General features: G+C 27.2%; 4 protein-coding genes across 6 annotated transcripts; 2 read left to right on the top strand and 2 right to left on the bottom strand.

The window, feature by feature from the left end:
- Window positions 1-12,013: 12,013 nt before the first annotated feature.
- Window positions 12,014-26,138, bottom strand: LOC145846145 (uncharacterized). 3 transcript variants are annotated; one of them, XM_082953064.1, is made up of 7 exons: window positions 26,048-26,138; window positions 24,163-24,435; window positions 18,467-18,615; window positions 14,986-15,139; window positions 13,608-13,723; window positions 12,930-13,096; window positions 12,014-12,671 (listed from the first exon to the last, which is right to left on the bottom strand). In XM_082953064.1, exons 1-3 carry the CDS (start codon window positions 26,130-26,132, stop codon window positions 18,566-18,568), a joined length of 408 nt encoding a protein of 135 aa, XP_082809190.1. In that variant the 5' UTR covers window positions 26,133-26,138; the 3' UTR covers window positions 12,014-12,671; window positions 12,930-13,096; window positions 13,608-13,723; window positions 14,986-15,139; window positions 18,467-18,565. The 3 variants fall into 3 exon arrangements, with proteins under 3 accessions (XP_082809190.1, XP_082809197.1, XP_082809205.1); XM_082953071.1 differs by lacking the exon at window positions 12,930-13,096; XM_082953079.1 differs by lacking the exon at window positions 14,986-15,139.
- A 12,525-nt stretch (window positions 26,139-38,663) lies between these two features.
- LOC145839136 (spermatocyte protein spe-26-like) lies at window positions 38,664-40,091 on the top strand. The gene has a single exon (XM_082946749.1). It carries the CDS (start codon window positions 38,664-38,666, stop codon window positions 40,089-40,091), a length of 1,428 nt encoding a protein of 475 aa, XP_082802875.1.
- Window positions 40,092-51,479: 11,388 nt separating this feature from the next.
- On the bottom strand, window positions 51,480-51,929 carry LOC145839125 (SCAN domain-containing protein 3-like). The gene has a single exon (XM_082946738.1). It carries the CDS (start codon window positions 51,927-51,929, stop codon window positions 51,480-51,482), a length of 450 nt encoding a protein of 149 aa, XP_082802864.1.
- A 14,587-nt stretch (window positions 51,930-66,516) lies between these two features.
- Window positions 66,517-67,494, top strand: LOC145839114 (chymotrypsin B-like). The gene has a single exon (XM_082946727.1). The coding sequence runs from the start codon at window positions 66,517-66,519 to the stop codon at window positions 67,492-67,494; it is 978 nt and encodes a 325-aa protein (XP_082802853.1).
- The last annotated feature ends 4,595 nt before the right edge of the window (window positions 67,495-72,089 follow it).

Here is a 72,089-nt window from a genome sequence, read left to right as displayed (position 1 = left end):
ACAATTGTATAAATAGTTTGGCGAGGCTTTAAAAAATGTAACATAGTTGTTTTGTAGATGTTTAAAAAATGAGGCTAGTTTCAAAACTTTCCATAATTTGATTTATTCAATCAAATTGTTTAGAACTGCATAGAAAAAGTAAACCAACAATTTTTTTTTGCCTGTAACCTTATGTTTTCATAACTGTAGAAATATTTTAATGAGTTTAAAGAAAGGTATTGTAATATCGTAATACTTTATTGTAGTTAATAAATTTACTTCTAAGTATCATTAAGCTTTTCGTGATCTTGTTTCCGCATTGTATGTGGAGCTCTTTTTTTAATTTTTTCCTTGGTATATGAGAAACTTATATACAAATTGTTATTTAAGCATAAGAAAAACATCAAAATCAAATTATATATTTAGTTTTAAACATTTCAACATTTTTAGGTTAGGCTCGTGAGTATTACCTTACGAGAAGTTCTAAGTCAAAAAACATACTTTTAATTATTTATTCTTTTTATAAAACTTAAATTGGTAGGATTAATTTAAAATTAATAGTAGTTCTTAATTGTTTAAAGTTATCAAACTGTCTTATTTTATTAATCATCATCTGTTAATCTGTAAGTAAGCTCAGATTATACTAACAAATCACTATTGATTAATTGCTTTTAATGTAAACAAAGTACTTTATAAACATATAAAATAAAGCAATGGAGTTCAACTACTATAGTACGTATGATTGCCAGGTATAAAGAGTTCTTATTACTGATTAATTGTTTATTCATTTAAAATTAAATGAAATGCTAGAGTAATTGTGAGAAATTTTTTTATAGAATTGTGGCAACTATGCCGTTATTTATGCGGTATTCTAAGTAATCAGGGTTTTGAAGGTTCCTGTTTAGTATAGTCAAAAGTTCAGCTATAGAGGAATAATTTTTGTTGAACATTTTGTTCATCTGTTCTATGACTGATAGTTTGTTAGTTCCTTTATCAGTACTTAAAATTGTTTTAGAATCTTCTTTTTGTTCGGTCCTACATAAAATAAAAAGTATTTTTATATTCACAGTTTAAATTTAAAATCACAAATTTTATACACTCATAACAAAATAAAATTTAACTTATATCCGCTAAAAGAAAACAAAAACAGTCTTCTGAAGTTTCTTAAAACTTAGTAGTGTTATATAACTAGTTTAAATGCTTAATTTTGTGTTAAAGAATTTAAAAAAATGTATACATAAGATTCAAAATAGTTAAAGCTTATTTTATCATTTTACAGTAAAATTAATCTTATAAGTTTTATACTTAATACCAGAACGTTAATAATACACGAATACTAAAGTAAGTTATATATTGATTGATATGGTATATATTAATTGAAATATGATAAAAAGTGTATACTAAATTGATTAGACTTAGTTAGACTTTATTGAAAAATTATTTATTTTTGGTTTCGATTGAACTTTAAAAAAAGAAAAGAAAAAAGTAGTAAAAGTAACAAACTTGTTAGTAGTTTTTTATTATAAAAAATGCGTAATGTATGTTAAAAGATTTTAATATTGATATTAATTATTAAATATTGGCTACTTCTGTATGAAAATTAATTAAGTTTTAGATTAATATTAATCAACTATCAAATTTTTCTCAACAAAAATAAGTTTAAAACAAATAAAAAAATACTTTATTTTATATATTAGGCTTCTGCTAACAGAAGTATACAAAAACAAAACCTTAAAATAAAGCTCTGAAAATTTCATAGTCGTTATATATACTTGAGATTAAAAATAAAAGCTATTGCAAGTATAATTTAGTGTGTATACTCACCACGTAAAGTTCACATGAAAAAAATCTGTACTTACTGTAAAATGTAAAAATAACAAACGTTTATTTTTTAAATAAAAGTGTAAACATTTTATTCAGTTAGTTACAGTTGTAAGTTGTTACTGAGTTTCGTTTATAAACAATTTTTTTTGCTTAATTCTAGTATTGCTGCTATTGGTTTATTTGTAAACCGAATAGTTTGAAGTTAATTTATTTATTAAATGTTTTTGTTGTATTATTTTCACAATGTCTTAACAAGCAACTTAGCTAATACGTTTTAAATATAATGTTCACACAATACCAATGCATTACAAAAAAAAAAAACTTTTAACAAGAATAAAAGTCTTATCTACTTAAATGGGTAATTTTTTAGAAAAATAGCTACAAAAATAATACATTTTTAACTTTTTTAATAAAATATTTTTATTTGGAACCAATGTTCAGTTAAAGTAGTTTGTAAGGTTTAAAATTTACTTCGGTTTCTAATACTTTTTAGCAGGTATTAAAAATGCATAAATAAGTTTTTGTAGTACCATAAAACTTAAGTTATTGTAATCATACATTTTAACGTTTTTTTCGTAGTTATGAACTAAAGAAAGATTATATTAAACTAAATAAGATAAAAACTATACTTAAACTTTTTTTTTTGAAATTTTTAGACTGTTTTTTTTTAAACGGTTTGCTTTTTATTATTGATTTTGCAAAAAATATTACTTTTTTCAAATTGAAATATAGACGTTGAAATAAAAATAAAGTCTTTAAAAAAAGAAACAATGAGTGCCAATCGAGACGAGTTTATCAAACGTAGAGTAGGATTTACTGAAAAAAAATTGTGTGAAGCTAAAAATAACCAGCTGGATACAATCGGTTCTTTTTTAAACGGCAAAAGTTTAGATCGAGATTTAAAAAGCTTCGACACGGCGAAAGAATCAATAAAATCCCCAACTTCGTTAGAATACAAGCATTTCAAACAACATAATCCCGATGAAGCAATAAATGAGACTGGTATCAAAGATCATCTCAAAAACATAGTAGACATTCTCCCAACCACCAACAAACAAACTCGACTGAGATGGAGCAGTGAGCTAGTTTTCAAACTTGACCTGTTACATGAAATGAATTTAGAAAAAAACTACAAGATAACTCTAGACTGCATAAAAATCGATCCGAATGACAATCTAACGATCGATTTGATTGGTTCAAGTTTCAATGGTGAAACGGGGGAAGTTTACAAAGCCCCTGAACATTTCTTTGGTGAACCATTTGATGAAGAAAAAAGTAATACTTGGTCCGCAGGTGTGTGCGTGTATTATATAGCTGGTTTAAGCTTCCCGTGGAAAAGGGCTTCACTGAGCGACGTTTGCTTTAGAAGATGGGTCAGCAACAAAGTTTTTAAGAATGCGCTCGAAGACAGCACTAAGAGAGCACTTGATTGTATGCTAACTGCAGATGTGAAACAGAGGCCATGTATGAAAGAAGTCATTAGACAGATGTGTCGAACGAATCTAAACTCTTCGGTTATAAGTAAGATAAACCTATTTTATATCTTCGGTTTACTAATAACTAAACTAATTTTTTTTAAATCAGGAAACCTTGTTAGAATGTTGGCAGAAAACCTATCTCGAAGCATCGAAGAAAAAAAGTTGTTAGAAACAAACGAACAAGTAGAAAGAAAAGATGGTTAGTAGGAAGACCTTTCTGTTTAAAGATAGAAAAAAAATCTATATTTAATAAAACAATGTTATAAATAGTTATTAAACTCTTAATTAATAGCTTAAAATAGATAGCTTAAACAAGGGCCCTTTGAAAGCTACAAATTGAAATATTTGTTCTACCTTAACCTGTATAGTCTTTAATAGTTTAAAGTATCATTTAAAAAAAAAATCCAGCTTCAACCGAGTTCATGGCGGAAGACGATCTTCGCAGGTACAAGAGGTGCGGAGTCACGAGCTGGGACGTTGCCAACTTCGACAACGGAGATTTGGAGACCTTGTTCAAAAACGGCCTGTTGAGCTTCAGGTTTCGATCTGTAGCCTCAACGAGGTTTCCCAAGTATACTCTTAGCAGGTTCGTCACAAACTTAGAAGTGAACCCGAAAGAAAATCAAGTTGTTGACAAATACGTTCTCAGCAAAGGGCTCGACTGCTTATATAGAGTATTTCACAGCAACAAAAGCATTAACGTTGAGAGCAAAAAAAGGAGTTCAGAAAAAGACAAAGATTTCTTTTGCGCTTCTTTGCAAGACTGCTCCCCGTGGCCGATGAAGCCAAACCCTTCCAGCGTCGAAAGCAGCCAATCGAAAGTTCACGAAGGAAAAATCTACGCCTGCCTGGAAATGTACTACAAGAACAACCAGGGCTTGCATGTCATTGAAAGCGACAGAAAGTTCGCATACAAAGCGCCAGCGATGATTGGAAGCGGCTCCGTGCTCTTCCCGCCGGTGGCAAAAAACGAAGTTTGGTCCATAGGCTTCATTCAGTATTTGGAAAACGATAAGAGCGGCTGTGATGAAATCTTCAATAGATTAGAGTTAGTTGTCTTATCTTTAGCCGTAACTTTATTTTTGTTTGATGTAAAGGTATGATCATACTACTTCGATCATCAGAGACTGAAACTAGGGTCTCAGTCTACCGAAGGCTTGTAATTTGAAGTTCGGAGTGGTATGTTCAAACCTTAATGTAATATTTAGCTTTTCGCACGGCATACGAAAGTCCAGACGTAGGCTCTGTATACTTTTGCTAATGCTTTCTTTGATCTTATTTTGTTTAAAGTTGAGTTTTATTTAAGCTATAATGATACTTAATACATTTTAAATGGTTTGGTTAGATAGTGCACTAGCTGTTTTGCAAAGTTACTTAAACACGTTAAGAATACATAAAAAGCAATATAAGATTTTCTTACTATATTGTTTTTTGAACTACCAAAAAGACAAGATTAAGGTAGTAGTCTAGACCAGGGTTTCCCAAACTAATTTTCTAAATCGCCCCCTTTTCAGAAGTTTGAAAAATAATCGCCCCCCCCCCCACGATTTTATAAAGTAGTTTTTCTATGGAGTACAAACTTTTGAACCTAAAAAATTGTGTTCGAAATGTAATTTAGTCTAGCACTTCTTATGCACGCACTTTTAGGCTGTGTTCAGAATAATTTACATGGCTTGAGGAAATAAGTTACATTTGTTTTCTTATAAGCCCAGTAAAGTTTATGCGAAAACTTAATTATTCAAAAGCCTTGTGTAATCTGTAATCAATCCTGTTTAGATATGAATTGTTTTGAAACTAATGAAACTTTTAGGGTAGTGGTGGACAACTTTTGTAGTCAGCAATTCATGTTTACTGAATTTTTTTTAGTTTCTACTCGTTAAAAAATGTAATTGCGGGCTGCATAATTTAAAATATGATATATGAAATTTAAAAACTCGAACAAAATTGTAATAAAATGATTTAGTGTTATTGTGATCTAGGAAATATTATTGTTAACTGAAAACCGAATTGAAAGTGTATTTCAAAATATTAAATGTCAAAAAACTTAATTTTGTTTATTTTGCACAAGTAGTTTTCAAGTTACTTAGCGGGACGAAATTTGGTTGATTTTAACCGTACGTTACCCATCTGAAATCGAAATCTTAACTTAAACCTGACATTATAATAATCTCTCATATAATGAATTTCGGATATTTAGAAGTTAATACTAAGTAACTTATTTTAGCCGCACAAATACTTAAATTATTTTATAATTAGGCATATTCTAAAATTACTATACCAGAGAATAAAAAACTATAAAAGAATGAACAGTTTATTTTACACATAATAAAATAAATATTAAAACATAATTTCTGATCTAGTTTGAGAAATTTTGACCGACTGGTTGAATATCTCACATGAAAAGTGGTTTCATCAACAGTCTAAGTTAATGCAGTAAAACTATTAATTTCAATGCTATGATATATTATAAGCAAGTTAGTTGTAAAGTTAAAAACTTAATTTTAAACTTTTTAAACTATATGTTTTCTAGTAGAATACCATTAATTATTATTTGCCTTGAAATAACCTTTAGGATACTAAACCTTAATTTTAACATTTTCTTTTTTCTTAATTTAAGTTAAAAAAAAAATCTAAAGTTATACAGTTAATTTTGTGAACAGAAAGTAATCGATTAAATGATTCTCAAATTAGGTTAAACTTTTGTTTTGTAACTGTAGCAGTCTTTTTGATGGCTTATTAAATACTGCTTAAATTTATTTTTTCTCTAGTTTTTAGCCTATAATAATTTACCAGAAGAAAATAGTGAAAAACTAAAAGCTAGTGTTAAATTATTAAAATAAACAACACATTCTAATTGCTAATATATTAAAAATTAAGCTAAAACAAAAAACAATTGTATTAATAGTTTAAAACTCCTTAATATATAGATCTCTTAACAATAATAAATCAAGTTAGAAAATAAAGTTGAGTTTGAGAATTTTTTAAATGAAAAATTTGAAGTCATTTCAAATAGAGACTCAAATCTATACTCTTTTAAACCAAAAAAAAATTGAAACAAAAACTTTAATGGTTATCAAGATTTTATTGATACAGGTTAAACAAGTAATAATAAAAATATGTCAAATATATTTCTTTTAAATAAATACTTTAATCACTATGCTATAAAAACTTTTTCTGTAATGTAAAACGACAAATATAAACTACAAAATTAACCAGGTTGAAATAAAATTATTAACAGATTTCAAACATAAACCATTTAATAAATACAGTAGACTTCCGCTCAAGTTCGCAACAAAATCAAAAAGTGCAAACTCAAAAATTATTACCATTTTTTTTTAAATGATAAATTTAAATATGTAATATGCAATAACGTTATGCATATAACATGAAATCAACTAAAACATAAACTAAAATATTCATTAAAAAAATATATCTATATAAGCTATTAAATATTATGTATTTTTTGTTATATTAATACTTAGTTAGTAATAGACTTTATTTAAATTAAATTTCAGAAGATATAAATTTGCACATTTTTTTGGGTAAAAAGAACGAACTCAGAAGGAAGTCTACCATAATTAATAATTATTAGGCATTATGTAAACCTGTTGTACAATAAATAACTTTATAAAATTTTTATTATAAAAAGACTACTTAAATACAATACAAACCAGGTTAAATAAGAAGTATTTTAAAAGATTAAATAAAATAAAAACAACTTTCATAAAATAATGTCTGCTATTAAAGTTTAATATAATGTGAAGGATGAGGTTCATGACTACTTGCAAGTTTTTCTAATCTGATTCTTAATCAGTAAAATAAAGCCTCCTTTAAAAATATCTAGGTTAGATCTTTTGCTCAAGATGTAGATAACTGAACTGAAAACTTTCTCAACAACATAGCTAGAAGGAAAAACTATAAACAACAATCTAAATTCCTCTCAAATGATTGGATACTTATGCCTTAGTTTTTGTTGAGTCCAATAGGTTTCATATCGTTCTTTGGAAAAATATACTTTAAGTTCAATGTCAGTTTGTAAGTCTGAGAAGGTTTCCTGTAAGTCGTTTACTTCAAAAAGATCTGCCTTGAAGGGATCCATATTTTTATCTATATGATAGCTTTTATGTTTAAAATCGAAATTTTACTACTTAATATGTTGAAATTATTAAAAGTTCCAGATTTTTTAGGTTTTATTTTTGCGTAAATTGTCAAATTCCAGGTTTTTCTAGGTAAATTGGCAACCCTGTATAGCTTTATATCTTAGTCTAACTTAGTGATTTTTCAAAAAACAATTAGAAATCACTATCATTGTAACTATAACCTCATGATATTTCCAATAAAAATAAAGTATACATGGTTGCCAGTTTACCTAAAAGTTTAATAATATATAACATAGAATTTTACAAATCATTTATCATCCCAAATAACATATATGTCAGGTTATAAAACGATGAGATGGATTCCGATCGTCTATGATCTATATAATTGTTAACTAAGAAAATATATGAATGAAAATATGTAATTTACTTGAAAGTAGGAGTCATAAGTACTTGATATTTTTCTCTGTATTTTACATAAACAAAATAAACTTTTTTGTTAAACTTTCACCTCAGGGTCAAATATTTAATAGCAAGCTAAATATAGTAAAATAGCAATATAAAAAGTAAAAAAAATATGACAGTCCAAAATTTTAAAATCGCCCCCTTTTCGCCCCCTTACTAGTTATCGCCCACCCTTTCGCCCCCTTACTAATTAACGCCCCCCGGTTTACTAAAATCGCCCCCACGGGGGCGATATCGCCCACTTTGGGAAACCCTGGTCTAGACTAATGTTTTTTTTAATCTTTTAATTTTTCAAAAACGAAAGGAGATTACTATACATCAAAAGCTAAAAATGTAAGAAAAAATAATTTAAGTATTTTTTAAAAAGAAAAGCAGTTATTACATTAATATATTTTCCTTTTCAAACCTTAATCGTTTTCAAATGTAAGACCTTGTTATTATGCCTAAAATAATTATAATAAAGTCCGTAGTTACAAATTTTACAAAAACTTCGTGCAACAGCAATAATACAATATTGTTCCAGAGTGCGCGATAGAAATAGCAATAGAATGCCGTACAATTGTGATACAGCTGGCAGCTATCCATGGTATCATAAAACTGCTGTGTTAACTATAGAAGGCCCGACAGACCAATATACTTTTATCAATGTTCAAGTGAGTAAACTTGAATAAAAAAACTTGTTTTCCGCTTTAATAAATTTTCGCTTTTTTTATTTTTAATTTTTAGGGTTTAAACAGTGCTTTTAAGTTATTTAAGTATCGTTTCATACACAAAACTGCTTACTTTTTGATTAATTTTGCATGTATGTAAACAATGTCTGTATACGAGCTCAGTTAATTGGTTTATCACTGAGAATTTCAACTAAAGTACTGTATTTTGAATTTTGATTCAAAAATTGAAACTGTAAGGTAAAAAGCTGTCTTTAAAAAAAACAACAAGCCTGTATAATTTTATTGTTTTATGTTGTTCTGAACTTTTATATTTCTATTCTGTTATAAGCAATATGTAACGAGAATTTTATACCTCAATATCTTTTTATAAAACAACCAATTTATTTTGTTAGTTCATTAAAGATTAAAAACCTAAAAGTACAAATAATATTTAAAAGATGAATGATGCTCCATGTGCTACTTTTCCTTTAAATATCGATGCCTTTCAATGCAACATCAAAAGCGCCGAGAGAAAGTTGAAGTTCACCTTGATGCTGGCGGCAATCGAGGAAAACTCGGGCAAAATGCTGAAGCTCACCGAGGTCGGGTGGACCCAGGACGTGAAGATGGTGGTCGACCACTCTGAGAAGCCCGGTCGCAGAATCAAAAGCACCAAGTACCAAACGCTTTGCACGTTTAATGGAGGTAAGTTTTTTGATTGAAACATACTATTGGAAAAACGAATTAAAAAAATAAAGCTATGATCTTTTTTTACAGACATTCTCGCACCTGACAGCCCGGTGTACACGGTGAGCAGTTTAAAAAATGTTAAGTGCCCGCCCTACACATGCGCGGAAAAACTTTACAGCGCGTTCAGAGGCCCTAAACCGAATGTGATGTTCTACAAAAAAGCTTACTTCGAAAACGAGCTCGTGAAATCAGACAAAAAGCCGCCTCGCTACTACAGGCGTGAGCCGCTGTACTTGTACCACGGCGAGAGAGAATGCGTGGAGAAAAAAACCTCGAAAGAGTGTCGCGCGTTTCTTGCGAACCACTTTTTTAGCGCAGTTCCATGGAACAAAACGAGCAAGATTTCAGATTTCCACCGGGGCATTTTAACCGACGAAAACGTCAAAGAGCAGCTGGTTAAATGGTTCGATCCTTCGGGAAAGGAGAAACTGTATCCAGTTAGCAAGCTTACAGCGAATGAACAGGACTATATAACCCGAAATCAATACAAAAATGTCATTTTTGAAGCACCCGCTGTTTCCGACGTACAGTTCAAAAGGCTAACCGAAAATCCTAAAAAAGTGACTTCTTCTTACAAGAAAAGCACAAGTAGAAGTTCAAATGATGTCACGTCAACCATGAAAAGTCGCAAATGCGGTAGAACTGCTTACAGAGCGCCTAACCGCGTTTCAGTAGACAGCATAAGAAAAATGCTTAGTATACTCAACCAACCCAGTACTGCTTCACAACAACGTTCAAAGAAATTGGACAAATTGTATTGCTAGTTTTTTGATTTTAGTGGTTTTTATTTGAACACTTTTTTAAAGATAGTTGCTTATTCATATAGAAATACAGTTACTAAAGCATATTTTCTATGTTTTTTTATACTATCAGTAAAAAAGGTTTATATATATAGGAGAATAGCTTATGTACCTGTATTTTCACTTAATACATGTAGTTTTATAGAACATTTTAAGTTGTAACTTTATTCATAAAATATATTTTTGTTTAGTTAACTCATCTTATGATGCAACAACTTTTTTTAAATAAGATAAGTAGTAACTTAAAATATTATTTGATTTTATATCATCGAAAATTGTAACCAAAAGGGCTTATTTATATTGTTCAGCAGTATACTAATGATCTTTAAATGTGTTATCTAGAAATTTTTAAACATCATCATATAAAATTTTTAAATATAATTGGAAAAGGACTTAAATAAATAAAATAATAATGTACTACTAGTAGATAAAGAATTTGTTTTTTTTTAACTATTTATCGAAAAAGTTTCTAAGTACATGTACTCTAAGTAAAGAAGAAAACGACTTGTTCGTATAAATAAAATTAAATAAACCAGTTTAGCATTTTTAAAAACAACTAGTTTCTAAATTTATAAACTTGATTTAATGAACTTTATAGGTATTTAACAATTTTGATTTTAAGTATTGTTATGTACATCATGTTGTTGATAAAATATGCTAATTTATTGTATCACATTTACAAACAATAAGTTTTTTCTAAAATAAAAACACTTTTAATTTAAGACTTAGTCATGTATTTAAATTTAATTTTTTTATTAAGAGCTTGTACTCCACAATAAGCTCAAATCCCATTTGACTGGAAGTAGATAGTGAACTTTCATATAAAATGAATAATTGTTAATCTTCTAAGTTTTAGTGTAACCCAAGATTAAATATATTGATTATTTAAAACAAAAAATGTATATCTTATCAGAACTAGAGTTATAAGAATTTTAGTAGCTTTTTTTATAGAAAAGAAATAGCTGAAAACTAAAAATAGGGAAAGTTTTAATAATTAAAAATTATTAATTCATTTTTCTGCTAGGAAATGTTGAGTAGACGTGAAAAATAAAGTTTTGGTAATAAAAAAGAACACGTTATACTAAAAACATACACTTAGAATTGAAAAAGGTTTTATTCGTTTTTTTCAATGAAGACATCGGCTTAAACTGCTTAGAAGGTAAAAAAAGTACTTTCCTTTTCGAATCATTTGAATATATATTTTTAATTTAATCAGTTAGTTAAAATTAAAAATTTCAAAAATATATACATTTATGCACTCGAACCGTTCGGAAAATACCTTAATCTTTAAAAGTTTACTAGAGTGTCTTCAAAAATAAATGGGAAATGCATATATCTTGATTTTTAACTAAAAATTGTTTGATACAACTATTTATTGTTTTCTCATAAGGTTTTGAAATACCTTTTTATAAACTATGTAAAAAGAAACAAAATACTTCTATGTGAAAGTAGTTTTTGTAGAGGTGTTTTCTTTTACTTTAATTTTTTAACTTTAATAGAAATCGAAATTTGATTCGAGCAATATCCCTTCAAGACACCTTGCGCCAAATGAAACAACTTTTGTTGTAGACGGAAATTTTTATTTGGTTTAAAGCTCTAAATGCAGTAAAACCTTGAATTTTATTTTCCCTCTTTTCCTATAATGGGCCCAATGTGTACGTACACCTCAAATTCAATTAGCATCATTAACATTTAAACATACAGTTGGTTTTATTTGGCAACCTAAGCAGGGTTGCAAGAAACAAAACAAAACTTGACACTTAATATGCTATAGCACATCACTTTAATTGGCAACAAAAAAAGGTTTTATTTAAGTTTTTTGTCAACTTTTACTTTTTATTTAGCTACACATATATTTCACATAAAAAGCTTGAATAATTTATTATTATTCCAAATGATAAGCATTACCGATTATAAACTCAAAGCTATAGAAAATAAATTAGCTAATCTTCAACATTAAATTTTTTTTTTGCAATCAAAAATAAACTTTTTGAAATAGAAATGTAAATATAATCCCTTACTTTTATTGCAACTTAATTTACTATAAGTTTGTAGTCTTGGAAGAATCCTTCAAAGTAAAAAAGAGTTTCGAGCCTAAACTTTAACAATCACCTTTTAAATAAACAATTAATTTAGAATTTACGAGAATTGCATAGCTCTTAAAACTTATTAAAAATAATGTGCAAACTAAATAATTTAGCTTTAAAAAAATTACCATGTTTATTTCAGACAATTTCTCTTTAGGTAATGAGAACTAAGTTTTTGTCAAAATTTCTTAATGCATTATGTAAACTCCATAAAAAAAGTACTAAAACTTTTTCATTTGATCTAGTATGTATTAACATTTTCAGTAATATAAGCGAAGACTAACTGCTTTTTGCTATTGAAAAAATCATCACGAAGTAAAAATAGCGTAGAGATAAAAAAACAAATGACTTTGTTATTTTAAAATTTAGTAAGTACTATTTAAAAAAAAATGCTGCTAATACACTCCGTAAAAATCACAGTCCACATTTAAATACTCATTTAAACATTTTTAAACATTCACATTAAAACTATGTTTACAGTTTTTGCGCTGGCTTTCAAAGAATTGCTTTTTATTTGTTCAGCTTCTTCGTCTTGTAGAATCTGTGATTGAAAACTATAGTAAAGCTAAATTTAAGTTATTTAATTAAGTTATTTTGCACATACTGAATAAAATTAAATAAACTAGTTTAGTGTATTAGATATATTTCGCACCAGAGTATAACTAAAGAATGCATAGGCTCAACTGGTGTATTCTTTAAGACTAGATATAACCAGCACAAATCCATCCTGAAGCCTAAAAAATCTATACAAAAAACGTTGTCGGCACATATAAAGAAAAACAACTTGTGTCATACTAACATCTCATAGACTACCATGTATAAAATTTCATGCAATCTCCCCTATAAACAAGAAGCGCGTACTATTTGCAACTTGGAAAGAATCGCCATCGCAGAGTCTAACAGAGAAAGATTGTTGAATCTTTTAGAGCTCGCTGTCCTGTGCCCCCACTTCAGATCGTGTTATTCCTAATTTAATTTACCATTATTTTATTTAATGATAGTTTTTGTTTTTTAAATTGCCCTTTTAATTTAACTTACTTGTTGCTTTTAGATTTTAATTTCATCGTAAACGTTTAATTTAGTTAATTCTTAGTTAAATTTTTGTCCTAAAACTGCTTAAAGTTATTAATACTTTTCAAAGTATCACTAATCACCCCTAATTACATTCCTATCTCTATATATATTAAGTGCTCTAGATTGTCGTTTTATTATTGTACCTGATGAGCTGCTTAGCAGTGAAACCTCGGTAGTACCGATAAATGTTTGTTCTGAACGTAAATTATTTTGTATGGTAGATATTTAATTCGACTAAATCATTGCTTTGGCATATTATCTTGTTTTATCCAATTTTTTAACAATGCTAAAAAAGTTGTTGTTTAAACAAATTTTTATTAAAATTTAAACCTTTAAAATGTTTAAATTTTATCGAATCAATAATAATTGTTTCAGACTGCTGAAAAGACAAATAATATTTTACTTGTAATTGTCGAAAGAGTGGTGATGATGCGCTCAACATCGGTTTTATTGCTATTCGACTTCTCAGTTACGTCACAATCATATAGCGACTTATTTAATCCACTGCGGCGATCCGTTCTATGAAAAAATAAACAAATATTGAGAATATGAATATGTGAACTACTTCAATTTGTTATTAAAATAAATCTTAAAAACGGAACAATTGTAAAATATTAGGGTTTAGACCAGCGATTCTTAAACATTTTTTTCATTTTTTACCCTTTTTGGAAGACTATTACCAAACTTACTCCCAACCTACAAACTAATTTTCAACTTTAAGAAAAAAAAAAACTAGATTTTTTGAATTTTAAGCTTATTAAATATAAAAAATCATACAAATTAAAGAGTAAAACTAATTTACATAACATGTAATAAAGAAAATTTACCCCCTAAAAAAAGGGAATTTACCCCCAGGGGAAAATTTACCCTAGTTTAAGAATCGCTGGTTTAGACTATAGATTTTAAATGATGTCAAGTTTCAAAGTTACGCTTAATACTTTTTCTGCAAAAAACACATTATTTTTTGAAAGCTTATACTAATATATACATTATTATAACGTTTGATTCATAAAAAAATAGTTATGCTTGCGAAACAAGTTATTTTGATTTTGTTTTCAATCAAAATAAATTCAAGTACTCTTTTACTTTATAACTTAAATAGAAATATATTAAATCAAAATATTTATATCATCTGAAAGGTTAGTTTCTTTTGAAATTTTTTTCACAATCTCATTGGAAAAGAAAGTCGACTTGCTTTGGCACTTACATTGATAAAAACTTTCTAACATTCTCAATAAAATCACAAACTATAGAAAATTTCAAATTGTGGAAAAAATACTTATCAAGTACTTTTCAATTTCGTAAACCTTAAACACAAATTTCAATGAACCCAAACTTCGTGGCTTCAGAACTTACAAGTGACTTAAGAGGTAAAACATTGGAAACTTTAGCTAGAAAAATCAGCTAACATTTACCATATTAATTTTCTTGTAAATTAAAACTTTTCATTACAAGAAAAGTAATTAGAAATTGTTCACAAAATGAAGTAATATTAAACGAAAGGGTGTTACTTTTTTTAATCATTTGATAATTATCCTTTTTATTTTTACAATAAAAAAACCTGAACATATAAACGATGACAATTGCTAACAGCGCGGTTAACTGACCTGAAAATATTAACGAGCACTCTACGAAAGTAGTTCAAAGGTATAATCCATCCAAAAAATACTTAAACACATTGGAAGAAAATAAGAAAAAGAACCTTAATGAACTTGCATACAAAACTATTTCGAAATTTTATAAAACTTCAACTAAATTAACACAATAAACTTAATACTAACCAAAACATTGCAGAATAATTCATCTACGAAGAGACTCAGTACACATGAGAGTGTGTTGAGAATGTGAATGAGAAAATACAACTTCAACCGGACTCTTACCAAGAAAACCCTTGATACCGATGAAGCTCAACAGAAATACGAGCCGATTCAGCATCTTAAAACAATAAAATTTTCGTTTACAAAAGAAAGATCACGTTTGTTTACTATCAACAGGGCTACTTTAAATCACATGTTAAGAGATTTTACTAAAACTACAAGGTATGGAGATGTAGATACACTTAATTTATTTGTACTACTCATCATAACTAAATCCTTCTTTATTTAAATAACATCTTGTACAAACTCGATTCTATTTGAGACTACTTTACATACATCATGCAACACAACTTGAGTAAGCTATCTATTACAAAAAAGAAAAAAACAAAGAAAATTATATTACCAAAAATGTTTCAAAAATATAAATTTCTTTTATAAATAACAGGGTTCGTGCGCGAAATTTTTTTCATTTAGCCTGACTGAGACCAATTTAGCCTGACATTTTTTCAAAGTAAGGAAAATCCCCTTTAGAAGTCACTTTAGGTATTGGGGTTCTTGTTTAGTACTTTTGTAGTCTTCGACTTTAACCAGCTTTATCTCAAAAATATTTTGAGATTTAAATCTGCAAAATGCAACTCATAGTTGAGTTACAACTCAATAAAATAATACTAAATTGTCAAAAAGTTATTTACCCCCCTATGCCCTTAACATAACAAATTCAGTGATAAGTTTTAAATGAGTGTTATATCTAATATATTACTAGTGTAAAAATTTAATATATATTACTAAACATAATTGTTCAATTTTATTAAGCACTAAGGAAAAACATTTTAACCAGGAGACTTATAACAAAACGACGTGCATGCAATGTCTTGGGGTGCACGACTATTCAAATTTGGACAATTCAAATTCCGACAATTCAAATTCTTAATAAAAATTTGAAACGGCTATAAATAAAAAAATTATGTATATTTATTTATAATTAAGAATGCATATGTGAATTATATTAATATATACAGGTCATTTTTTTCTTTTTGCAAAAAATTAAATATTTTTTGAGATATGGCTTTATTAAAGTAAAAAATATAGTTATTTTTAGTAATTTTAAAATATCTTGAATTTTTTTTAGGATATTTTAAAAAAGACAAAAGTGGCTTGTAGATATTACTAAGATCTACATATACATTTTTTATCTTTTTAAAATTTATATTACTTTTAGAGATATAGTCTTTTAAATATTTTTTTAAGAATTTGAATTGTCGGAATTTGAGTTGTCCAAATTTGAATTGTCATGTAACCAATGTCTTGTTTTATTAAAGTTTTAAATGAAACGCTTACACGAGTATTAAAATAAGTAAAAATGTTTGTCATAGTATTTTGACAAATACTTAAAATTGATAAATAATTATAAATCCTAAACTCTAAATAAGTACAGTGATTGTTGTTGTTGTCATAGCAGATTTAAAAAGCTTACACTTAAATTAAAAAATAACCTTTAATATTTTGTTCTTGTAAAGAAAAATGTATTGTACCTAAAATTTGTACTCCCACAAAACTTAGTACTTATATCTTAAAGCTAAGTTTTAGTGTTGTGAATATCTCTAATAACTTTTAACAAACAGTAAAATATATGATTTAACTGCTATGAGTTTTAATCTAAAAAGTATTTGGTATAACGCCTTTAAATTAGACATTAAAACAGTTCAACCAAATAAGCTCTGGAAAACATAGCTGATGTAAACAAATTCGAAAAAAAAGCTAAGTTGTTGAACTAAACTGTAATGTTTAAATTTTTTTTTATGAACTTTCATATTCATAACGTTTATAATCTACTCAAAACAAAATAATTAAGATTCTTAAATATTTTTTTTAAAGATTTAACAAAAGGTTTTAAGCATTTATTTTAACAAATACTGACTGATTGTCTATAATAACTAAGTTTTATTTAGAAATAAATTCACATCTCAATTTGATCTTAAAAAGGTTTCTCAATATTTTTTCATCAAAAGTTTTGCAAGCATTTGAAATGAGAAAAACTGAGACTCTCAAATTTTTAAATAAAAAAACTGATTTAGACTGACGTTTTTCAACTTTTTTCAAAAAAACTGATTTAGCCTGACTTAGTCTGATTTAGCCTGACGCGCACGAACCCTGAAATAACTTGAAATAAATAAAACTTAATAACAACTTAAGTTTAAGTAAAAAATGCTTTAAAACTCTTAACAATGTAAACTATAAAATGTCGAAGTATTTTTAAATAAAAACTATTAGTACTTAATGATAATCATACAAAAAAATAACATGCAGTCCTAAAATAGGTGTAATAATATCTTTTAGCAATATCATCTCAATACAAGCTCTAGTTCTTATCAACAACTATGCATGGTTGCCACTGATCAAGCTGAGAAAATTTTCCTGACTTTTCTAAATCAAGCTCTTAATTTAAACTTATTCTAATATACATAATCTAACACTTGAAACTATAAAAAGCTTTCAATCTAATTTTAATACAGGTTAAAAACAACAGTTTTTTGCTGAATTCTATCATCAAACTTCCAGTACATCACTTAAACCATCTGTGTATGATTGATGTTTGTAATAAACAGCTCTATCAGCAAAATACTTGTATAATTACCTTATAAACACAGCTTGTCTGAAAAAAGACACAATTTTTTAGCATTTCCTAGCATAAATGTATCTAGATAAACAAAAGACATATAAGGATTTTTTTAAAAGTTTTATAAAAGATATTCTACTAGTTTATACCAGGTGAAGGCATTAGAAACAAATTTAAATATTTTTGTAAATTTCTAGGGAATTTTTTTCTTAATTTTAAGGACTTTTAATTAATTTTTACCATTTGAAGGCTTTGGAAAACAAGTAATTTTGTAAATTTAAACTGACAAATCTAATTTTTTTTAAATTTTATCAAATTTCCTGACTTTTTTTCAAAACCCCCCATTTTTTCCTGACTTTTGTCATTTTTTTTTAATTTCTCCTGACTTTTCCTGACCGAGTGGCAACCCTGACTATGTATCTTTGTAATGTTTTAGTTTATTTAGACGCTTTATTGGTTGAGCTTATTTTGTAAAACTCAACATTCAATATTTAAACAATTAACATTAAAATAATGGAGGACCGTATTAAAGATGCATTTCATTACAAAACAACTGTTTAGTATTAGTTTAACAGCTTAAAAACAGTTGCATACGAAATCTTTTTGTATAAGAACATATTTTTGTGAGCATCTTAATTTATATAACATTGCACATTTTTCATTAAACTTTTTAAACAAATTAGTAAGGTTAAAATTAACTATGGGTCATAATTTCTAATACTTTGATAAAAAATTATACAAATGATGTCACTTATGGAGTTACTCGTGCAAGCCTCACAACTTTTTTTAAAATCAAAGATAACAGTATAACAAAACAAATATACTTACCGCGATTCCATTGAGAATTTTGAGCGTATTTTGCAATTTGAGCCAGAAAATGCCTTCTACCATCGTTGTTATTGCGGTCAGGTTTATTATGGCAGCAAGTTATAGAAGTATTGACGGGTAAAATAGAAGGTGCACTCTGTCTTGCCAACCTTAACATGTTTATTTTTTAAACTATTTTATTTCAAATATACAAGTAAAGTGTTTCTATATACAGCGTGTAAATATTTTCGGCAAATATTCTTAAGGTTTTCGAAAGTAAATACTTCTTCGACCATTTTTAGTAACAAATTAATATTAAGTGAAAAAAGGTGTTTTTTGACAGATTTAAACTACTTCAACGATACATTGTTACTTTTATTTATTTTTGTTTTATTCTATTACAATCTTTTGCATTACTTTGAAACAATTTCTTCAAAGTTCTTCTCATATGGTTGTTCAAAAGCCTTTATGTTGATATATAAGATAAATAACCATACAATCTAGTTTAAAATTTGTTGTTAGTTGTTTTTACAGTTGTTTATTAACCTTTTTAATTAGATAATAATTTAAAACTTGCAACAACTAATATAAAATTAAATTAAATAAAAATTAGAACTAAATTCAAGAAGTAAAAGAAAATTTATAATGTATGAATAATTAAATAAGCACTTATAAAATAACTTATACTATAAAGTTAAGAACTGTCATAGCTGCTATAAATACATTTAGCATAAAACATTGCATCAGACATATTTATTTTGCTCTTGCTCTTAATTTCCTCCTAATCTAAACTGTATTTAGTTGCATCAGTCAAGTTTAGGTTCTTATTAACTGACTTTACATGACATTCAAAGCACTGAAAAATCAATAGAAAAGTAGGTCCATTAATTAATGAAATAATTTTACTAATAATTTATCAATATTATATGTTTTGGTTTTTAGAAAACAAATAGAGAGATCTCAACTACTGGAGGAGAAATAATAAATTTATTCTTTCAAGAATTTATTTTACATAATATGATGTGACAGTCATGGAAAATAGCATTTAAACAATTAAATTAAATAAAAACAAATTTTTACACAAAATTTTTAATTAAAAAACTAAACAAACTAAATTTTAATTTTAAGATTGAGTTTTATTAGAATCATTCATAAAATCTTTTTACGGGTAACTTAAGTTTTGAAGTGGAGTTTTCGGAAGTGCGGGCAGGAATAAAAGAGCTCGTACCGTTTATTTAGGTTGTCCCTTCTGTCTGCTTTGGCAATCGCGACCTTTTCTAATATGCAAGTACTGCAATGTGGGTTTTTGGCTTTGCCAATATGGTGGATAATCTCCCAATCTATTTTGTAGTCAATGTTGTTATTTTTTAGCTTCCTATATACTTTGATATTTCTGTTCCGTTTTCAAAGTTTAAAACGAAACAAAACAAAAAAACTATTTGGGCTCAACGGGTGGCACTTTTAAAAAAAGATGGTACAACCATATTAGTGACTTTAAAAATATAAAGAGATTGGAACAGAAATATCGAAGTATATATGGAAGCTTAAAAATAACAAACTACCTCCAGTACAAACAAGCAACTGAACTTTTAAAACTAACACACAAATTAAAAAATGAAAACAAGAACTAAAAATCAAATTGGAAATACTAAAAAGGTAAAAAATCTCAACCAGGAACAATAACATGCAGGTTGTACTTAAAAGAAGCTTTATTAAATTCTTGAATCTGATACAAGTTGCGTTAACAAAAGAACGGAATTAATTAACTCATGCAGACACAGAAACAATTTTTTATTAATAAAATGGAAATCAGATAAAACTGAAATAAGAATATAAAATTTTCAGTGACTTGGAGTTTTGTCAATGTTTTTTGATACTTGGCATAAACTCCAACTTTAGATAGTTTCCATTTATATAAATTTGTAGGTATAAATATCTTTAAACTTTTTATAAAAAGCTCTTAATTCAGTTTATTTATTTTTTTGACTCATTACATTACTTAATTTTTTTTTAATTAGTACTAAGTTTACCTAATTATACACCGATAAGCTTGAATTTCGAATATGTAACATTTTAATTTTTTGATTCGATTTTCATGCATGAATTAGTTTATAAATAGCATTATAGATAAGCAACATTGTTATGCGCAGTTTACTATTTTATTGTACTTGAAAAGGTCGTTTTTTTTTCACCGAAACCTGGTAGTAAATAAAATATTTAATTTGCACATCTTTATTTAAGTCTAAAGGTTATAAATCTTACAAATAATATTACACAAAATTGCTAAAAAGCTGAATTTACATTTAACATTTTTAAGGTTTTTTCACAAATTTTTTACAAATTTCCAGTTTTTTTTCAAGTTTTGTAGCCACTTTGTATATAAATCACATAAGTTGATGTTATCAAATAAATAAACTCTGTTATGATAAAGCTTTAGATAGTAATAACAGAATTAAAGAAAATGCCTATTCTTTTTCTATTAAACTATACACAAAAAAATTTAACAAGCTAAACGGTAGATTGTTATTCATGACAATTAATAAAAATACATTATAAATTTCGATTTGCTTATTGTATTTAAATATTTATATCAATATTGAATAATTTGCAAAGTTTTCGTGATTACATTATTCTATTATTATAAGTATTTATAGAACACCTATTTAAAATAACTCTCCTTAGTTTAATTTAAAAAAACATCTTTTATTAAATTATTTCTTAGTAAAAGCAAAGCTACGCATCTAAATGTTTATGAATTTATTATGTAACTGAATTTACTTTAAAGAGAGACAATGCTTTGTCTATATCAACTAAAACTTAAACTCAATTTATGTTGTAATCTCTTGCTTTTTACTCAAATAAATTAAGCAGGGTCAAAAATCTTTGTGGTCAAAAATTTTTTTTAAACATTCATTAATTAAAAATTTTGTAAAAAAGCTCAATAAAGTATGATATAACTTAAAAAGATTCTGATTGAACAAAGTTTTTATGGAATTAATTAAGACTCTTTTTTTTCTTATTTCTTTTATTATAGGGGGTGCACATAAAACTAGAAACCAGTCAAAACACGCCCCTTATATAAAGTAACTGAGGTAGCTGTTAAATATGCACGAAGGGTCAAATATGCACTAAGTGACCCCTCTTGCAAAAGTGACCCTTTCTGCACATTTGTCACCTACCCATAGTAATCTTAGTATACTTAAAATACGTATCAGTAGTGAATACTAGTAGAAAAAATAATTTTTTACTCAGTTAATTTAAACCTGTGAATAGAAAACTACTAACGAAAATCAGCACTAAAAATACTTTATAATTTAATATTTGTAGAGTTATTAATATAAACCACGCTCTATACAGTTCAGAGCATGTATGTCACTTGAATGAGCAGTTAGTTTTAGATGTATTTAAAATGGTTTCGTTTCTCAATTACTCGTATTGAAGCCTTATCAAAATTCTTTTGTATTTAAAACATACTTAGCTATACCGGTAGTTATTCAATACACTAAAGTTAATTTGTTTTAGTATTTCAAACAAACAGAAAACTATTTTGATAGCTCGTTCTATAGTCGATGCTTTTATTAGAGAATACATTCAATTCACGTTTACAAACTAAAGACCGACTGGATTATTTAATAGTGGTTGTTTGTTGATCGAAATTAGGTTGTTTTTGTATACCAAACAAACTGAAAATTAATATTTTGAAGGTTTAAATAATACTTAGAAGCATAGCACTTCAGTTTTGAAATACAATCTTATGACTTAGATACTACGTAATTGCAAACGTTTTACTGGAGTTAGATTCTAAAAAATGCTTTCACAGCAACTATCTTTTTTTTATAATTCTCTCAGAACGAGCGAGAGACAGCGCTTACAGTTATAATATATATGTATGAATTTTTAACCTAGAGTAAATGCTATTTATATATAATATATGTTCTAAAATATACACAAGGGAAAAATGTATTTTACAACATATAAACTAAACGATAAACTAGTACGGTGTTTTAAGATACCAAAAATCAACTAAAGGGTATTGTTATACTGTAAAATACTAAAGCTGATAGGTTTTTATAAAAAAGAATGAGATTTTACTTTTAACAGAACATTTTTTATACATAACTTAAAGGTAATCAAATTACTAATTTATATACAAAAAAGTTAAATTGTAAGTGGTCTTGTACAACAATAATGATCATTTTCAAGGACACAAACAAATTGACATTTCTTATAAAACTCATATATTTTACTCTTAGAAATCGCATGAAGAATCATTTCTTTTTTGTTTAGTATGTTTTTTGCATAATTGGCGATAGCATTCATCAGATCTTTTCCGTATTTGTTACCTCGGTAATTTTCGTCTATGCAGACTAATATAACAAAAAAAAAAGCAAAACAGGGTTTATAAATGTTTCAAGTTAAAATAATTATAACTATTTACTTAAATGAAACAAAAACATTACTATTAAGTTAAGGCCATAGGGGGGGTCCACTTTGTTTTTTACAACTTGATCTTATTTTGTAGAATTTAATCTGAGCTATCAGACACTTTTAACCGCTTAAAAAAACTCAAAGTAACTTTTGAGATATAAGCGATCAAAGAAAGGGCGTTTAATAGGTTCCTTATGGAAGGCGAAAACTAAAAATGCGAAAAAAGACTATTTCACTAAAAATCTATCTCCTCCTTCATTTTTTGAGTAATCTTTCTCAAATTTTTACAGAATGTGTATCATTAAACTTTAAAGATATCTATTGTAGGAATTTTTTTAATTTTGAGTAAAAAAAAATTATTGTCAAAAAACTACCCTTTTTTTTAGTTTTTTGTGGATAAAATTTTTATTTTTCAAAATTTCAAAAATTCCAACATTCAGATTCTTCAAAATGTTAAAAGGAACATTTCCTGAAAATTTGAAGTCTCTAGGTCAAAAAATGAAGGAGGAGATAGATTTTTAGTGAATTTTAAAATTTCCGAGAAAATTGACCCTGAAAAATTTGCGGTCCATACGTTTATATTGGAAAATTTTTACAAAAAGTTTAATATCTCAAAAGTTAAATGATATTTTTGAATTCTATAAAAACTGGCTTATAGTTTGTACTTTAAGCTTTCATATAAAAGCCAAAATTAATTTTAGTAAAAAAAAATGTTGGACCCCCCCCCCCCCCCCCTATGGCCTTAATGAATTATTATGTAAAAACGAGCTAGGACTTGTTATCTTAAAAGGTTAATGCTTAAGTTTAGTTTCATTACAGGGTTGCCAAAAGTTTTTGGCAAATTTTCTGAAGGTTTTCAAAAGGACACATTTTTGGTTTTATTTTTAGTTTATAATTAAATTCAGGTAAGAAACTGTGTTAAATAGTATAAAAACATTGAAAAGATTATGTAAAGCTACTTTAAATGTGTTTTTTAATTAAAAAACATTTGATGCTGACTAAAAAAATTTAATCTACATGATAGATTTTTGTATCAAATCGAAATTTTACTACTTAATATGTACAAGTGTTCAAAATTCCACATTTTTTTTCCAAATTTCTCAAATTTAAGGTTTTTCCAGGTTTTTTGGCAACCCTGTCATTAAGATCATGTCTGTCTAATGAGCTCTAAGGAGGACAAAACCAGGTCATATAATGTCACATTGACTGTTGTTGATTGTCAAATTAAAAATTTTAAACTAATTTTTAAGTTAAATTTTGAGAATCATAATATTTAAAACTTCTCTAACATAATGAAATGTAGACTGCATCGGCATCGTAGTTATAATCATCCAAAGCTGCATGTCCAATAACTTTCCCACTATCCTGCAACACGAAGAGAACACTGGTTGGAAGTTTGTCATCTCCTGATGGGTATTCTAAACGCTCGTGTTTAGTAGAACTATGAAAAGAAGCTATGATCATTTTATAACATTCAGTTATTTGAGCATCAGAGGCTTCACAAGCTGGTAAAAGCATGGCCGGTTGTTTTTCTTTTTGGTCGTGTTTCTCTGCTTTCGGATCTGTTTTTAGTTTATTTTATTTTTCTTGTTAGTATTTTTAATCGCTATGTTAGTTTAAAATGTTAGTTTAAATATTTATATATTTTAGTTTATTCTATTATTAACAAAAAACTGTAACACAAGCTAATTATATTCGTATATATATATTTATAAAATAATTCATAATATAAAAAACAACTAATATTTAAATCGTTTACTTATTTTCGATGCTTTATGCATCTCCTCAGAACGAAATAAAAAACAAAGTAAGATTTTTAAAGAATCACACAAAAAAACACATTGTGACGTTAGCCTATTTTAAAAACAACTTATGTACAAGTTAACTTATTTTTGCTTTGTTTGTTCTTGTTTTTGGATTTATTTTGTTGTGATTTTTTTGTTATTATTAAGTGGTTTTTATTCTATTAAAATACATGTTTTGATTATGGAGGCAGAGTTGCTGCCTTTCTTTTTTTTATTTAATTTAATGATAAATCTTTTTTAATTTTTTCAATATTGTACTTTTCCAAGCAACATAAATGGCATTTTTTATTGTTTTTTGGTTTTGTTTTGGTTCTGCAGAGTGTTTCTTATTTTAAATTATAGTCTTTTTTTGTGTCTTTTAACTCCCAAATATAGTTTGATAATTTGGTATTGTGCCTTTTTAATTTGTTAGTAAAGCTTGCTTTATGGTTGCTATATCTGTTTTTAAATGTTGTACTAGTGGAACCTACGTAAAATTTTGTTATATCTTCTGTTTTTATAGTTGTTTGGTAGATTATATTTTTTGATAGGCAATTATTGTTTAACGGGCATTTTTCTTTCCTGCAGTTGCAAGTTTTTTCTTGTTGTTTGAAGTTTAGGTTGTTTAATATTTTGTTATTGTATTTAAGAATTTTTGTTTTAAAATTAATTTATATATACTTGATACTATAATTTAAAATAGGAATTACTCTGCAGTACAAAAACAGAACTGAAAAACAAGAAAACATGTAGTTGATGCAGCTCCATTTTCAATAAAGTTAAAATAAAATGGAATATGGACTTTATAAATTTAAATGAGTTTTTATTATTTACATGTAAAAATGTTCAAAAATTACAAGTATTTCAAGGATTTTTTTATGCCTAAATTGTCAAATTCTAGATGTTTCCAGGGTTTTTCATGATTACAGGTTTTTGGTAACCCTTTTATTTTAAAAATAAATTCATAACTTATATATAACCCAAAAAACTTTATCAATTTTTTAGCATTTGAACTGACACTCTACCAATTTTTCTAAACAATTTAGCTTTTATTGGTCTGATTTAGCCTACTCATACAAACCATGTACCTAAAGCTTTCAAAAAATAGCAGTTATTTAACTATTTTAAATAAACAAATTACAGTCTAATAATAAAACAACAAAAACAAAATAAAATTAAGCAGATACTAAACTTGCAACTTTCAATCAAATAAACAACAATATACTTAACAAAAAATTATAACAAAACAATCTAAAAATACAGTTAATAATATTGTCATTCAAATTAATTAAAAAATAATCTGCAACTTAGACTGTGTCAGTTATTTTTCTGTAATGAAACTTCAAAATAATAAACAACATTATATCAAAAAACTTAATTAAATAACTACCTGCAACTTTTGGTGCTTCAGATTTTTCTGGTTTCCTTTGCTTGTTGGGAGGGGAGGTCTTGCTAACAGATTTTAAATCGGACATTTTAAATAACAACTAATAGGTTTCTACTAATTAATATAAATACAACGCGTTCTATTGGTTTAAATAACATCTTTAAAAAATCTACTGTCTTAAATATTAGTGTTTATTGATATAATACAGGGGTCAGCAGGTCAAAAAAGGAACATATTTTATGTGCTTTAAAAAACATATTTAAAAACAATTTTTTTGAACAAAAAAAAATTAGGCGATAGATTATCCTTTAAAGATAACACTAAAACTAAATTTTGTTTTTTTTTAGAATATTAATACATCAAACTAGTTGAAAAAAAAAGATTAATCTAGTATCATGAAACCAAAATAAATAACTTAAGTTAACAATTGACTTAATATATTATTATGTCCAACACGATTAGAAAAAATAAATATATATAAACTTGTATAAAAACTTTTACGTTTTTTGAGATAACTACCTCAAATGTTCCTTGCAATATTTAAAAAAATTTGGTCAAAAGAAAAGTTAAAAAAATTAAAAAATAAAAATTCTAAAACAAAAGTACAAAAAAAAAACTTTTTTTTATGTTTATTTTGAAATTCTTTAAAAATTCTTTTTGGCAGAATTTTTTAATATATTAAGGAACACTTCCTGAAAGTTTGAGATAGTTATCTCAAAAAACGTAGAAGATAGATTTTTAGTGAAATAGTCTATTTTTGCTGTTTTAGTTTGCGCCTCCAATAAGGAACCAATTGTTGCCTCCAATTTTGACCGGCTATATCTCAAAAAATATTTTGATTTTTTTAAATATGTTAAAAGCATCTTGTAGCTTAGTAAAACTATATAAAATAAGATCAAATTGTGGAAAAAGCTATTTACCCCCCTCCTCCATGGCCTTAATCATAACTTAATAACTTTATTTTCTTCTTCCATAAGAAGCCTAATGTTCTCTCTGACTTTAACTGACTGTATCTCAAAAACTACTTTTTTTAATCTGTAAAAAGCAGCAAAACAGGATATCAAACTGAATTTGATAACTATTTTGATCTAATGAAAAGTTTTGAGAAAAATATTGTTCATCCAAGCGTTTTAGAGAAAGCTCATGTGTTTTACTGATACAATTATGCACTTTCATACTACAGCCATATTTAAATACTCATCAGTTATAGATGAAATCATTCTTAAATAATTTGCTGCTGCAAACATGTAGTTCATTTGTTTTATTTGTTGTTTATTGTAAAGTTCTTTTTTAAACCATGTTATACCTTATAAGCAGTATTTGATTTAAATTTTAAATAGGTAAATGTAATATCATTTTATACATTTCTTAAAGTATATTCTCTTAATTTCAATTGTGTTTAAAGGTTTTAACTCCATTTATTTAAAAGATACTAAAGTAAAGTTTATATTTTATTCAGGGTTGCTACAGATCAAGCTGAGAAAAATTTCTTGACACTTCACTAAAATTTTCTTTCCTTTTTCAAATCAAACTCATAATTTAAGGGCATAGGGGGTCTTACCTTTTTTTAAATTTTATCTTATTTTATAGTTTTTACTTAGCTACAAAATACTTTTTACATATTTAAAAACAGACTCAAAAAAGGTGCATTTACAAAAACCTGAAAGAAATTCAATAAACCTGGAGTAATTTGCAAAAAAAAAAGTGGCAACCCTGCATAACTAATTTTAAACTTTACTTCAAACTTAGTCAAACTGAATAGCTACTGTATATACATACTACTTATAAAAAACTAGAGGCATGAAAATAAATTGACATATTGTAGAAAAGAACCATGCCAACAACAATAATAATCAGGGCTGCCACAAGGTCGGGAAATGTCAGGAAAAACTATAAAAAAAAGACAAGTAAGGAAAAAATGTGGTTTTTGAATAAAAGTCAAGAAATTTGACAAAAATTGAAAAAATATTAGATTTTGTCACTTTAAGTTTACAAAAATCCTTATTTTCCAAAGCCTTTATCTGGTAAAAATTAGTAATATATCTTTTATAAAACTACTAAATTTTTCTCTTAACATATTGAACAAATACTCTACTTGAAAAAGCAGTTTTTGTATGCTTATAAGTATTTATGATCTGTGGCAAGGACACTTCCATTGTGAAACTCTGATAGAAACACAAAAGATTATCTTGCAGAGTTTTAGAATCAAAGTTCTTTATAATTAAGCACAAGTTTAGTATTTTATGTATACTATACTATACTTGTTTCATAAAATACTAAACTTGTGCTTAATTATAAAGAACTTTGATTCTAAAACTCTGCAAGATAATCTTTTGTGTTTCTATCAGAGTTTCACAATGGAAGTGTCCTTGCCACAGATCATAAATACTTATAAGCATACAAAAACTGCTTTTTCAAGTAGAGTATTTGTTCAATATGTTAAGAGAAAAATTTAGTAGTTTTATAAAAGATATATTACTAATTTTTACCAGATAAAGGCTTTGGAAAATAAGGATTTTTGTAAACTTAAAGTGACAAAATCTAATATTTTTTCAATTTTTGTCAAATTTCTTGACTTTTATTCAAAAACCACATTTTTTCCTTACTTGTCTTTTTTTTTATAGTTTTTCCTGACATTTCCTGACCTTGTGGCAGCCCTGATTATTATTGTTGTTGGCATGGTTCTTTTCTACAATATGTTAATTTATTTTCATGCCTCTAGTTTTTTATAAGTAGTATGTATATACAGTAGCTATTCAGTATGACTAAGTTTGAAGTAAAGTTTAAAATTAGTTATGCAGGGTTGCCACATTTTTTTTTGCAAATTTTCTCCAGGTTTATTGAATTTCTTTCAGGTTTTTGTAAATGCACCTTTTTTAAAGTTTATTTTTAGCTGAAATTAATTTTAAGGTAAAAAAACTGTGTTACAACATTTACAACATTGAAAAGATACTGTATACCTACTTTATTTGTGTTTTTAAATAAAATAAATTTTTGTTGATGACAAAAACTTATATATCTTTATGACAGATTTTTTGTTTCAAATGGATTTGCTTTCTACAGATTTTAAAAGCTTAAATTATTTTTGAGATATAGCCGTTAAAGTCAGAGACTATAATATGGGGGGTTCCTTATGAGATGCACTAACTAAAACAAAAAATAACTAGAAATCACTAAAAAACTATCTCCTACTTTTTTTGATATAAATACCTCAAACTGTCAGGAAATGCTCCTTGCACTATTTAGAAAATTTTGTCTGAACCAAACTTAAAAAACTAAAAATATAAATTTTATTACAAAAAACGAAAAAAAAAACGGTTTTGCTTAGGCAGTTGCATATTTTTTAAAGTGTGCCGTGTGTAGTACCTTACCAATGACTTTACTTTTATAAAAGCACATTGTAGAAATTTGGACCTGGTAGTAAATATACATTGATTATCATATAAAAATGGAAAAAGTTCCTGCAAATATTGTTTAATATGGTCTGCCCGATTCTGCATACAACCAAGATAAATTTTATGGGTATGCATGATTGTTTATTTTCTGTTTTCCAGTTTGTATCATTTTATGTGTCAGCTGTATATATATATTTTCACTACTGTATTAATTATTTTTTTGAATTTCTATAAACTATTTAATTTAGTACAAAATTAATTTAAACAAAGGCAAGTTGTTTCACCCAACAGGAATCTCAGGCTTGCAAAATAAAAATAAGACAATGGATAACTTAATAAATAATAATAAAACAAATAATATAATCAAATTTATAAAATTAAAAAAAAATCAATACATCTATTAAACATTATTGTTGAAGTGAACAAAAAATAACTAAATTAACAAAAACAAAAATTTAAATGGCAATCTTCTAGATCTCTTATCAAAGGATAGTTAACATTAATTCTCGTTTGACAAAGTTACTGCATGTACGGAAATGAAATTGCTAATGATGACCTTGGTAGGAGCTCATTTTATTCTAAATCAAAAGGATCACATTTTATTTTAAATATAATTTTCTAAAGTGCAGACAGGTGTAAGTGAGTTTTTTGAAAAAAGTATTTTTGAATAGACCTCCCGTAGATCCTATGTACTCCTTGGTTTTGTTCTGAGTAGTTATTGTTGCCTTGTATACCACATTCTCCTACAAATACTTACTATCTAATGGGCAGGAATCTTTGTTGCGGCAGTTGTACATATTATTTTCTTCATTACTTGATCTTTTTTATTGTTCATTAGTGATTTGACAAATTACATTGGGAAACAATTCTAGGATCTAATTAATAAACATTTTAAAATTGAGAGCATGAAAAATATTTTTTACAGATACATCTGAAAAGTATTGTACTGTTGTATGGAAATCACTAATAAGTCGTCACAATAAGAAGATACTAAGTAAAATGAACAGTAAGAAAAATCAAGAGAACTACACAAAATGTATTTAAGACCTGTATAATCTGCAACCAGGAAAAAATGAGATAGTACTTGCTGACAAAAACAAAATTTAAATATAAAACAAGTTTTATTTTACACCTGTCCGGACTTAAGAAAACTCTATTTTAAAACTTAGTGTTTTTATAGCTGTTATTTTTGTTTTGCTTGTTAATTGTTACCATACTTTTATTTGCTAAATGCCATTTTTGATTTGTGTTGTTACATCTAAAACTGTATAAAACAAATCAATACTTGTAAAGTATAAAAATAACCATTTAAAAATTTTATTATTGTTAAGGCCATAGGGGGGGTAGAAGCAATTTTTTGACCAAAAATAACATATAGACTTATATTATAGTAAATTTCATAATCTTTCAGATGGTTTTTTTAGATTTTAAAAATATTTAGTAACTTTTTTTTATGACCGGTTATATAAAGGGTTGTCTTTATAAAATGTATATAAAGGGTAACTTTAAAGCCGTTTTTCTCGAGTTTTTAAAAACGGGCTTTAAAATCTATCTTCTCCTTCATTTTTCAAGCAATCTTCTTCAAATTTTCAGGAAATGTTCCTTACATTATAAGAAAAAAATGTTATTTGTGAATTTTAATAATTTAAAAAAATAAAAATTTTATGACAAAAAAAAAAAAAAAAAGTGATTTTTTATCAAAAAAAATTTTATTTTTTCAAAAAAAAGGTATTTTTACTTGAAATTTTTTAAAGTCACAAATAACGTTTTTTTGTTATTGTATAAAGAATAGACTGTGAAAGTTTGAAGAAGATTGCTTAAAAAATGAAGGAGGAGATAGATTTTGAATGCATTAGTCTTTTTTCGCCGTTTTAGTTTTTCCTTCCCCATAAGGAACCTGTTATGCGGCCCGACTTTGGCCGGTCATATCTCAAAAACTAATTCGAATTTTTAAAAACGGTAAAAAGCAACTTGAAGCTTAGTAAAAACTCTATAAAATAAGATCAACTTGTAAAAAACATGGCCTACCCCCCCCCTATGGCCTTAATCTAATTATATTTTCTTCACTTAAAAATAATTTTAAATTGCTGTATTGATTTTTTAATAATTTATAAATTTGTTATATTAATTGTTTTCAACTATTTATTAAGCTATCCATTGTTTTATTTTTTATTTTGCGGGCCTGAAGATCCCTGTTGGGTGAAACAACGTTTTAACAACGTTAATATAGTCTCTGAATTAAGCTCAGTAGATACCTTTTGTGCTAAAGCAGGGGTCGGCAAACTGTGGCCCGCAGGCCACATAAAATTTTTCATTTAACTAGTTTAAGGCCATAGGGGGGGTCCACTTTGTTTTTTACAACTTGATCTTATTTTGTAGAATTTAATCTGAGCTATCAGACACTTTTAACTGCTTAAAAAAACTCAAAGTAACTTTTGAGATATAAGCAATCAAAGAAAGGGCGTTTAATAGGTTCCTTATGGAAGGCGAAAACTAAAAATGCGAAAAAAGACTATTTCACTAAAAATCTATCTCCTCCTTCATTTTTTGAGTAATCTTTCTCAAATTTTTACAGAATGTGTATCATTAAACTTTAAAGATATCTATTGTAGGAATTTTTTTAATTTTGAGTAAAAAAAAATTATTGTCAAAAAACTACCCTTTTTTTTAGTTTTTTGTGGATAAAATTTTTATTTTTCAAAATTTCAAAAATTCCAACATTCAGATTCTTCAAAATGTTAAAAGGAACATTTCCTGAAAATTTGAAGTCTCTAGGTCAAAAAATGAAGGAGGAGATAGATTTTTAGTGAATTTTAAAATTTCCGAGAAAATTGACCCTGAAAAATTTGTGGTCCATACGTTTATATAGAAAAATTTTTACAAAAAGTTTAATATCTCAAAAGTTAAATGATATTTTTGAATTCTATAAAAACTGTCTTATAGTTTGTACTTTAAGCTTTCATATAAAAGCCAAAGTTAATTTTAGTAAAAAAAAATGTTGGACCCCCCCCCCCCCCCCTATGGCCATATACTAATATTTTCAAAAACACAAAAATAAAATTTTAGTGTTATATTTAAAGGATATTCTATCACCTAATTTTTTTTTGTTCAAAAAAAATGTCTTTAAATATGTTTTTTAAAGCACATAAAAAAGCGTTCCTTTTTGACCTGCCGACCCCTGTGCTAAAGGAATACTTCTTACATATAACTATTTAATTTAAGCTACTAGCATGAAGTTTTTGTGATATTCGATATTAAAATAATTAAATATCCTATAAAACCTAATACAAAACATTCAATTCTAAATTATAAAAAAGTCAATACTTCTACTTTTCTGACAACATTGAAACTTTGTATTTAAGTTCTTAAAGGTCTTATTTAAAAGGTATATTTTTTAATTTTTGCTATTTGGCTGTTTTTTATGAGCAGTGACATTTCTAATACAGTGATTTTTCATTGTATGTTAAAATGTTTATACACTGCTTCATAAATTAAATTTTATAAAAAGTCAATACTTATACTTTTCTGACAACATTGAAACTTTGTATTTAAGTTCTTAAAGGTCTTATTTAAACTGCCTATTTTTTAATTTTTGCTATTTGGCTGTTTTTTATGAGCAGTGAAATTTCTAATACAGTGATTTTTCATTGTATGTTAAAATGTTTATACACAGCTTCACACATTAAATTTAAAAAAAGTCAATACTTATACTTTTCTGACAACATTGAAACTTTGTATTTAAGTTCTTGAAGGTCTCATTTTAATTGCCCATTCCTTGGTTTTTGCTATTTGGCCGTTTTTTATGGGCAGTGACATTTTTAATACAGTGATTTTTCATTGTATGTTAAAAGGTTTATACACAGCTTCATTCATTAAATTTTAAAAAAAATTTGATACTTACACTTTTCTGATAACATTGAAACTTTGTATTTAAGTTCTTGAAGGTCTTATTTTAATTGCCTATTTTTTAATTTTTGCTATTTGGCCGTTTTTTAAGAGCAGTGACATTTCTAACACAGTGATTTTTCATTGTATGTTAAAAGGTTTATACACAGCTTCATTCATTAAATTTTAAAAAAAAGTTGATACTTACACTTTTCTGATAACATTGAAACTTTGTATTTAAGTTCTTGAAGATCTTATTTTAATTGCCTATTTTTTAATTTTTGCTATTTGGCCGTTTTTTAAGAGCAGTGACATTTCTAACACAGTGATTTTTCATTGTATGTTAAAAGGTTTATACACAGCTTCATAAATTAAATTTTATAAAAAGTCGATACTTATACTTTTCTGACAACATTGAAACTTTGTATTTAAGTTCTTAAAGGTCTTATCAAAATTGTTTATTTTTTAATTTTTGCTATTTGGCCGTTTTTTAAGAGCAGTGACATTTCTAACACAGTGATTTTTCATTGTATGTTAAAATGTTTATACACAGCTTCAAACATTTAATTAAAAAAAGTTGATACTTATACTTTTCTGACAACATTGAAACTTTGTATTTAAGTTCTTAAAGGTATCATTTTAATTTTCCATTTCTTAATTTTTGCCATTTGGATGATATTTATGAGCAGTGATATTTCTAGTACAATACGTTTTTACTAAAACTTTCTTTGTTGGATTAAAACTTTTTATTTTAGTATACTAAGTTTGACATGTTTTTAGCTAATTTTTAGCTGTTTAGATTTAATAATTTATGAAGCTACTTAAATTACATTTATTATAATATTTATTCTAAAGAAAATTGTAAAGCTTGGTTCAATGATTTAACTTTTTAAAACAGTTAATGTTGTACTGCATTCTGCACCTCGTGACTTCACTGATAACATCTATCAAAATTTAGACTAAATATAAGCAAACTGAAAAGTAAGTAAACTAGGTTTAAAAAACATTGTTGTTAAACTTTGACAAAGTTTTTTATTTTACCATACAAAAGATACAAGTATTTTACTATTTTATTGCTATATCAAAGAAAAAAAAAGAAAATATTAATAATGTAATTTGAAAATATTTGGTAACAATGAATCTTTGTAATTCACGATATGTTTGGCAAAACTAGTTTTTATTGGAAAAATAAAAAGTTTTACTAAATTCAAAAATTTTAGTGTTAAAAATTTTGCCTGACATTAATATAAAAATATCCAGAATTGAATCAGTTTTAAAATAAATTTTAAACTAGAAAGAGTTATTCAGTTGTCTGAAATCTGTTGTCTGTCTGTAATCTCTTATAGTTTCTTTCAAAATTTTAATAGATAGTTAAATTTTATTACAAACATGCTCAAATAAATTTGCTTAACCAGTCATACTTGTAGATAAAGTATTGATTTGAAGTATTTATCAAATGGTCATTAATAAACTTAACCATATAATTTTTAAATATATCCTTAATAAAATAATCAATAGCAAAAAAAGTGCAAACTGTAGTTTCAACTTGAAATATTTAAGGTTTGAAATAAGTTAATTATTTTTTTAACTGATTTCAACACTTATAAAAACAACTCACTACTTATCTCAGAAAGACACCTCTACTGTTTATATAAACCATTTTGGTAAGTAAGATCATCAATATTAGTTAAGTATACGAATTGTTTTTGGATAACTTAAGCAAAGGAATATTCCAATTAACTTGAAACAAAACAAAAACAAAAGGGTGTTTATTAAGTACACAAAAATAAAAAGCCGTTTTTAAAAACGTTTTTAGGGTTAAAACTTTGTTAGAAAGTTGTGAAGAGTTTTAAGCTTAGTTTAGAAAAAACCATCATATTTTTTCATTATTTATTGTTTTTATTTTTATGAAAAGTTTTTATGAACAACTTAAATTTCTTTGTTCGATTTTTTTATTTAATTTAAAAATGTTTACAACCAAGGTTGTTATAAACATAATTTTAATTACTTTATCTGCTTTTCGTTTGTTTAATGGTAACATTTTTGATTTTGGTAAATCTTTTTATTTTTCCAAAAAAAACTAGTTTTGCCAAACATGTTGTGAATTACAAAGATTTATTGTTATTAACCAAATATTTTCAACGTTATTAACTTTTTCTTTTTTTTTCTTTAATTTAGCAATAGAATAGTAAAATACTTGTATCTTTTGTATAGTAAAATAAAAAACTTTGTTAAAATTTAACAGCAATGTTTTTCAAACCAAGTTTACTTTTCAGTTTACTTATATTTAGTCTTATTTTTGATAGATATTATCAGTGAAGTCCTGGGGTGCAGAATGCAGTGCAAAGCAACATAAACTGCTTTAAAAAATTAAATCGCTTAATTAAGCCTTACAATTTTCTTAAGAATAAATATTATAGTAGGTGTAATTTAAGTAGCTTCATTAAATTATTACATCTACACAGCTAAAAATTAGCTAAAAACATGTCAAACTTAGTATACTAAAATAAAAAGTTTTAATCCAACAAAGAAAGTTTTAGTAAAAACGTATTGTACTAGAAATATCACTGCTCATAAACATAAATATTATCCAAATGGCAAAAATTAAGAAATGGAAAATTAAAATGATACATTTAAGAACTTAAATACAAAGTTTCAATGTTGTCAGAAAAGTATAAGTATCAACTTTTTTTAATTAAATGTTTGAAGCTGTGTATAAACATTTTAACATACAATGAAAAATCACTGTTTTAGAAATGTAACTGCTCTTAAAAAACGGCCAAATAACAAAAATGAAAAAATAGACAATTTAAATAAGACCTTTAAGAACTTAAATACAAAGTTTCAATGTTGTCAGAAAAGTATAAGTATAGACTTTTTATAAAATTTAATTTATGAAGCTGTGTATAAACATTTTAACATACAATGAAAAATCACTGTGTTAGAAATGTCACTGCTCTTAAAAAACGGCCAAATAGCAAAAGTTAAAAAAAAAGCAATTAAAATAAGACCTTCAAGAACTTAAATACAAAGTTTCAATGTTGTCAGAAAAGTATAAGTATTGACTTTTTTAAAATTTAATGTATGAAGATGTGTATAAACATTTTAACGTACAATGAAAAATCACTGTGTTAAAAATGTCACTGCTCATAAAAAACGACCAAACAGCAAAAACCAAGTAATGGGCAATTAAAATAAGACCTTCAAGAACTTAAATACAAAGTTTCAATGTTGTCAGAAAAGTATAAGTATTGACTTTTTTAATTTAATGTGTGAAGCTGTGTATAAAAATGTTTACATACAATGAAAAATCACTGTATTAGAAATGTCACTGCTCATAAAAAACAGCCAAATAGCAAAAATTAAAAAAAAAGGCAACTTAAATAAGACCTTTAAGAACTTAAATACAAAGTTTCAATGTTGTCAGAAAAGTATAAGTATCAACTTTTTTTTTTAATTTAATGTATGAAGCTGTGTATAAAAATTTTAACATACAATGAAAAATTACTGTAACTGTATTAGAAATGTCACTGCTCATAAAAAAACGGCCAAATAGAAAAAATTCAGGAATAGGCAATCAAAATAAGACTTTTAAGAACTTGAATACAAAGTTTCAATGTTGTCAGAAAAGTATAAATATTGACTTTTTTTTAAATTTAGAATTAAATATTTTGTATTAGGTTTTATAGGATATCTAATTATTTCAATATCGAATATCACAAAAACTGCATGCTAGTATTTAAGCTATATAACATTAGAAAACGCTCAAAAAAATTGGTCCAAGGTGGTGCACGAAAAAACTTTTAGTTATCAAGTCATACACCAGAACAGTTTAATATGTCCAGGACATTAAGTTTCAAAAACTTCAATTTTTCTTAATAATTTAAAATTATGGTTTTTTTGAGTAAAATTACAATAAATAGTTGTTTAACAAGTTATATGATAGTTTTTAAAGGATATATCCATTATAATAATACAAGTAGTAGTTTAGTTTAACTTGCTTTTTTCATTAACTATAAGTGAGTGCTTCTGATGACAGTGATCACATGATTAGATTGTTGGTGTGATTTTTGATAGTTACCAAGCATGATTTCCACCAATATCAAGCTGAAACTCAACAATATTGATATTCTATTTTTATTTACTACCAGGTCTGAACTTTCAGAATGTGATTTTTATAAAGTAAAGACATCGATATGGTCCGCTCCGAACTTTAAAAAGTACGCACTAAATTTTTAATCACACATTTATCTTTTAAATTTAAAGGTAATCATCATTTTGGACTCGGTAATTATAATGCCTACGAAATGCGTATAGCTTTAAACTTAAAAAATAAATATGAATCAATTGTGGTTAGTTGGACGTAAGAATCTTAGTAAAGTTAAATATTAAAGTTTTTTCGCTGTAACTGTAAGAATCAACTACAACTTCTGCTCAGGATTATGGTATTGTTATTAAATAATATAATTTGATAAGTAATTACAATAAGAATGTAAAAAGGTAGTTTAGATGTATTTTGTAAAAATGTAATTTAGTAGACATAATTTTCTCGGAGTGTAACTTTTGACTGATAAAAAAAATTTAAATGTACTTATTAACAATTGAATTTTTTCTAACATGATGTTTAAAAGTTACCTTTTTTTGTTAAACTAAGCGAAAATAGTACTACAAATTTTGTTTTAACTAGTTATAAAACTTAAATGTAGCCTAGTTGATTATTTTTACTTTTATATAGTTTTCTATGGTGAAAGCTGTATTTAAAAATGGTTAACAAAATTAAATAAACAATTTACTTGTACTATATACATTTAAATGTGTATATATAATTAAAACAGCAGTTTTAACATCTTAGCTTTAAAACTTAGATTTAGATGAGTTAAAAAATTTCTTAACATAACAAGAAAAATTAAATTCCAGAATAATAGTACTTGTATAATAAAAATAAACTTTAGTATGGTTGAGAAAAAAAAATCCAGTTTGAATAGTTCTTCTGATCAAATTTTTGTAAGGTTTTGCCAAAAGAACGCTCGTAAAAGTTTTGAAAAAAAAGTTCTACGAAACGAATATACTTCTTACATTCCCGGTAATAACTATTTTGTAAAACAACTTCTTTTAAATTCATAAATAGAGTTGTTAAACTATAATAAAATTAAATGATAATTATTATTGATTTTTCTTAACAGCTACTAATTTAAAGTAATATTTTTTTTGTCAAAAATAACTTCACTCTAATTTTCAAATTACAACAGTAAAACAATAAATACAACTTTTATTTGGTATTAGTTTACCCTTTTACATTACTTTTTCTAGATCATAAAAATCAAGGCGAAGTCGCAGCCATGCAACATATCAAATCGAACAAAATTGAGCTCGGCAAGTTTTGCGACAAAGTTAGAGACTCCACGGAAAGCAGGATACACTTTCGTACCGCGGTTGCTTTACTTCAGCTCGGCAAACTTTTTAATTTGCCCGGCAGCCTCGCCAACCAATGCTACGCCGTCGTCGAGCGATGCTTTGCAATGGTGGCTGAGTCGGAAAACTTTTTGCTTTTGGACTACGCTTTGGTTGAAAAAATACTTTCCAGCTGCGAGTTGCACATTACGTCGGAGGTGGAAGTTTTCAGCGCAGTGAACGCTTGGTTGGGGTACAGGAAAGATCACCGCGGCGTCTACGCGAGAAAGCTTTTGTTAAAAGTCAGGCTTCCCTTGTTGTCAGAGCATGCTTTGAAGTATCTTTTAGCCGAGCCTTCGCCTATTTCAAAAAACGAAGAGTGCATTTCAACGCTACAAGGAGTTTTAAACAACAAAAAGGTATTTAAAGACAAGCCTAGCTCTTACTTTACAAATAGATATTGTAGCCAGGGCAAGTTTGACGTATTTACGATTTTAAACAATTATTGCTATAAACCTGAACACAAACACAACGGAACTGTGAAGCTGCTGGACGGAATCAGTTTTGAAACTACTAAAGTTTTTCCATGGAAGGTGACCGCTCCTTTTTACCGAGCCGCTTTGTTAAAGGGCGATCTGTATATTTTTGGTGCCTCTGACTATGAACGCCAGTGGACATCTTTTAAAAAGTACTCACCACTTACTGGCGACTGGAGCACGGTAGCCACGACCGTCGATTACAACTCTAGCAAAGTTCAAGGCTCTTGCTTTTGTTCGTTTGTGAACAAGTTCTTCGTGTTTGGGGGTCTTGCAAATCCTGGTGGTGCGAGGAAATTTTGTCCTCATTCGCCCTCTTCCTTGGTTTTTGACTCTGCTGACAACAAATGGAGAGAAGTGGCCGCTACGAAACAAGTGAGATCTTTTGCTGCCTGTGCCGTTTTCTACGGCAGCATTGTAGTATCCGGTGGTGACCATATTGCCAAAAAGTATAGTGATTCGCGAACGCTGAACACCGTTGAGGTTTATGACGTAATAGCAAATGAGTGGTCGGCAATGGCAAGCATGGTCCGTCCTAAATGTAGTCATAGAATGGTCGCTGTAAGAAACCAGTTGTTTGCCTTTGGAGATGGTAGGGATGACTGTGAAATTTTCAACAAAGCTTCCAATCAGTTCTCTCTCATCAAACAACCGTTTGGTGAATTATGTGGTCTGAGACAGGTGGTTGCAATTGGCAGTAGAATCTACGTTTTTCAAAGTAGATCTTCAACTGTCCAATGCTATGACGTTGAAAAAGATGAGTGGTTTGAAAAACCGTGTGACGTCACAAGCGGTCTTTGGGATTGCAGAGCGTTCAAATTACCTCGGCTCTCCCTTTGAAACGAAAAACAAAATAAGCGTCGTTTTTTAAAGATATGTGTTAATAAATTGTTGCATGTAAAATAACTAGCAAAGTTTTTAGACAAACTAATTGTTGAATCTCACGTAGTTAACTGAACAGTTACTGAACAAATAACTGCATACTTTATTTTAAGTTATGAAAAGTTGTAGAAAACTTAAAACACACTATTACTTATTATTTCCAGTTAAAAAAATCTAAAAAAAAGAATTCTTTTGAAATTGTGTTTTAATAACATTAAAACTTAACTGCACTTATAAACTTAGAGTTTTTACTTAAAAAATAAATTGTCCTGGACATGACGTTAAACTGTATCCAATGGGTGTACGACTCGTACACCAGGTCCTAGGATCTAAATTTGAGCGTTTTTTTATCGTTTAATAAACAAACAATTGAAAATAGAACAATACTTATTAACTTAGAGTTCTAAACAGAAAAATAAATTAAAAACAGAGAAAACGTCACTTATTGAATATGTAAGTATTAACATCGTAGTTTGGTTAGTGTAAGCTGCATTTTAGATATAAATTGCAACAAGCAAATAAAAAAAAAACTTCGGTTTTTCTTTAGTTTTGAATTTTTTTCTTAATATATCCTGAGAGTAAATCTATTTATACATAAGCGCTCTAATAAAAACTATGTAAAAATTCTGGTTATACAACAACTCAAGACTTTGAATAACTTTTTCTTAATATGTTTAGCTTTAAGCTCAAACTTTTTTTTAGACTATGTTTAAAAAATTCGACAAAGAAAGTCTTTTTCTTGAAACACTGTTATTTAATTTTCTTGTTATAACTAATTTGTTGCTCTATACCTTCTGGATGTAAAATTTACGCAACTATTTTTATTTTAGAAACTAGTAGATTTTGCAAAGTTATGAAATTGTATTTTATAAATAGTATAACATTTTAGTTGCTTTGTATACTATTTTAAATCTAAAAAGTTTAGTAGTTATTTAATTCTTTGGTATTAGAAGCTTAATTAAGAGGCTAAATATTAACTTGAAATATTCTTTATATAGTCATTTTTGAAACTTAAGTCAAAATAATTACAAAAATACTTAAAAAATATTTTTGAGCAACAAATAAGCTTAAAGTTATTTTGAAATGTTTAATTGTAAACAAAGTGTAACTAGAAAATACTGCTAGAACTGATAAAACTACAACTAACAAAATACAAAGTAGTTTTAAAGTTATACTCATATTTACATAAGCTTAAGGTTAATCTAAATACACCAAGTTTTGTTAAAAAAATTCAATAGTATTTCTAAGATTTAAAGTCTATGAAGGGCATGATTCAAATTATTTAAAATCAAAATTCTTTAAAAATGAAAAGGTAAAATGTTTTTTTTTTATACGTTCAAGATCTAAGTATATGTGTAGTGCATTGATTAATCTTTAATACATTGATTGAAAACAGATTCAACAACTTTTTTTTTTTCTAAATGTTATTCAAATATTTTAGTTTAAATTTAGATATTCAAAAAATAGCATATTTACCATTACCATCGTTTTACTTTTTGAAAACAAGTTAGTTTTAGATGCTATGTTTTTTTTATATCAACCAAAAAAGTTCAATGGAATTTATTATAAGGAAGTAAGAATTTAAACGAACTAATCTTTAAAAAGCAAAAAAAAAGCTTATATCTGCAAAACCGAACCATTTTGTTAAAAAAAACTATTCAGGCATTAAAACTATTTAAAATGACACGATAAAAACAGAAATTGCAACAAAAATTTTCACATAGTCGACTAATACAATATTTAAAGATGAATACCGGAATCCTAATACAAACTACATTATAAGTAAAGTTATCTTTTGATTTATGTGTCCACTACATCATAACTAAAATATGATGTCTGTATTTTATTTATTTTTAGGAAATATTTCTTTTTTTGACATAGCGCAAAAGTGGTGAAACAGTTATAAGCAGTTATAAACGTGTTGGTGTTTAGTTTATCTGTTTGCACAAGCTTCATTAGTTTTTATTATACACATTTAAACTGTTTAGTTACTGTTTTTTGATATTAATAGTTTTCTAGTTTAGTTCAACAAGTTAAGTAGTTCAAAATTTGTATCAGAAAAAATAAAAACATTTTATAAACTTCGACTATTCAAATTTTATACATGTTCAACCAATAGCTTAACTTTAATAGTTTTACATTTATCTTTAAATTCGTCATAATTCCAAATTAAATCCATGGTAACAAAAAATGACGTAACTCTTTTTTCGGGTTTATTTCAACAAGGTGCTAAAATTAGCATAAACTTTAACACGGAATCGATGAACATGAGATCTAACACTCACAAAAAATGAAGTGCCTACAACTCTTCTGCGTTTTACTTTTCATTCGAACAGCGCTGGCTCGCGAGTGCAAGCAGTTGGTGTCTTCGGAAGTGACCGGACCGCACAGGTCCATGACCGACAGCGACTTTTGCCGCAAGTTCGGCTCGACCCTCGAAAGGAAGACGTGCATGGGCAGCTCTGGCCTCAAGACCAGCTTCACGGCGTCGATCGCCGGCGAGAACTGCACGGAATCAAGCAGGTTGACAGTGGACGTGTGCGGATCGAACTGCGGCGGCGACGCGCGGAGGACGGTGACCGCCACGCTGAACTGCGACGCGAACTCCGGAAAGTGCGCGTTCGAGTACGAGGTGTACATGTGCGAGGTGGAGGTGGCCGAGTGCATACTGGGAGGAAGGTGCGTGGACTGCAGGGGAAAAGAGGTGGACCCCGAGTTCTGCCCGCACGAGCAGGTGAGGAGAAAGTGCGTGGACGGTAAGGGGGGGAAGGTGACCAACAAGCCGGCAAGGAACACCGGTGAGTTTTTGATTTTGGTGGAACTTTTTTTTGATTAAAGTGATGGTTCATGCTTTGTTTTAAAATTTAAACAAATTTTTCATGCAGTTAGTTTTTCATGCAATTAGTTCACTTAACTTTTGTTTACCTGTGTATTAAACAAAAAAATAATTTTTTTTTTGATAACCTTCTTAACCTGTTTGTAATAAATACATTTTTAAAACATTTTAGTTTAAAAAAAGTAATTTGTCAACAAATTGCTAGTCTGTATTAAAGAAAACTAACAATTTAAATGAGACAGAACATTTCATAACAGTTGTAGTTAGAGGTAGCGCTAATTCTATATTTTTCAAAAAACAGGCGAAAATCACCGCTTGTGGGCGCTCATAACCACCCTCGTCGTCATGGTGACTGCTGTCGGGGCGGCGGTGATCGGGATAGCGTGGTACCGGCACCAGAGGAGGAACAAGGTGGAGGTGGAGGAGGCGAGGCGCGCCACGGAGGCGTACAGCTACTACACGTACCCGAGCGAGGTTACCATGGAACCGGTGTACGACGGGGGCCCGGGGAAGCACCAGGACCTGCAAAGGGTGATGACGTCGGTGATGTCGCAGCAGATCGCCGACAAGATTTCCAGCAAGCAGCTGAGGAGCTCCCAAGCCCGAAGCTCGAAGACGGAGGATTCCTAAGTAAGCTATTTGGATAGACAGCGAATAAAGACAATAACGATAAATTGCTTCTGTATTAAAATCATATAATCATTGTTTTAGGGTTCATATATATTTACAGCCTTTTGCTTGGTGTTCTAGCCAGTTACTGTTGCTACAATCTGTTTTGTAGCAGCGTGTGAAAATAATATCTAGACAAATTTTAAGGTTTGACCATACAAAGTTCTTGGCTTTTTTAATAACTTGATAATGAAGTAAACTTATAAGAATTCATACTTTTTCAAAAAATACTTTTTCTTTGTAAAAATATTTTTGAATAGTTTTCTTCAGTTGACAGAAAATAATTTTTAACGCTTCAGACTTTATCCAAGTTTTTACGTATTCTAAAAACCATGTATAATTAAATTCTAAACTTATTCAAGCATTTGACTAAAATAACGCTTTGTCACAATACGTTAATAATTTCTTATTAATTTAATCAACTTGTAAACTCTTAGTTTTTGCAGTAGCTAAAAGTTCATATTTTATAAATATATGTTTAACTACAAATAACTGTAGCGAACTTTGAGATAAAATTAAACTCTGTTGTTTATCAGTAACACTACAATCTTTTATCTGTTTAGATATATAGTTGGTTCATACAAAAAGTTTATTTATAGTTATAGGATAATTAAGTACAGAATTAAGTACAAATGGTTGTAAAATTAGGAAAATTTTTACTGTTTAATTTTTAAGCATTTTCAATCAGGCATATCAAACTATGAAATTTCAGTCGGCTCTACTTAAGTAATTTAAAAATCTTTAGTTACATTTAAGCTACACCTATTTTTAGTTTGAAAAGTTTACAAAAGGACTTACAACTTTTCAACCCTACGAGACAGTTAGCGGATATAAGCAAGTTTTACTTCAATTTCAGCGTACAGACAACTTTGAAGTTTACGGCTTAGCACGCTATGAGCGATATATACATTAATAATGTATATAACATGACACCAGTACTAAAAAGCCTTTTTTGCTTTTGTTTGTTTTTCTTATTGTACTATTCAACATTATTAAAAAGCAGGGCACACTAGTTAGCCTCGAAGTTTAATAGTTATATTTTGATTTTTTTTTATTGAACATTGCTTTGTTCTTTTTCTAAAGATTTTTTGTCACTTTTACCACGAACCGAAAATCGATTGTAAAGAAATTATAAGGAATTTATATATTATATGCAGTTTTGTATATCTGTTTAATAAATGTATTTTATGACATCTGAATTTGTTCACTGACATACAACATTAAGCTTCTCTTAAAACCAGTTTTAACGGATTTAAGAGTTATTGCAGTTTTTTCCAGGAAATTTGGTTTGTATCAAACTTAGCTTGAAAACAAACTATTTTCACGATAAACATACTTTCAATCGAGTGTTCATAAAAGCTTTTTGAAGAAATTTTATGATAATTTTCATAATTAGGATTAGACCAGATCCTGGGTCATGTAGATCGTAAGCATATGTATACAAAAATTAAATTCACTTCAACAAATTAGTTATATGTGATTAAAACAACAATATATTAGATTTTCAATATAGTAATACTGGAACCAATCTAGAAATTAAACTAGTTCGAATGGAACGTTTGCTATTAATTGCCTTTTAAACCAGGGTTTGCCAAACTTCTTTTCATAAGAGACATTTAAAGAAATAAAAAAGATATGGCCCCTTCGACAAGATTTCTCAAAAAACTAACATCAAATACGTCAAAAACCTTTTTTTCTTCATCATTAACTCCAGAGTATCTAGAGTAAGTTTCAAATTATAGTGTCATGGTCTCTCTGCGGACCTTTTTTAGTACTCACGGCCCCCTTTAGCCCTTTTGCTGCTAATGCGTATGGCACACTTTGGAAAACTCTAGTTTAAACCAAAATTTTTCGATAGAATAGAATACTAATGACAGAATCATTTTTTCTTTTCTTTTAAAACTAACATATGTTTAAAAGTCACGTTGTGCATTTCTGTCCTGCTCTATTATTTATTTAACCTACAATTTTCTAAATATATAAAAAAAAATTAAGTTTAAAAATTAGTACTAAGTCGGTATAAAATGCTTCAAATATTTACTGTATCTTTACTAAACTTAAATACTAGTTTAATAGCAGATTCGCTGGCTGTTTCATATTAGCTTTAACTGGTTGTTCATTCATAACTTTAATACAAATAAGTCATAATTTATAATAAAATGTTTGATTATCTGAATAGTTATAGTATTATTTATTGAACGATAAGAAAAGCGCTCAAAATATTCGGTCCTAGGACCTAGTGTACAAAGAAACCTTTTGGTTATCGATCTGTACAACACTTGGATACAGTTTAACGTCATTGTCCAGTTGTAAATGTTCACCATATTTCATTGTGATTTTGTGTTCAGAATATTCAATACAGTTTTTTTATACTTTCAGACCGCTCAAAGACCAAATTTAGAAAATAAATCTTTTTATTTCAAGACCTTTATCAATTTTGCAATTCTCTCCCACAGTTTCTGCTCTTTTTCAATTTGGTAGCGCTAGTTTTATTTGATTATTTAAAAATTTGATGCCTTCAAATGCTTTAATTAGCTAAAGTTTTTAACATTTTATTAGTTTTATTAACTCTTTTTAAAACACCTGAATATTTTCCGTCATAGTGGACATTTTTTTTGCTCAGTGCTTTGTTGCTGCTAATTTGAATAACACCCTTCTGAAAAAGTAGTTTTGCTATTTGAACGGAGGTCCTAGTTCTCTGAAGATAATATTTGATTTACTTTAAAAAAAAAATGTTGTATTAACTGAGGTTGGTTACTTACAGAAGCTGCGGAAATGAAAATAAGTAGCTCGTCTTTGTTTATTAAAATGTCATTATGATATTCTTCTAATAATTCTTTAATAATTTTTCTACGGTTACAGTTTTTGGTTTACGTAATTAAATCAAGTTGCCAATTTTTAGTTTTTTGTATGATGGTTCGAAGATATGTACCTAAAATTAACATTTTAATAACATTTACAATAACTGTTTACTAGTCTACTGAGGTAAATTTTTGCTGTAGGTGATTAAAATATACGTCTGAAATTTGTTGTAATATATTGTCATGATTAACTTGATCGATTTTTTCCAGAATTAGTTTATAAGAAATAATATCGTTGTAGATTAGTATTGCTATTTTCAAATATTTACTTTTAATTTATTGAGAGAAATTAGGCGTAGAAATTAATTGAGTTTGGCATGTAATATGATTGGTCATTTAACAAATTTTTTGTTGGTTCTCTGTATAAACTTTTAAACTTAAACATGAAAAAAAATCATCACCAAATTAAACGATTTCTAGTATGTTATGTCATTTTTTGAATAGAATTTAATATTTATAACTTTTTAAATTAAGTGTATACAAATAAGTTATACGTGAAAATTCACCATACAATGTTGCTTTTACATTTAACTCTTAGTAACACGGAAAGTTTACAGTCTGAGCTGAAGAAAAAGCTGAAAAAAAATTGAGTAAGCAAATTTTTAAAAATATTTTATTTATACCCTTATCCTTAACCAATCTTGCCCAAACATTTTAAAATTTGTTAGAAAGTAGTGTATAAATAACAAAAATTAAAAATAACAAGATTTTTTGCTGACTCAGCTTTTTTCAGCTTACACTGACCTTTAAGTATGTTGGCCAAGTAAATCTATTTTCGAACACTAATTAGATAACCTTATTTTCTAAGGATTGATAATTTACCCATATATAAATTAAACAAAAACACGATAACAAGCAAAGTAAAAAAAAAACAATACAAGTGTTAAAAGTCGGTCCACATCGTTATTCTTTACATGAGAATTTTAAGTTGACTTATTTACAAATATAGCAATTAACAATATTGCCTGTCATGTAGATTTTATTTAATTTTCTTTTTTTGCAAACCGACATAAACTACTTTTAGCGAACAGTTTTGTTCTCTTTGACTTTTGTTGTTAAATTTACATTCCTTTCTCTATGTTTGATTAGACGTTGTAAAAATTAGTTTTATCTTTAAAGCAGATGTTTTTTGCATACGTTTTAAAGTTTTTCTTAATTCAGATCTTTTTGCATACGTTTTAAAGTTTTTTTAAATTCAGATCTTTTTGCTTGTTACGTTTCAAAAAAAACTTCTAAAATTTCAAAATATGCATCACTGTTTTCTCTACCGGTTGCTAAGTGATCCGAACCAGTCTCCAAGAACATGCTACAGGTTTTCTGTTAATACTTCGAACCTGCATCATGTACTTTATTATTTCTAATATTTTTTTAAACTGATTGGGTAAATATCATTAAATTATTATTAGCATTGTTAATACTAACACTATTTTACATTATTATTATAATTAAACATTATTAAGACTGTGCAAGCAAAGCACCTTGCCTCACAACAAGATAACTTTGAATACACAGGTTGCACTCCTACTAGTTACTACAATATACTTAAGAAAGGTTTTATTTATCCAATTTTTTTTTTTTTTACTCAACTTGACTCATAATCTAGATAAGTTAATTAACTTGTCAAATATTTTTTTAGTTAAATTTATAAGCTATAGAAATCTTCATGATCTTTATCACTAAAACTTAAAAGCCGTTTTTGAGTTGAGTGAGGCTTCTACGGCGTTTGATAGCTCTATGCTCTATCAAGCACTTTGACAACGTGACTATTTAGTTGCTAAAATATGTTGTAAAATCAAACACTTACTTGAAAAAATATTTATTGAACGTTGACGAGATTGTGTACAAATTAATAATAAGAACCACAACTGCGAGATTTCTAGTAGCTTTTACCCACACAATTTTTCATGCATTTGATTTGAACTAAAACAAGCAAGCTTGTTCGGAACTTTTTTTTCAGTGTTCAGAACTCTTTATTTTTTAAATTTTACACCTTATTAAAACTCTGAAAACTATGATTAAGTGTTTTAAAATAAAGCTTTTTTAAGTTCAAGTTTTCTATTTATTTAAACTAAGTTATATTATATTCTGTATTTTAAACATAGAGTGTTTTATATATTTTTTTTAAGTTTTATACATTACAAATAATTAAATATTATTGTTTAACTAAGGTTTTAGAATTCTATTCATTTTAACAACGGTTAAAGATTACTTTAAAAGTAAATACAAATTAAAATATATACAATTAAATGCTCTAAAATTTTTAATAAATAGTATAATGTTAAAGTATCAGCAGTGGTAAATTAAGGTATTATTGAACTTTTTCTAGTAAAATTAGATACCTTTTTTTTTAGTTTAGTTTTTCTAACAACGCTAAAAAAGCCACTTTTGAACTATTTATTAAAAAAACAGTATTTTTATACTAACGCTACGGCCTACACAAAAGACTTGTAGTTAAAATACTTAAACCATAAAATTTATATTTTACTTATCATGTCATTAGCATTAACATAGGTTAACAAGAAAAACCTACAGAAGACTTTTTGCTTTTTCAGACAAAAACTATTATTTTAAAATGTTTAAAAAATATTAGCAAACAAGGTAACTGAACTTTATTTATGTGTTTGCACAATGATTAAACTATTTTGTAGTTTAATTGTAGTTTAGTTTATAAAAGTTTTTCTCAAAATATTTAGAGTTTCAATAATCCTATTTTAAATTTAGATAAATAGTACTTAAGTTGTATAAGACTTAGTTTCAAAGCTGTAAATTTTATTTTTTTATGAATTTTTTTTTTGAAATAAAGTTTTTGTTTTTATATACATTAAAAGAAAATATCATGCTAAAGTAGATGCAGGAATCTTATTAAATACATTTAATTTTCAGCTGCTATAAAATTAAATTTAAATCATATAAACTTATTTTCTACTTGTAAAATAAGGAGTGTGAAGTTAGCTTGACTGCGTTTTTCAAGAGTTTATATAAAATTTCCAAACTTTGAACCTAATTATTTTCCTTATCTAAAAAAGCCACTTTTGAACTATTTATTAAACAAATAGTATTTTTATACTAAAGCTACGGCCTACACAAAAGACTTGTAGTTAAAATACTTAAACCAAAAATTTTAAGAATTTTACTTATCATGTCATTAGCATTTATATAGGTTAACAAGAAAAACCTACAGAAGACTTTTTGCTTTTTCAGACAAAAACTATTATTTTAAAATGTTTAAAAAATATTAGCAAACAAGGTAACTGAACTTTATTTATGTGTTTGCACAATGATTAAACTATTTTGTAGTTTAATTGTAGTTTAGTTTATAAAAGTTTTTCTCAAAATATTTAGAGTTTCAATAATCCTATTTTAAATTTAGATAAATAGTACTTAAGTTGTATAAGACTTAGTTTCAAAGCTGTAAATTTTATTTTTTTATGAATTTTTTTTTTGAAATAAAGTTTTTGTTTTTATATACATTAAAAGAAAATATCATGCTAAAGTAGATGCAGGAATCTTATTAAATACATTTAATTTTCAGCTGCTATAAAATTAAATTTAAATCATATAAACTTATTTTCTACTTGTAAAATAAGGAGTGTGAAGTTAGCTTGACTGCGTTTTTCAAGAGTTTATATAAAATTTCCAAACTTTGAACCTAATTATTTTCCTTATCTTAATATCTAATTAGCCTTTTTTTTGTACTCTAGATCAGTGCTTCTGAACCTTTTTTTTAGTGGCGGAACCCTTTTCCAAAGTTCAACTTTTCCGCGGAACCCCTAATCTAATTTTACATAAAATGTTTAATATAATATTTCCTGCAAAAAACAAAAGAATTTCAGTGAAAAACGAAAATTTTTGCAAAACTATATCATTGTTAGAAATCATACCAATTGTAATAGTATTAAGTCGAGTCAAACTCAAAGTGCGCCAGAGGCAATATGTTTTTTATGATTCTATAATAAATAAACTAAAACAAACATGATTAATCTCAACGTCATAAAAATATTTCCTTGCATAATAAAAACAAAATGAGAGCTACAAACAATAACGAAATGAACATGAACCTAATCGAATTCACAGATTACTTTAAAAAACGGGTAAGATGCCTAACGAAAAATAAATAAAAAACATTTAGTGCGAAACTTGAACTTGTCTCTTAGCAACAAGCATGTCAATGCGCGGCTGGATTTCGGATAAACTGTGACGGAGACAGGCAGATAAGGTTGGAGTCAGCATACAGTCCCTTTGCTTCGTTTTAATGTTTGTTACATGCGAAAAGCTGGACTCGCAAAGATAAGTGGTGGTGAATGGTAAAGAAATATTACTGCACGCTTTGCTAAGACGGGGTACTCTGAAATTGCACATATCCAAAAACCTAAAAGCTCCTTTCCTTTGAAACTCAATTTTAAATTACTATCTTAAGATAGTTGCAGCAATCCGTTTTCTGTATCTGTAGGAAGATTCACTTCTTCTGAAGCAATATCACACATAAAAGGAATCAAAATCCATAAATTTCCGATGCAAACATCTTCAGGAAAATATTGTTTAAATTTTATAGACAAAAGATCAAGGTGGTTGTATATTTCGTCAGAGAAGTTAAATTCTATGCATTTTTCATGGGCCTCATCAAACCGGTGAAACATCGCAAAACTACCATTGCCAACCTTTTTCTTCCAAAAGTTAATTCCATTTTTAAACGCCTCAATCTTGTCTGTCATGACAAAAATGGAATTTTGCTTCCCTTGCATGCTTAAGTTCAAAGCGTTCAATTCTTCGACAATATCGGTGAGATAAGCTAGTCTGGCCAAAAAAACATCATCTTCAAAGAACTTTACTAATTCTGAGCCTTCATCTTTAAGAAAGGAACACCTGCTTCTTTAATTCAACGACACGAACCAGTGTCCGCCCCTTCGACAGCCAGCAAACTTCGTTGTGATAAAGAAGTCGCAGATGGTCAGCATCTAAACTTTCACAAAGTTCTTTGAATCATCTGGCCTTTATGTCACTTTTCTTTATAGAATTAACAGTTTTAATCGACGCTGAGAGAACTTCTTGTAAACAAGAAGGAAGATGTTTTGTTGCTAAATTTTCTCTATGTAAAAAACAATGTATCCATTTAGCTTCAACTGCTTTATCCTTCATTTTCCTCACTACACCATTTTTTGACCCAGTCATAGACGCTGCACCGTCAGTGCAAATGCCGACACATTTATTCAACTCTAAACCCTTGCTGATGAAATAACTTTCGACACATTTCATTACTTCAACAGAAGTTGTTTTTGTGGGTAATTCTTCACAGAATAATATATCTTCGTTGAATCCTTCCTGCCCACAATATCTAACAAAAACGAGTAACAAGGCTTTGCCGCTTACGTCAGTAGACTCGTCTAGTTGCTCAGCATAAAATAGGTTTATGACAACTTTTATGTGTTCCATTTTTTTGAAGTTTTATGATTTATGTTTTTTTTTTCTTTCAAATTTATTTCTTAAATTTCGAAAGGCTTTGCGGAACCCCTGAGAGGCGTCGCGGAACCCTAGGGTTCCGCGGAACCCCATTTCAGAAGCACTGCTCTAGATAACGGTCCTTTGCCTTTAACTTAAAATAAACATTGGATTGGGCTTTGGTTTTTTGAGTGACAAGATGGTTTCTTATAAAAAGATGGGTTTTTTTATATTTTTTTTTAATTTTGGGAGTTTAAGTTAAAATAGAAAAAATAAAATATTTTTTTTAAATTCTTCTTTATGTTTAGAAAAAAAAACTATTAGTGCTGATATTTTTTCTGTTTTGAATATATAACTGAACACCAGTGATTCTGTACTATTGTATGATTTGAAGTTCTATTCAGGGTTGCCTATTCTTAAAACCTGGAAAAACCTGAAATTTGAGAAATTTGAAAAAAAAACCTGGAATTTTGAATAAAACTCACTAAAAAAACCTGGAGAAACCTGGATTTTAAATAGTTTTAACATGTTCAGTAGTAAAATTTCGATTTGACACAAAAATCTACCATATAAGTAAAACATTTTTGTAATCACCAAAAATTATGCTTATTAAAAAAATTCTTTAAAGTAGCTTTACAATATATTTTCAATGTATTTATACTATTTAATTCAGTTTGTTATTTAAACTTAACTTTTAACTAAAAATAGATCTAAAAATGTGTACTTTTAAAAACTTGGAAAATTTTTTAAAAAACGAGTGGCAACCCTGTCTATTAGTTAATTCTTATTTTAGATTAAAATTTTCTGAAACATTTTAAATTGCAATTTAAACACATTCTAGAATCTAGAGCAGGGTTTCCCAAACTTACTTGTCAAATCGCCCCCTTTGACCAAATAAAAAAGGCTATTGCCACCTCCAACAAGACTACCATTTAAAACTTTTATTACCTTTTTTTTTGCTCTTCATCTTTATCTGCAACTCAAGAATATCTAGTGTAAGTTTCAAAATTTAAAAATCATCCCCCATTTTTTCCTAGTTTAGATAGAGAAGCATTTAAAGAAGCTTCAAGTATCAGTTAGTATTTATTAAGCTTTTATTTATTTAAGGTCAACAGTTGGTATTTGAAGTGTACTTAACTATAACAATTATATTAGTTTAAGTATTTCACCCTTTTGATAGGTTATAGTACTATCTAATAAGACTTTTTAGGTAAGTTTTTAACTTGTTTGAGTGTTATTAAAATTTAAAGCATAATCAGTAACGATTAAAGAAAAATGTTACTAAATTTAACAATATAATGATAAAACTACATTTAATCATCTGTATAATCTATTAATTTAATAGTTGATCATTATCTTTTAGTATTTTTATCTTTGTTTTTTTTTTTTGGTTTTGATTTCGAGAGATTCAACTCTACTGTCTGAGTTGTAAAAATAAAACTGTTTCCCTTTAGTAACAATAAAGCTATTGCTAAAAGTTTGTTTGAAAAGTAGATATTTAGTTTGACAATTTAAAATGATAATGTACTTTTAAAACTTATATGTATACATAAACAAATTCTAAAAAGTTTTTATTCATTCTTTGATTACCAGTGTACGGCAAAAAATATAAACTTAGGAAATTTTATAAGCATTAAGTGTTGTTACAGTTTTATACTTAGAACACACTGCTTTTTTATTGTCTCACTACTTTTCTTTTGATTTTGATATTCGAGTTTTTTTGCACTTTACTAGCAGATCTTAAAAAAGCGATATATACAAATGCAATCGTAAAAGATTGTAAAAACAGACAGAGAGATAAGAGTTATCTATCAGTATTAATTTGATTAAAATAAGTTCCAAAAATTTGTTTTAATACTCAAACTATATATTAGTTTAAATTAACATAATTTGATACTTTGTTTGTACTTAGTTGTATTTTTTTAATAAAAAAATGCTTGATATTTAAAACGAGTAAGTGATGTTTTAGAAATTTAGATAAGCGAAGTGTTTCTCCATAACAGTTTTATTATTCATATTTGTGAGCAGGGTTCAAAGAACTAAAGAGTTCTGAACAAAGAATTTAAGATATTCATAAAATAACATTTTAACTAAGCATGTCATGCTAGATTAGCTTTGTGAATTAAATTTAACTTGAAGTAAAAACGTCAACAAGAAGTAATGAGCATTATCAGTGTTCTGTCGTTAATTAATGTTTTAGACAATTATTATGTAAACTTAAAATTATATTTAAAATGCAGTGTTTAACTACAGAGTTTATTTCTTAAATAAGTTAAAAAAGTTTTTTTTTCTTTATAATCCTTGTCGAGTAGTTAAAAGTGTAATACCAATGGAGTTATTATTATTTTGTTTCTAAGCTAGTGTTTTTTATCCTCTCAACTGATTTAAAACAGAGGTAAATGATATATATTGATTGTAACCCCACTAATATAAAAACAGGTCTGAAAACAAAGTTTATCTAGTGCGTGACTTGTTTTTTATATCAGAGGTTAACAAACTAAGCTAATTCTTCAAAAAAAGATTAATTTCAGTTTAAGTATGCTGCTACACAAACTAATTTATAGTCGTTTTGAATTTAAACAAAAAGATTTCGATTTTTTTCACTTGCTCCGCTGAAAACTACTCCCGCCATTTTATAAGAGTAAAAATGTTTCGCTCCCCAGAATTAAAAACTAAGTTGATTTCTAATTATTAAACTATATTCATTACAGGAAAATATAATACTTAAACATGGGGTTCATCAAAAGGTGGTTTCAAGCTTTCGCCTTTATATATGCTTCTAACAGTGTCATTGCAAATGTAGGAGTCAAATACGGATACATGAAACCAGGTGACCCGCTTTACGGATACGCGTTCGATTTCGTGAAACCAAAGCAAGGCGACGGGGAAAGAAGAAGGCGGAAGTCACGAGATTAACCGGAAACGCAGGTTCAATGGAGTGAAACGTACATACATAACATCTGTTGCTTATCGTCGTAATAAACTCTAAAGTATTAAAAGAGTGTAAAATGTTTATGTTTACATAAAGTAATCGTGTTCATGTTCTTAATATTTTTGATATATCTTTTCAAAGTGTAACAATACATTTTATGATACGAGCATAAAGTTAATTTTATAGGCAAATTTATAAATTTATCAAAAAACATAAAACTTTAATGTCAATTATTTTCCTTATCTTAAAAGCTATCTAAAAAATTTTTTTATATTAGAGAACGCACCTTTGTCTTTAATTTAAAAAAAAATTTGGTTTGGGGTTTGAATTATTTCATGGGGTCCATCCAAAAATAAAGTTTTTTTTTTTCAAAATTAAGGTATTAAAACAAAAATAAAATTTAATTTATTTTATTTTTTATTTTTTCCCTTAGTTTGCACGTTATCTAAACTCTTAAATGTTTATTTTAGAAATAATGTTGATATCTTTTACGATATGGCCCCAAAGCAAAATGATGTATATTACACTATCATTTGCCTTGGCCATTTCCTAGATAAAAATTGTTAAAAGGAAAAAAAAAATTATAAGAATGTGAATTACAAAAAATTTATTAAACTAAAATAATTTAATTAAATTTGTTGTAATTCACATTCTTATCAATTTTTTTTTCTAAGAATAATATATTATTAGGTGTAACAGTGTTAGTAAAAAAATAAATAAAAAAACAATAGTTAATTAGTTAAAAAAAGAAGTTACCGGTCAAAGTTAAGGGTTATTGTGATAGTAAAAATATAATTTAAACAAAAAAAATCAATCCGTGAAAGTGTCATTTCAATCCATGCATATTTGACATCTATCAATTTTTAGTATATGCAAAAGATAATCGTAATGAAAACAACTTTTTTAGTTTGAAGTTAAAGTTAAATAGTTTTTCAATTGTTTCGATATTGTTGCAAATCTTTATCATGTAAAAACTTCTGAAGCTAAAGAGAAATACAGGTATCGAATAACTAACTAAGAAGTTTTAGTTATGTAACTTAACTCATAAGTTAGCTTAAGGTAAATACATACAATCAAAAGGTATAAAAATCGTTGAGCAATTAAAAAACCTTATTAATGTTAGTAGATATATAGTTTAAAACGTCTTTATATAGTTTTGATTCAGCCGCACGGAATTATCTGCAAAAAAGACAAATAACAAAGCCAAATCATGCTGTAATAAGCTTCAATTAAAACAGTTTTGATTAACAAAATGTTTTTAAAAAGCGTTCTGAAATTATTTCTTAGTCACCAGAAAAATAAAGATTTATTTTTAACTATCCCAAAGTAAACTAACTATTCAAAGTATTATATAAAAAGTTTTAGAAACATTGAGAAAGTTTTTAATACTTAATTTTTTGTAGAAACTTTAACTATATTTAATGAACATCTTGAATTTTTAAGTATATTTTTTAAGATAATATGTATTTTGAGAAAATAAATCAAGTAAAGACGCTGCTTAATCAAACTTAATTAACCTCTTATATCATTAAACTTTCAAATATTTAAGATTTTAGACTAATAAAAAACAGATTAAAATGTTTGATCGAATAACCTAAAATAGTTTTGAAGTTCCAAACTTAATCAACAGTTTTAATTTTTTTATTTGATTTTTATGATAAAAAACATAAGACTTTTTCCTATCGTGGTTTTTGATAGTAAAAATTTTCTCATAGAAGTACTAAAAGTCTAGACTAGTTTGAAGAATTTTCTTTTTTTTAAGATTCTTTTTTGCTTTAAAAACCTAACTAGGTTCACAGAGGACTAGACTTTTTGTGTAAAACATAATTACTGCTGTAAATTAAAACTGGTGACTATGGCTATTTATGATGATCTGCAGTTTTTTTTTGCAGTAGCTGACTATTTTAGTTTAAGGTAATTAGATTGCTTCCAACTCATATTGTAGTTCTTTTACTATAAGTATTTAAATTTTATTTTTTTTAAATAAACTATTAGTTATGAACAACTTACGACCGGCAAATATAGTTGCGAGAAACCGATGTTGAAGTCTTACCAAGCGGGGTAAAATACATAAGAACTGAAGCAACTGCTTGTGGGTAAAGTTGAAAAATTGACGCAACTAAATAATTCACAGCTCAACGTCTTAAATTCATTAAAATACCTTGAAATTTGGTTTTAAGCTTAAATTTCTCAATGGTGATTTGGTATTTCGCAACACTTGAAAATTTTTATAAAATCAATATTCACTTCTTTCCTGATTACAACTTTTACTTGTAAGTCCATTATTTTGTAGACAGGTTATAATTAAAATAGGTTTAAATAACCAAACTTTTTTTAAATTCTAGCAGACTTTTTTATTACTACATGCACATATTAACAGCAATAAATAATTAACATAGTCACATATCAAAGAACACATAAGCAAAAAAAGAGAACGTAATGGATATATGATAAACCCAAATAATGTTTATAAACAACTAAAATTAAATACAATAAAGCAAAAATTATTTGCCTCTAAAATCACGTAAGCATTCAAAGGCCAGTATGCTTGCATAGAGAGAGGAATATTGTAAAGCAATTCTAGTAAATAAAGAAAGTTTTTGCAAATGCGAAATTTTAAGCTCACGATGAAATGAGATAAAAGGTGACAGAGCATTGGTAGCGCCAACTGCACCACCAACAAAACAAGAAAAGACAATTTTATCATAAAAAAATCTTTAGCGGTGATGGTTGAACCTTCTTCGTTTTTAAGTTCATTTTCTTTGTTCTTGACATACGCTCCTACCAAATCTTCTATGGTAACTGAAGATTTTATTCTAAAAATATACAATATATTTTATAAGCATGTAACACGAATTATTTTTTAACTTTTATTAAAAGTAGGCTACATTAGTTTATTTTTATTTTTAGTTATCATTCTATTGTTATTTTATTGAACAATAATATTTATAAATGTTAGTAATAGTTATAAATGATGTTAATTAGTTTTAATTTTTTTTATCTTTTAATTTAAACTTACCCCTTCTTCGACTTGCAAACTGCCTTCTTTATGAACGGAATACCGGAAAAATTCTTAACAGCACTATTTGTAGCAACTTTATGTCCATCAGTACCGACAGGTTCGATCAACTTAGTTGCGTCATTGCTTTGTTCACTAATTTTTGATATATCGGAACTAGTAGTTTCAACAGTTGCTATACCACCTGTAGTATTTTATACAAAAACATTAATTACCAGATATTTATTTGAATTTTTCTTGAATTTTTCATAATTTATTTCTTTAATATAAAAATTTTAGCTTTATTTCAAAAAGTTTCCACACAGTTAGACTATTGTATAAACATTAAGACAAATAAATTTAAACCTTTAAACATATTGTTTGCTAAAAATGCTCTGGTGTTTTGACAATTGTTTTGAAGCAGAGCATAGATTTGGCCGTTTTCAAAAGTTTTCGCGTTCATAAACGAACTAAGGCCTATTTTTTCATAGAATTTTCCAGGAGGTAGTAGAGACCCAAATAGGACTTTTTTTGGAATAGCAAATTTACTTTGCTTTAACCTTAACAGGTTTGTGGCCGGCGTTATTTTAGCAGAACAAATTGGCATTCACTCATTGGTTTCTTTCGATGATTCAGTGCAAGTTTCACTACTTTCACTTTTAACTGTCATTTTTTATGTGAATAGTACTCAAATATCCTAAAATAATATTACATTGAATAATTTATCAGTTGGTCTCTAAAATGTCGGTTATCACACAAGTTTTGTAATCTGAATGAAAAGCTTTAAATTTCAAAGAAAAATCTACGTTCTGCAACTAATTTTAGTAAGATAGTTTTCAAAAAGATACTATCATAAACACTTTTAAAACTTCAAACAGCAATATAATCTTCCTACTAAAAAATAATACATTCTAGAATAAAGTTAGTTCAACAGTGTTTTTATAACATTAGATGTCTACTGTTAAAAGACTAGCTTGTAAGTTTCATAAGCTTAAGTTAAAACTTGATCTGGACAAAACTATTATTTATGCAAAAAAATAAAAACTAAGAAAAATAAATAAAAAATATAGAATGTAATCATCCTTTTATGATAATATAGGTTTCAAATGTTACAATTAGAGAGCTAGATTATTTTTACAACCTTGATATCAAAACTTATAACTCCTTTTTATATAATTTAAACTGAAACATACTTTTTACAACAGAGCTTAACAAAAAAAAATAATTAATCTTATTCTTGAAATGTTTGATACATCATTTGGCTTGCAGAGAAAAACATTATTTCAGTTATGAAGTTTTATAAGAGGATTAATCCACAATAAAAAAAATCGTACAAATATATTTAATTTATCAACTAGTTATTTATTAGTTTTATTTCTACTTATACCTGTTTTGTTTTTCAGTCACCTAGTTAAAAAAATTCTAATGAATACTTGATGCTCTAAAAATATTCTATTTGTAGGCAGTCTATATATTTATTATCACGTAGTTAACGAAAAGACTAATCAATCAAAACTACTTGATTAAGTTTTGAAAGTTTAAGTCTTTATTAATAATTGTATTCTTAACTACTGCTAACGAGGTTCATTTATTTTATTTTACGAACTTAAGGTGTATTTCGTAAAATTATACTTTAATTAAAGATCTTTTAATTATTTTTTTTTATCAAAAGCTTGAGCACATCTCAAAAGCTTTTTAAAAAAAAATGATTCAACGTTGTTCTAGTTTTTAAGACTATGAAAGTAAGAAAATGTTTTTCATTTATAAAAAGATTAAAACTAAAAGTTGTTAAATTTTAGTAAGTTTAGAAAACTTTTTTAGTTATGTTGAGAGAACTCTATAGAAAACGACTAATAATTTCCACTTAAAAGTTTTAGTTAAACTACCTAGCGTATAGAAAAACTTTTTGGTCATCGAGCTAAACACCCAAATACATTGGAAAATGTTTTTAGTTTGACAAAAATAAGATAACGATAGTAAAAAAATCTAAACTAAGTAATTCAAAGAATAAATCACAATAACTCAGAATTCTTTGAAACTTAAATATCAGAGTTTAAATTGGTCAAGCACCCATTAGTTAATTTTAGTAAGTCTTTTTATAGATATTTAATACAAATCTTTATGAAGATATACTTAATTAATAAAAGCATTAATGTCAAAATTATTTTAACTTAGAACCATTAATTCAAATTCGGGTTAATTTGTATTTTAAATACTTTTTTCTTAAAATTGATTGTGGTAGATCACTATGGTACATATTGTTAACTTTTGAAACTAAGCATGTTAGATTCAATTTAGTTTTTATATTTATTTTAAATTGTAAAAAATATTTGTTACTGAAACATTACGTAAAGACGTAAAAAATATATCATCATCAAAATTAAATTCTTATTATTAATGACAGTTTAAAAATGTTATCTTTAAATTTAGTTTAACTTTTGATAACAATTAGCTATAAGTTGACTTACTTTTTAATTTTTTACTCTCACTTTTAGTGAACGGTTATAGTATAGGAAAGAAAACGAACTGAGATATTCTCATACAGCTAAAGAGCCATTTGAACAAGAAAATGCATATAAAGTGGTATTTTTTTATAAATCAGTTTTAAAATATGCGTAAACAAATAAAACAGTTTTTTTTTATGAAAATAGTTCACGCTTAGTATATTTTTTTTTCGTTTTGTTTTTATTTTCCAGTTTTATAGATTGTTAAAGTGTATTTTTTTTAATTAAAGATAGTCTTAAAAACTAAACAAACTATTTTTCCTACAGACGATTTATAAAATTAATAAATTCTAATAAGTTTTAAAGTTTATGAACAGCATTAAACATTTGTTGACTTAAGTAATAAGGCTTAACATTAACTTGAATTTTTTTTCTCTAAGTTACAATTAAGATTAAAAAAGTGATTTTAGTTCTTGATCAAGTATAATTTCGACATTATTACCAAATCTTATTAGTTTAGAAAAAAGCTTTCTTTTAATAAAGTGCTTAAGCAATAACTATCACTATTTTAACTTCATTTTCTTATAAAATATAACTTAACTGAGTATAAACAATAATTTAAATTTAATCATAGAATTTAACTATAGTATAAAAGAATTTATGAAAGTTTTCTAATTTTACAAGTTCTAATCACAACCAGCAGATGAATGAAATATAAATTCAACAGTGTAAACTTTTTAAGTAATAAATTGAGCTGATGTTAACGATTACACTATTTCATTAGAACTTTAACTCTCTTTGAGACTATTTTTGTTATTTTTTTGTTTGCACTGAGGTTCTATTTAGAAGATCGAAGTTTTCTACCGAGAACTTTTTTTAAATCAGCTGAAATTTTGCATAAGGCGTTTTTGTGACAGTTAGCAAAAAAAAAAGAGGTCAAAACGCAAAGGTCGAATTATCATGTTGTTCTTTAACAAAATTCTATTATTTTAAAGATACATCTAATGTAATACTCATTCATAAGTGTATTTTAAGTATAAATTGAAACTCTTGTTTATTACTAGTTTTGTTAAAATTTACTGATAAATATCAAAAACTTTACATAGCGCAGTTATTAGTAGAAACAAATACTCACAATAAAATATTTAGTTTAGAAAAAGTTTATATAGATGTTTACAAACTAAAGTTTTTAAATTTTTTAATTTTGTATTAAAACTCCTTGAAACTTTTTTTTATCGACTTAAATTGTGCACCATGTGTTTTTGTGATAATTGCCACTTATAAAAAAAATTCTAGCTAAAACTCTAAGGTCGCATTTTTTTATTCTAGAAGATCAAAATTTGCTACCGTGAACGTTTTTTTACATCTACTAAAATTTTTCATAACTTGGTTTTGTTACATTTGTGTAATAAAAAATATTTGAAAACTAAATAGTTGCAATTTTTATAAGCATCCTAGTCCTTACGCTTTTTATCAGCTAATTTTCAATGTAACAAACACTTTCAAAACGAAGTAACATAAAGGAAACTAAACTATTTGTTATTTTAAACAAGATAAAAAAAAAAACAACTAAAAAAAGTTTTCAATTATTATCCTTTTTTTTTAAGAAACTTTAACAACGGTTATTCATAGTAATATAAAATATAGATAAAAAGTTCTTTTATAAACTTTTATAATACAGATTGGTGATGGCTATGTAAAAAGCTTTGACAAAAACTCTTTTTGGTGATGCAGGCATTAAGTAAACAAAACTGTTAAGTTTGTTGGTTCAAAGACTGCACAGATGCTAAATAAAATAATAATACTCAATATTACCATTTCAGAATTCTTGTCGTCGTACAGTTGCTGCTCAATTTTTAACTTTTCATTGAAATATAAGCGTAGTATTTTTAAGCCATAGTTATTTTGCTTTCAATTTTTTTAAAAATTTTATTGATAAAAGCAACAACTAGAAAAACATTGTAACATTGTAAAAACAACGTAACTTTGTAACGGTACATCAAATTGTATTTGAAACCGTTTTGTGTTTAAGGAGAAATCCCAGAAAGAAACAACTGAAAATACCAATGTAATTTTAATGCAGTTAAAATAAGGATAAAATATGAAGCAAATAAGAAGTTCCTGATGTAATAATAAATGAAGTTAATAACATTGCTATATAAATCAGCCACAGAGAGCGGTGCGGGAATTTGAGACCACCTTGCTGCTGCTAACATGTAGACACTTGTATTATTTGTTGTTTATTGTAGAACTGTTTTTCAAACAATGTTATTTCTTATAAGTAGATTTTTTATTTAAATTATATTATTGTAACAATGTTGTAATAATATTGTAATAACATTTTTAACATTTTTAAAGTATATCCATGCTAGATTTAATTCTGGTGTAAAAGTTGTGACGACATTTAAAATATTTTTTCTAATATACGATGTTTTTTGTATATCTATCAGAGTTTGCAATGGTTCTTTAATACAATATGTTCATTTAATGTCACTTGTTTTACATATAGTAGCCCTAAATGTTATTTAACATTAGTATAGTTTAGGTTTAATTAAATTATAGTTTTTAGTCTGGTTGTACACTACTTTTTAACCATACTTACAATTCTATGTTGGTTATAACTTGTTCATCTTTTATATTTTATTAGCTTTCAAAGTATCTTAAAGTTTTCCATGTAATAAACATTTTGTTTAGATTTTCTTTATTGTTGCTAAATAAAGTAGGAACTAACTTTTGCACAGCTGAATCAGTGGTATCCTCAGCTGTTACAACTATGAAAGATGATTTGCTTTTTTGAAAAACAACTTCAACTAAATAAACTTTGGTAACATTTTTCACATTCATTTTGCATAGTGTTCATTATTATCTTTATCTAGATTACATGCGAAACTGAACTAAGATGTAATCCACCTACATATAAAAGAAAGTTTTTTAAATAACTTTTTATAGTCTAAGTTTTTTTAACCAAAAAAAAAACATTATTTAAAATTAACAGAATTAATCTGTTTTCTTTACTTTATCATTGTGCTTTCCAATGCCGTCTCTATAGCTTTGACTTAAAAAATATCATACTCTCAAATAGAACTTATAAGAACTTGTTTTCTATGTGTAACTAAAGATCTTCTGATTTTAAAGACATAAAAAATTCGACTCAAGGTTGAAAGATCTATGCGCACTTGAAACTTAATTTTGTAGTTGTACTATGTCCATATCATTATATCTTACGAACTGATATTACATAAAAAGTATAAAAATGGCAAAATTCCAAATATACAATAACAGTGTCCTAAAACTTTTAGTACTCTAAACAAATTGTTAAACAAGCTTGAAAAAGCAAAATTATTTGCAACTTTTTGTTTCTTTAACTTTTTTCGTTTATTAGTTTTTCTATACTTAGTGTTTTAAATAGTTTTAATTTGTTAAACTTGTTCAGTTGATGTACTTGCATTTTTACTACTATCTACTTTAATGCAAAGTTAATTTTTCTGGATAGATGAATAGAGGGCTAGTTCTTTTTTTAGTTCTTAGAATAATTGCCTTGATATTGAACGAGATCTCTACTACATACTTCACATAAAATAGCAGTTACAGTTCTCACATAGTATTTATCAAGAGTGTGCTAAGTTTTGCAGCAAAATAAGTTATTAAATTACATTTAAAAGTTGGACAAACAGTTTAACAAATTTTTTAAAGCGTCACTTCTTGTTTTTATTAATAAATTTTTCACTTTTCAAGAATAATCTACAAAAGTTTGTCTTGTGTTTATAATTGATTGTGAGTTTTTTGATTCTGTAGTCCTACTGTCCACAATTGTCATAAACTTTAAGTATTCTTTTGCTTTTTGATAAGGTACAATTTTCATATTTTTAATTACAAAATCTTAGACATTCCCACGACTTATAAAAAAAAAGTAGATGTTTGTTTTATTTTTAACAATTTTATTTAGTTTAAGATGCAACTAACTGATAAGTTTTATTTTTGATGTTCTATATTACAGTTGCCACAGCCAAATAAAAAATATTTTCACCCAAAAAAGATCAGACTTAAGTATAAGGGGTTATTAGATTTTTTTTTATTTTAAACATTTCATTGAACTTTCGAAATAAATGTCTTGCGAGTAAGGTAACAAAAAGGAATCCGTTTAATTACTTTGTCACAACCTTGCTGAATCGAAATTAATATGTTCTTTCTGTGAACATATACATCTAAGATTTCACTGATGAATAAACACTTTCAGTACATTTTATTATTGCAAGGTTAAAAAAATACTACCAAGCTACTGGTGACGAAAGGTATTTTTGAAAGGAGGTGCGGAAAATTAAATGATGCTGGAACTAATTTAAGTCCTTTTCTAAATGTAAATACTACAACTTTATTAGTTTGTTTATAAAGAAAATGTTTGTATCTAGTTCAGTATCCAAAAGGAACATTTGTTTCTACTACACGTATTTCTCTGGTAACTTGTATTTGATCTAGCTTAGCTTTCTTGTTGCAGCTGACAGCCTTTATAAGAATTTGATGACTACGAAAGTTAAAGTAGTAAGTATTTTCATACACTTAATTTACTTTTACTTGAACCAAGCTTAATTACTGAAGCACCATCTTAAGCTTTAGCAAGTACTTAACTCTAACCTCCTTGTAAAGTTTACTTTTATCTACAGGTTAGTATAGTAGCACAGTAATCAAGTTAATTTTTTGTCTTTGAATGAACAAAATGAACGATAATGCGATTATTGTACAGAGAATGATAGTTAACTACGTTTTAGTTACTTTTTTTGTTTTCAGTTTAAAAATTTTTTGTCACTATTTTTATTAGCAAAAGTACGTTTCTAAAGTAGTGAAAATATATTAAACCAGATGAAAAAAATAGTGTATTTTATATATTAGTTAAACTACAATAGGCTTATGTCTTTGATATTAAAAAAAAAAAATGGCAATTGCAAGAGTATGAATTATAATATTTCTAATACTTGTGTCTGAAAAGTTTAAGCAGATACGTTTTTTATTGTTGATATTTAAAAAGACTGATTAGTTGTATGCATCCACTTTTAAAGCATTTGTATTTGACTTTGAAATAAAAAACTCATCATAACTAGTAAATGCTATTCATTAATTTATACATTTTTCATTCGAACACTTTTATTAATTTACGAAAACCAATGGTTTGACATTTTATTTACCGCTTTGTAATTATATTTTAAGTTTAAAAAAGTTAAAAAAGGTACTTTAATTGTTCTGTCCTTAGTAATTTTAAGTTTTTTCATTAAATATTTTCATATTTTATTTTACAGTTTATTTTCAACAAAACAATGTTTAACTCTTATACTTTTGTATAAGAAATCATCAGTTGTTACAAATTAATCTTATTCAAATAGAATCTGAATTTCTATTTGAATAAGATTTATTTGTAACAGCTAATGATTGTTTTGTTGATAATAAGCTGTAAAAATAAGTATATAAATAATCTCCTTAAGAATACTTAAGCTGAGAACTTTACATTGATTGATTTAAAGCAAACTACAACATTAAATATTTGTGTAAAGTATTAATGATAAAAAGTATATTGTCTTAAAAACTAAAAAAAATTGAAAGTATGCATTAAGTTTTTCAAACTTTATACTAAAATTCAGAGTTTGTAAATTTTTTTCTATACTTTAAATACCTGTAAAGATGATATAAATAAAACTTGTTTGATGAACCATCAACTAAAATCTAAAATTAATTTAATAAAATAATAAAGCTTTAAAGATCACATACTGTGAATAAACTGTCTTGAAATTGTTGTACAAGATTGTTTTTTGTTTTTTTACCAATGTCTGTAATTTATTATTGTTTATGTTTTATTTAAGGGGTTATAACGTGCGTATTTTAAATCTAAACGTTATGATTTAAATTATACACTGAGATATGGTCTTGAAAGAAACATACAAAAAATTTTCAATCATTCAAGTGAATAACTTTGTCTGTGGACATGGTCGCAATACGTAAAGTTTTATTTAAATAAAACAGTTTTAAATTGCGCAAATCAAAATTTGTAGATTAAATGTGATACATAGATTGCGTTATGAAGGCTTAGTAAATTTAACAAAGTTTATAGAGTTGTTATTACGTCATAATGCATTCAATGTACTTGTAAATATTTAGCTAATAGACAAGTCAATTAGAAAAACTTTTTGTTTTGTAAATTTGTTTGCTAGTTTTTAAAGAATGCCTTGCAGCTTAAGAAACACGTTTTGCTTGGCAGTTATTTTTTTGCTTTGCAGCAACACAAAAGGTCAAATGATTGGAGGCCAAAGCGAAGCCAAAGTAGGAACGATGAGGTTCTTGGTAAAGCTAGAAGTAACCTTTATGCTGGAAACCAATAAAAAGGACCATAGCTTTAAAATCTGCGCCGGCACCATCATAGATATGCAGCTGAACTGGGTCTTGACCGCCGCTCACTGTGTGAGGGATTACGTGAAAACTATCGACGGAGTCCCCACGACTATTGCGTATAAGAATATTCGCATAATAGCCGGCGTGAAGAACACTGACAGCGCGGCAAACAAACAGATCCGCGATGTGCATTACACCGACAGGCGAGTTTTCACACACACGGGCCTCAATGGAACATCATTGACTTACGATGCAGCCCTCATAAAGCTCAACCAAGCCTTCGATCGGTCGCCGACGGTCAACGAAGTAACGGCCCTCCCAGTCCAGACTATAAACATCGATTACAACCAGGAAATACGCGAGCGCGGCATTAATTGCGTGTATCAGTCGTGGGGAGCTAACACGTTTGTCCCAGACGGCAATAAATGGCTGTTCGGCTTTCAACCGCCTATCAGAAATGCCGAAGACTCCAAAATCGCGATGCAGGGCCGCATACGGCTTCAACGGTACGACACCGATAAAGGCAAGTTCATTTTAAGCAACGGCGACGAGCAACGGCCGATAGTCGCGATTGGAGACTCGGGCGCACCGGTTCTGTGCGCGCATGGAAGTCTGGACCCGCTGTACTACGGCAGTTCGGGACAGGGCATCATGTACCTTGTGCTCACCAGCGGCTTTTGCTACCAGGTGGAAGAGCACCTGAGGGAAAGGAACGTGGGTTGCTCCGACTATGGAAGCGGCACCGATGTTCGGCACCTCCACGAGTGGATATTGAAGAAGTTCAGCGAAAATCCGACATTACCACAGTAGATAGGATCTTGTCTTGTTATTAAATGGCAATAAATTTGTGTGCGTTTTCATAAAGTATTTTTTTGTTTCAAACCAGTTTAATTTAGTTAGTTTAATTTTTATGTGTTGTTTATTTTTTTACTGACTGGGATGTTTCTAATAAACTAAATGAAGTAAGCAAAACGTTTTTTACATTTATAAATAGTTTATAAAGTTTTGACGACTATTGTTTTTCATAAATAAATGAAAAAAAAAAACATGAACAAGTTATTTTTACAATATCTGTTATTTAAAATCAAGATTTGAAATTTTTTCATAAAGAAAATTAGATGTGTAGAGTTTAAAACATCGTCCAAAAAAAATACTGTTCTAGCAATGTTATTTCTACTGATTCAAATATAATGAAACTAAATTTTACTTAACTAGAAAAATAAAAAAAACTCTGTAGTTTTTAATATTTTTTCTCCATTAACAAGTGTTCTCTTAATTGTTATAAAGTTAGTTGCTCTGTAACAAAATTAAAAAGCCACAAAATATATAACTAACGAATTAAGTTAGATTAGGAAAAATAGTAAAATTTAACAAAAAAGTAAAGTTGGTTAATTTAAGATGGACCTTTAGTTATTAAGACATATAAAATCAATAACGATCGTTATGGATATCACTATTAAGTTTTACACATTATATAAGTGTTAAAAAAATTTAAATGTTATATAAGTGAAAAGAAAAAGTATATTAGCAAGCATTTTAGAAGTTTGATAATGAAAAATTGAATTAAGTAGTTTAAAGATATTTTTTTCAATTTTAGTAATTGACTTTGTTTATTATTGCGCCTAAAAAGTGTGTTTACAAAGTACCGAATTATTTTAGTTGATTTGTAGCTTTAAAATGTTTGCGTCCTTAAATGCATCATTTTATTGGTTTGAATTATGAATACAGCCAAATAAGTACAGCCAGAGATGTTTTGAAACAAAAAGTCCTATTGTAATTGCTGAACTTTTCAATGTATTCGTATACACGCATTATAAACAATCAACATTAAGTTTTTAATTTTTTTGTCAACAGATACGAATGTTGCTTGATGTCAAATTTTAAATTGTTATTTGCGGTGGTATGAAAAATTTAATTTAAAATATTTTGTGTGTGGTTATAATATTTATACTATATCTAAAATTTATTTTTTCAATAATTTTTATGATTATTGCAACCTAACTTTTTACGTACTATTATTTTAAAAGTGTTTGAGTAAAATAGCTTTCCTTAATTACTCTATAAATGCATTTTTACTTAAAATCCAGAAATAATGTCCTTAACGTTCTTGTATTTATAAAAATAATGAAATATAAATCTTAGCCAGGTTCAAGATGCATAAACTATAACAGATTTTTATACATACATAAGTTGTACAGTTTGAATAATAAAACTTTACTAAAAGATAGCCAATCAAAAGTGTTTACAAAGAATTTTTGAATGATTATACAATTTATAGGGATTAATTTTTAACTTTTGAAGCTTTTGACGAAATCACTTGTTGTTTTCATTTTTAGAACATTAAGAACACTGTAGTTTTATATTTTTTTTTATCAAGTTATAAGATAGTGTTTGTCTGTTGTCAGTTTGTTTTAAGAAATCCAATTTGTTTTTGACATAAATTGAGTTTTTAGCTAACTTAATTTATCTGGAACTGTTTAAGTAATTATTTTCTTACATATCATTGAATATGCTTTTCTATTATCAAAGCAAATCAATTACTTATTTTGATTAGTACTTTATTTTAAGTTTCGTATGTATAAAACATTCAAATTATTCAAGTTAGCTTCACATTGTGTTGGCAAAATTTTCACATTATCGATAAAAACAGGAACTAGGTTTATATTTAAGTTTTTGTTTACTAAAAATTAAAGAACTGGAATGCATACTATTTTTTTTATTCTGTTTTGCTAGTTTTTTCTAATTGTTTAAATTTTAAGTATTTTATTGCAGCTGAAAAATTTTATACGGTTATCTAAAAGAGAGCTGTTTTATATTCTAATGCATAAAATTAAAAGCTTCTAAACCAGCGGTTCTTAAACTTATTTTCATTTTTTACCGCTTTTTGGAAGATTATTACCAAATTTACCCCTAACTTACAAAATAATTTTTAATTTTGAGGAAAAAAAAAGAAGTTTAAGCTTATAAAATATAAATAATCAGAAAAAATCAAAGAGTTTATTTAACTTTTTAAAAACTACAGTTAAACACTAACTAATAAATTACAAATACAATTAATAAACATTAATTTACATAACATCTAATAAAGAAATTTACCCCCTAAAAGAAGAGAATTTACCCCCAGGAGTAAATTTACCACATTTTAAGAATCGCTGTTCTAAAATAATACTTTATTATTGAACAAAAAGGTTGTGCAACCCCACTGAAAAAGTCTAGACACTCCCCTGATCTATACCCTTAACCCTAACCCCCTTACTCAAAAATTATAACTTATACCTTCATTCATAACAAACTTAACCCAAATATTAAAAAAAAAACAAAAGAAAGTTTTAAGGCTTAAATTTTAAATAGAAATACATAAAATATTAGCCAATCAGAAGCGCTAAACTGTCTAAGGGACATGTGTGGTTATATACGTGGAACTGGCGATTACTGACTTTAACGCACTATTATAATGATATCCCTAGATAGTTCTATGCTACTTTTTAGACTATCCGGTTAATTAATAAAGTAAGATTATAAAGTTTAAATTGAATTTATACTATTATACTAATAGGTCATAAGTGTTGATTGGACCTAAGCTGATGTTTATTAAAACAGGTTTTCGAGCAGTTAAATTACTTAATCTATTATTTATTAATTTAAGTTTATAAGGCTGTTAGAAAGCTTAAACTACTTGTGTAATACAACAAACTGTACTAAAAAACTGGTACAAAACAAAATACTTTGACTTAAAAGCCAATGTTTAAAACAATCGACATCGTTACGCAAGTAACGATGGTCAACACATACTTTTTAAAAGAAAATAACAAAGCTGAATTAAGGCCGAAGTCGAAACACTGGCAGGCCGACTGCGCGATAGCTTATAGTTAACCTCAAGAAAGTTGTTTGAAACCTCAAGAAAGGAACGTGATGACAAACAGCTCCCAAAGCTTCTCAACATAGGTGGCTGTAATGTTCTTTTATAGAACGCTCAAAATATTTGGTCCTAGGACCTGATGCACGAAAAAACCTTTCGGTTATCGAGTCGCACACCACAGATACCTTTTCTTGTCAAGGACGTCTTGAATTTATAGCATTTCAAAAAGAAGAAGAAAAGCTTAAAATCAAAAAAACTGCTCAAACACTTCTATTTTTTATTTCACATTGCTGGCTCTCGTAGAGGTGATTGTGTCAAAGTGACTGGTTAACTACGGTTACCTCTTTCGTTGTGCAATGCATCTTGAGCCTAATATTGAGTCAGTTTTTCAGATTTTGCAATTTTTTCATGGAATTCCTTAGATGAGTGGAAACCCTTGGTTTATGTTGGCGGGCACGCATAGGTTAAAACTTTTTGATTGCGTCAAGAATTTTTATTTATTGTAGTTAATTTTGTATAACTATTTACTAACTTTTTAACTTTTTCTTCATAAATGTTACTTGTACTAAGCTTAATTATTGCGTAGTATAATGCTTTTGAGCCGTATTTTTTTGATGTCACCCTAGACTAAATTTTGGCAAACTGCGGCCAGCAAAAAAAAAACCTGAGGCCTGCAATAAACTTTTCTGGTAAAAAATAACTTTAAAAAATAAAAATAATAATAAAATTTACAACTATGTTCTTTATTATACATGAATAGTAAACTGTGATGATTTATTGTTGCTTATTTTAACCAAATGTGTTGTTTAGATTTGTATTTTAACGTTGGTAACCTCAACAAAATAGAATTACTGAAGCCCAAGGAAACTTTTTTCTATAGAGTGCGACCTATGAGCAACTTTATCTTGAAATTTTTCCCTTAAAATGCTTTCGACCCAGACTTATTATGACATATTAACAATTAAACAGTTATGTAAAACTTAAGAATTTTAACTTCGAACATTTCTCTTAAACTCTAGTGGAATGTGTTTTATACTGTTCTGTCAAGTATCTATTTTTTTACTACCTTTACAACAAAATATCCCTAACACATGCACGAATTAAAATTATTTAACTACACATATTAGCTTTTCAAAGCCAACAACTAGTTTGATAACAGTAAAAAAACTCCTGATTACACAAAAGGATCAAACATCATTTTTGCACTTAAAATTTTTTATATAAAATTTTAAAACACAGTTTTTAGAACAAACTTTAAAAGTATCTACGTTTCAAACAAAACTATTAATTCAACATACGGCATATACTTAAAAACTTTAAAGCAGTCAGTGACTAAATTTTTGCAAAAAGGTGCTTAATTGTATTCCATTTTATATCATTTAGCTTTCCCTCTTTGTTGACCATCGATATTTTTGTCTTTTTTATTCTTTTCCTTTCACCGTTTGTTGTTTTAAGTTGGTATTTGTCATGAATTATGTAAATATCGTCTGTTATAGTTTATAAAATTTAGCAACAAAAAGAATAAGTAAACTAAACCTGGACTTTA

Source organism: Thalia democratica, chromosome 1 (genome assembly GCF_965202585.1).
Source record: "Thalia democratica chromosome 1, ktThaDemo2.hap1.1, whole genome shotgun sequence".
NCBI classification, from domain to species: Eukaryota; Metazoa; Chordata; class Thaliacea; order Salpida; family Salpidae; genus Thalia; species Thalia democratica.
Note: the sequence above shows the minus strand (reverse complement) of the source record. Positions and strands in the feature narration are given on the sequence as shown.

Excerpts from the sequence above, each read along its gene's own strand:
- LOC145846145 (XM_082953064.1), bottom strand. The coding sequence starts at position 26,132 with ATGTCCGATTTAAAATCTGTTAGCAAGACCTCCCCTCCCAACAAGCAA. Across the intron at positions 24,436-26,047 it reads TGAAGCACCAAAAGTTGCAG|ATCCGAAAGCAGAGAAACAC; the intron begins GTAGTTATTTAA and ends AACTAAAAACAG. Across the intron at positions 18,616-24,162 it reads TGCAGTCTACATTTCATTAT|GTTGGCAAGACAGAGTGCAC; the intron begins GTTAGAGAAGTT and ends AAACATGTTAAG.
- LOC145839125 (XM_082946738.1), bottom strand. The coding sequence starts at position 51,929 with ATGGAACACATAAAAGTTGTCATAAACCTATTTTATGCTGAGCAACTA.
- LOC145839136 (XM_082946749.1), top strand. The coding sequence starts at position 38,664 with ATGCAACATATCAAATCGAACAAAATTGAGCTCGGCAAGTTTTGCGAC.
- LOC145839114 (XM_082946727.1), top strand. The coding sequence starts at position 66,517 with ATGCCTTGCAGCTTAAGAAACACGTTTTGCTTGGCAGTTATTTTTTTG.